This window comes from Oncorhynchus clarkii, chromosome 7, assembly GCF_045791955.1.
Source record: "Oncorhynchus clarkii lewisi isolate Uvic-CL-2024 chromosome 7, UVic_Ocla_1.0, whole genome shotgun sequence".
NCBI classification, from domain to species: Eukaryota; Metazoa; Chordata; class Actinopteri; order Salmoniformes; family Salmonidae; genus Oncorhynchus; species Oncorhynchus clarkii.
The window spans coordinates 64,600,911-64,660,242 of record NC_092153.1 but is presented as its reverse complement, the minus strand read 5'-3'; the positions used below and the strand labels follow the sequence as shown (position 1 = coordinate 64,660,242).

The following is a 59,332-nucleotide window of genomic DNA, read 5'->3' as shown; positions in this document are numbered from 1 at the left end:
TAAGTCTATATACAATGTGAGCAAATGCGGTGAGATAAGGTAGGTAAAGGCAATAAATAGGCCATGGTGGCAAAGTAAATACAATATAGCAATTAAAACACTGGAATGGTATATTTGACAGTAGATGAGTGTGCAAAGTAGAAATACTGGGGTGCAAAGGAGCAAAGTAAATAAACAAATACAGTAGGGGAAGAGGTAGTTGTTTGGGCTATTTATAGATGGACTATGGACAGGTGCAGTGATCTGTGAGCTGCTCTGACAGCTGGTGCTTAAAGCTAGTGAGGGGGATAAGTGTTTCCAGTTTCAGAGATTTTTGTAGTTCGGTCCAGTCATTGGCAGCAGAGAACTGGAAGGAGAGGCGGCCAAAGGAGGAATTGGCTTTTGGGGTGACAAGTGAAATATACCTGCTGGAACGCGTGCTACAGGTGGGTGCTGCTATGGTGACCAGCGAGCAGAGATAAGGCGGGACTTTACCTAGCAGGATCTTGTAGATGACCTGGAGCCAGTGAGTTTGGCGACGAGTTTGAAGCGAGGGCCAGCCAACGAGAGCGTACAGGTCGCAGTGGTGGGTAGTATATGGGGTCTTGGTGACAAAACAGATGGCACTGTGATAGACTGCATCCAATTTGTTGAGTAGGGTGTTGGAGGCTATTTTGTAAATAAAGTCGCCAAAGTCGAGGATCAGTAAGATGGTTAGTTTTACGAAGGTATGTTTGGCAGCATGAGTGAAGGATGCCTTGTTGCGAAATAGGAAGCCAATTCTAGATTTAACTTTGGATTGGAGATGTTTTATGTGAGTCTGTAAGGAGAGTTTACAGTCTAACCAGACACCTAGGTATTTGTAGTTGTCCACATATTCTAAGTCAGAACCGTCCAGAGTAGTGATGTTGGACGGGCGTGCAGGTGCAGGCAGCGATCGGTTGAAGAGCATGCATTTAGTTTTACTTGTATTTAAGAGCAGTTGGAGGCCACGGAAGGAGAGTTGTATGGCATTGAAGCTCGTCTGGAGGGTTGTTAACACAGTGTCCAAAGAAGGGCCAGAAGTATACAGAATGGTGTCGTCTGCGTAGAGGTCGATCAAAGACTCACCAGCAGCAAGAGCGACATCATTGATGTATACAGAGGAGAGAGTCAACCCAATAATTGAACCCTGTGGCATTTGACACACTGAACTCGGTTGGAGAAGTAGTTGGTGAACAAGGTGAGGCAATCATTTGAGAAACCAAGGCTGTTGAGTCTGCCGATGAGGATGTGGTGATTGACAGAGTCGAAAGCCTTGGCCAGGTCAAAGAATACATCTGCACAGTATTGTTTCTTATCGATGGCGGTTAGGACCTTGAGCGTGGCTGAGGTGCAGCCATGACCAGCTCTGAAACCAGATTGCATAGCGGAGAAGGTACGGTGGGATTCGAAATGGTTGGTGATCTGTTTGTTAACTTGGCTTTCGAAGACCTTAGAAAGGCAGGGTAGGATAGATATCGGTCTGTAGCAGTTTGGGTCAAGAGTGTCCTCCCCTTTGAAGAGGGGGATGACTGCGGCAGTTTTGGGAATCTCAGACGACACTAAAGAAAGGTTGAACAGGCTAGTAATTGGGGTTGCAACAATTTCAGCAGATCATTTTAGAAAGAAAGGGTCCAGATTGTCTAGCCCGGCTGATTTGTGAGGGTCCAGATTTTACAGGTCTTTCAGAACATCAGCTGACTGGATTTGGGAGAAGGAGAAATGGGGAAGGCTTGGGCGAGTTGCTGTGGGGGGTGCAGTGCTGTTGACCGGGGTAGTGGTAGCCAGGTGGAAAGCATGGCCAGCCGTAGAAAAATGCTTATTCAATTCTCAGTTATAGTGGATTTATGGTGGTGACAGAGTTAAACTATGGTTTTGGCAAGTTTTGGCAAGTTTTGACACAAGTAATTTTCCAACAATTGTTTACAGACAGATTATTTCACTAATAATTCACTGTATCACAATTCCAGTTTGACAGAAGTTTACATACACTAAGTTGACTGTGCTTTTAAACAGCTTGGAATATTCCATAAAATGATGTCATGGTTTAGAAGGTTCTGATAGGCTTATTGACATCATTTGAGTCACTTGGAGGTGTACCTGTGGATGTATTTCAAGGCCTAACTTCAAACTCAGTGCCTCTGCTTGACATCATGGGAAAATCAAAAGAAATCAGTCAAGACCTCAGAATTTTTTTTGTAAATCATGAGGAAAATTATGTGTATATATTGAAGCAACTTCTCAAGACATCAGTCATGATGTCAGGAATTGTGAAAACTGAGTTTAAATGTATTTGGCTAAGGTGTATGTTAACTTCCGACTTCAACTGTATGTCTCCATGGCTTTGATGCAGATTGAAATATGGAAGTTGAAGCTTGGTCGCAAATGAGTCTTCCAAATGGACAATGACCCCAAGCATACTTCCAAAGTCGTGGCAAAATGGCTTAAGGACAACAAAGTCAAGGTATTGGATTGGCCATCACAAAGCGTTGACCTCAATCCTATAGAAAATGTGTGGGCAGAACTGATAAAGCGTGTGCGTGCAAGGAGGCCTTCAAACCTGACTCAGTTACACCAGCTCTGTCAGGAAGAATGGGCCAAAATTCACCCAACTTATTGTGGGAAGCTTGTGGAAGGCTAACCAAAACATTTGACCCAAGTTAAACAATTTAAAGGCAATGCTACCAAAAACTATTTGAGTGTATGTAAACTTCTGACCCACTGGGAATGTGATGCAAGAAATAAAAGCTGAAATAAATCATTCTCTCTACTATTATTCTGACATTCCACATTCTTAAAATAAAGTGGTGATCCTAACTGACCTAAGACAGGGAATTTTTACTAGGATTAAATGTCAGAAATTGTGAAAACTGTGTTTAAATGTATTTGGCTAAGGTGTATGCCTTCCGACTTCAACTGTATGTCTCCATGGCTTTGATGCAGATTGAAATATGGTTGTTTAATGACAACTAGTGGTGGGGACACGCAACTGCAGGTAATTTGGGTCAATATTCTGCAGGATTCAGTGCTGTTTAATTTTTTTCCGCGGTGCATGCAGTTAATTTAAGTAAACAAAATGGTAGCAACTGAAATTTTGGTTATGATGTTATTACAAATGGTATTACATCATAGGATATACTGTTATATGCGTCAGGACCAGCACCATCTTCAAGTGATACAGTTTTGTCAGGGAGGAGTGTAGAAGTGGAGGAAGAGGTGAAAGACAGTGCAGGCAGTACCACTACCACACAGATGATGAGGATGGAGCAAATGAGAAAAGGAGCACAGAAAGAGGTAGACAAAGTGAGGATGTTGAAAAACAAGCTGATCGGTGACTTTCGGTGACTTCTTGGTGAGTAAGGCTGAGCAAGGGCAAGTGATAACTGTTAAATGTTATGGCTTTGGATATTGGATCACTACACACATGATGCCCACAGGCTGAGAACAAGACTGAGAACAAGATATTTTGCAAAGTAATGGCTGGATTGCAATAAAATGTGTTGTGCACAATCAAGACCCCAAGTGGAAGAAACCTATTGATTTGGTGACCTTTCCTCTAGCGCCACCATCAGGCCTTTTCAATACCATTTCCATTTTGTTTTCCATTTTCCATTTCCACTTTTACATCTGCTTATTTTCTAGTTGGTATGTATATTTAGATCAAAAATCTGCTGCTGATTTTATTATTTTGTTTGTTATATCATTCTATAGATGATCATGTTATTTTATTTTAATTGAAGAGGTCAATGTGTATTTAAGTTATATGTATTTTAAGTTATTCATTAATGTTAAGATAATTTTCCATTCAAGCATTTTATCATTAAAATTACATTCAGACTGTAAAAGATGGCCTTTAGCACATTTCTTATAGACGGTTTCAGTCTTGCATCAAATAGTGAATTCCACTGTATGCATAATGTTGCACGCATGTCTGCACAGTGTTATATTTTCACAACTCACTGTAATATTGGACTACAAGAGAGTTGCAAGCCTGCAAAGGTAGAGTTATTGAAAGCTTTGAATGGGTCAATTAGGTTCTGGAGGTGTGTGGTTATAGCAATTGCACAGGGTTGGTGTGGTCTGTAGTTGTGGAGCCCAATGTGATATCTATCATTTCATGCGGCCCAAAATCCCTTGTGGCGTCCCTGACCACAACACTACATAAAGAGAGACATAAGACAACAACATAGCATGGCAGGAACACATGAAAACACAGGTCCTTGGTAGCAACACAACATGACAACAACATGGTAGCAACACAACATGTCAGCAGCACAACATGGTAGCAGCACAAAACATGGTACAAACACAGACAACAGCGCAAAGGGAAAGAAGGTAGAGACAACAGTAAATCACGTGAAGCAGCCACAACTATCAGTAAAGTGTCCATGATTGAGTCTTTGAATGAAGAGATGGAGATAAAACGGTCCAGTTTGAGAGTTTTTTGCAGCTCGTTCCAGTCACTAATTGCAGCGAACTGAGAAGAGGAGCGACCCAGCGATGTGTGTGCTTTATGGACCTAGGGGTAGGGGGAGTGAGGCCTAAGAGGGTTTTATAAATAAGCATCAACCAGTGGATCTTGTTGCGGGTATACAGAGATTACCATTTTATAGAGTAGAATAGAGTGCAGTGATGTGTCCAATAAGGAGCATTGGTGGCAAATCTGATAGCCGAATGGTAAAGAACATCTAGCCGCTCAAGAGCACCCTTATCTGCCAATCTATAAATTATGTCTCCGTAGTCTAGCATGGGTATGTCACGACTTCCGCCGAGTTTGGCTCCCCTGCCTGTTCGAGCGGTGCTCGGCGGTCGTCGTCACCGTCCTACTAGCCACCATCGATCCCTTTTTCGTTTGTCTGTTGGTTTTGTCTTATTAGTTTCACCTGTGTGTATTTTAGTTTATTGACGTCCTTATTTATAGTAGGTTGTCCCGCCCTTGTTTCGTGCGGGATTGTTTTGGTTTCATGTATTTTAGTTATTACGTATTGTGCTATTTTGCTCCGATATCTCTTAATCCTGTGTTGGATTATTTCACCCGTGTTTTCGGGTTTTCAGTGTTTGTTCCGGAGAATAAAAACTATCGACTCACTGCACCTGCTCTCTGCGCTTGATTCCACCTACCTTGTGAATACGTGACAGGGTAGGATGGTCATCTGAATCAGGATTAGTTTGGCTGCTGGGGTGAAAGAGGAGTGAAAATATTATAGAAGAAACCGAGTCTAGATTTAACCTTAGCCTGCAGCTTTGATATGTACTGAGAGAAGGACAGTGTACCATCTACTCATACTCCCAAGACCTTGTATGAGGTGACTACCTTAAGCTCAGAGGTGGTAATCACACTGGGGGCATTATTACCAAACCACATTACCTTTGTTTTGGAGGTATTCTGGACAATATTCAAAAATAAATTGCAATTTACATTTATAAGAGTTGTATACGTTTGTTGTCCCTCTCCGCTATCGCCGGTCTGTCTGCTGGATAATAGTTCATCAGAGAGTCTATGGTTGCATTACACAGAAGTCCCAAGGACTTCGCATTACACAGAAGTCCCAAGGACTTCGTGGTTGTTGTTGTTATAATGGATACTTCAGAATACCATTCGGAAATGTTCTTAGATTGGAAGCGTTTACCAGACTAAGGTATTTAAACAGCTGCAGTCTGAATAATTGTTCTTTAATTTGTAGATTTCATAGCCATTTCAATGAGGGGACCTCATCCCTGTGTTTTTTACTCTTGTAGAGTTGCCAACCAGGACTAGTGTTAAAAAAAAGAAAAAAACATTAAATATATAAATATGGGTTCACAGTGGGGCCGAACCGAGGTCTCCATACCGAACGGTTTTCTACCAATATGTGTACCTTACACCCCTAGTATACTCTATACTCACCAATGGTCATACTGCAAAGTTGAATGTACACTATTTAGACTCTCTCTGGACAATTGTTGTCATGCTATATTTAGACATGATGATAACAGACATGCCTGTCAGACTGTGGTTATTATGCGACTCACCGTCACTGGGTCTTGATGCTGACAGTCTTCTACACCACAAATGTATTCCTCATCTTAGCACATGAGGTAGTTTGTGTCATACTCTCACCCTCACTACCACATCAGCTCCAGCTCCAAATGCACATAGGCCTACACAGACACTTGCTTGCACATAGATGCTTAAATTCTCTCTCTCTCTCTCTCTCTCTCTCTCTCTCTCATTGGCTGCAGCTGTGGGCTTACAATACTTCACATTGCAGGGAAGATCAGCAGTAGTTACAACATGTATTTACTGTTTATGTACAGATTCAACTGCACAGTTTTGAAAACAAAAGTACCAATATCAACATTCATTCACATACATTCCAACCCAAAATGTGAAGGTAACTGTGCAGCCATCAGGGAGTTTGGCATAGGGTGTTCTACAGCTGGATTCTGAAAAGTCACACTTACATTACAATGCATTAGGCCAGTTATTCCCAAACTGGGGTATGGGGTACGCGCAATGCCGTTGGGGGTATGCCAAATAAAAATGTGATTTACATTTTTTTTTCACATTTTCAAACAGTACATATTATATTCTCCAACAGGGCTATATGTTTGGGTGAGGTTTTTTTTCTCCCCTGAGTAGCCTCATTTCAATGTCAAAAATAAAATGAAACCATCTAGTGTTCAGCGAAATAACAATACAATGTCAAATACAGGTAGCCTAGTCAAATAATTAACATTTAATCACATTAACCGTTACTCTCTCGCGGGAAACCTTCACTCATAAGCAGACATTTAGAAACGAAGCATGACCATTTGAAAAATAAGCCACGGGAGTTTTTTGAGTGAGAATAAAGACAGCTTTCGAGTAGTAAGACATGTATAAAAGCAACAGATACCATTAATAACAAGGGGCTAGAAGCGTCTTATATGGTGAGCTACCTAGGACAGACAAGCCCCATACTATTGAGGAGGACTTCATTCTCCCTGCTGCCGCGGATATGGTTGGGACAATGTTGGAGGAGAAGGCAAAAAAACTATACGGACAATGTCTTCATCAAACAACACTGTTTCACGACACATCAGTGACATGGCAGGATATATTTTGAAACAATTACTGCTTTGCATACAAGCCAGTGAATTATATGCGTTACAGCCGGATAAGTCAACAGATGTGGTGGGCCTGGCACAGCTCCTGACGTACAGTATGTCCGTTACGTTTATGGGGGGTCAATTAAGGAACACATCCTCTTCTGCAAACCACTGAAAACCGGGACAACATGAGATTTGAAAAGTACTGGACAGCTTTGTGACATCAAATGGACTTTGGTGGTCAACATGTGTTGGTATCTATACTGATGGTGCAAAAGTCATGACAAGAGACATAGTGGAGTGGTAACGCGCATGCAAGCAGTTGCTCCCAACACCACTTGGGTACAGTGCAGCATCCACCGAGAGGCTCTTGCTGCCAAGGGGATGCCTGACAGATTGAAATACATTTTGGGCATGACAGTGAAAATGGTTAACTTTGTTAAAACTTCTTATGGCTGGGTGCAGTATTCAGTAGCTTGGATGAATAAGGTGCCCAGAGTAAACTGCCTGATACTCAGGCCCAGTTGCTAATATATGCATATTATTAGTAGATATGGATATTCTGTAAGATGTCCAGTCATTTCAATTATTCTTCTTTCACAGGCATGATCACATCACATACTAATGTATTTCCTATTGTATATAGTTTTTATATCCCCCTTAAACATCATGTCAGATACAAAGTATTGAATGCAAGTGTCATCCCTGATGGACAATTTATTGACAACAAGAAGGCTTCAGAGAAGCTCCTGGGATCAATAGATGTGGACAAGAGTCAGTACAAGTTTGGGCAAACTAAGGTAGAGCAATGGACTGCAGTATCACTTTTCCCACAAAAACCACAAACATTGAGCTCAATTGAAAAAAATTGTAGCTCTGTATTTTCTATAAATATAATAAAGATCAATATTCCTATAGGTGTTCTTCAAAGCTGGTCTTCTGGGTACTCTGGAGGAGATGCGAGATGAGAAACTGTTTTTTTAAATGATTATTATTAACAGAGAAGCAATTTACTCCATCCAATACAACATCCGCTCATTTATGAACGTAAAACACTGGCCATGGATGAAGCTGTACTTCAAGATCAAGCCTCTTTTAAAATCAGCAGAAGCTGAAAAAGAGATGGCCGCAATGAAGGAAAACTTTGAGAAAATTAAGGAGGATCTGGCAAAGGCCTTGGCCAAGATAAAAGGACTAGAGGAGAAAATGGTTTCTCTTCTGCAGGAAAAATAATGACCTGCAGCTACAGATAGCATCTGTAAGTTAACAAATTGCTTGTTTAATACAATTATTTTTGATGTCATTTAATTTGCCTTTGATTTCCAGTGTTGTTTAATTTATATTTAATCTGCTGTAGGAAGAGAATACTCTCTCTGATGCTGAGGAAAGATGTGAGGGACTCATCAAGAGTAAGATCCAGATGGAAGCCAAACTCAAAGAGATTACTGAGAGGTTGGAGGATGAGGAGGAGATCAATGCTGAGCTGACTGCCAAAAAGAGAAAATTGGAGGATGAGTGCTCTGAGATTAAGAAAGACATTGATGACTTGGAGCTCACCTTGGCCAAAGTGGAGAAAGAGAAACATGCCACTGAAAATTTACCTTTTATGACGAGGTTGTGAAGTTGTGTATTAATTTTAAATGTAAAAGACAAAGTATTGATGATTTTATATGAAATAATTCAATTTAGGTTAAAAACCTGACAGAGGAGATCTCAAGATGAGTGCATTATCAAGTTAACCAAGGAGAAGAAAGCCCTCCAAGAGGCACACCAGCAGGTCCTTAATGATCTCCAGGCAGAGGAAGACAAAGTCAACACTCTGACCAAGGCCAAGACCAAACTTGAACAGCAAGTGGATGATGTGAGTAAGAGATGTGACTGCCAAGGTCATACATAGCCCTCTTAAAACAGCCCTCTTAAATGTACTGTTTACTTAATATTGTGAAACTGTTCTTGTGTGGTCTAGTTGGAGGGTACCCCTCCGCATGGACCTTGAGAGAGCCAAGAGGAAGCTTGAAGGAGATCTGAAACTGGCCCTGGAGTCCTTGATGGACCTGGAGAATGACAAGCAGCAGTCTGATGAGAAGATCAAGAAGTACATTTAAAATCTAAGCAGTTGTTGAACCATTCTCTAGAAGGGATCGCCTGATATATATTTTAATATATACTTTTTTATCCAAAACAGGAAAGACTTTGAGACAAGCCAACTTCTCAGCAAAATTGAAGATGAGCAGGCATTTGGTGCTCAGGTTCAGAAGAAAATCAAATAACTCCAGGTGATCTGTCAGTTCAATATGCCACAACGAATAAGATTAATAACATAGATACATTGAAGATCCAAGATGGCGTAGCAGTAGGACGTATTGTCGTGTATTGTCGTGTAGTGTCCCTTGTATATATCGTTTGTTTTCGTTTTTTTCTTCACATATCTTTAAAACTTTTTGCTGAACCTCAACTTCTTCTAAATACTCTCCTGCAACCCGCCTCACCCAACGTAGCTATTTTTCCTAAAGTATTTATATTTACTTCGGACCTGGAACCCCTCAACTGAAGCTAGCCAACGAACTACCAGCTTCAGCAAAACATTGCTAGCGGTCTTCAGCTAACCGGTCATCAGCTAACCTTTAGCTCGGAAAGCTCTCGCCAGTTCGAACAACGCGACTCTAACCAGAGCATAACGGACCTATTTATTATTTTATTTTATTTTTCATCCCCGGATTCCCATCGCAAACGGAACATTTTGAGCTCCTGGGCTACAATATCCAGACCCACGACCGGTCCATCGATGTCACTGCATGAAGAGGAATAAACAGATACCCCCATCGCGACGTCCCCAAAGGCTAACTCTCTAGCCCTTGCTATCTCCTTGCTTGCAAATTCGGCCTGCTAACTGCTAGCTTGTTTAGCCCGGTCCGCTAACTGCTACCGTGTTTAGCACCGTCTACTAACTGTTAGCTTGTTAGCACAGGCCTGCTAACCGTCTGAATCGCCGCGTCCCAAACACTCACTGAACCCATATTTACTTTCTATCCCTTTTCGATTTTTAATTTGTCTATACCTTCCGGTAACCTGCCTCACCCAATGTGATACGGAACCGCTATTATCTTTACATTTTTAGAACACACTCAAGAACCTCCAGAAGCTAACCAGCTAACTGGCTACAAGCTATTTGGTCATTGTTAGTTTTCTAACCTGGATAACACTCGCCAGTCCAGCTTCCCTGCCCCATCCACCGCTGCCCCTTGGACACTGATCACTTGGCTACATAGCTGATGCATGCTGGACTGTCCATTAATCACGGTAATCCATTCTGCTTGTTTATGTTTTATCTGTCGGCCCCAGCCGCACTTAGGCTCTGTGTGTAGTTAATCCGACCCTCTCTGCCTAATCAATCGCCATTCTACCTGCTGTTGTTGTGCTAGCTGATTAGCTGTTGTCTCACCTACTGTTTTAGCTAGCTCTCCCAATTCAACACCTGTGATTACTGTATGCCTCGCTGTATGTCTCTCTCATATGTCAATATGCCTTGTATACTGTTGTGCAGGTTAGTTATCATTGTTTTAGTTTACAATGGAGCCCCTAGTTCCACTCTTTATACCCCTGTTACCTCCTTTGTCCCACCCCCCACACATGCGGTGACCTCACCCATTACAACCAGCATGTCCAGAGATACAACCTCTCTCATCATCACCCAGTGCCTGGGCTTACCTCCGCTGTACCCGCACCCCACCATACCCCTGTTTGTGCATTATGCCCTGAATATATTCTACCATGCCCAGAAACCTGCTCCTCTTATTCTCTGTCCCCAACGCCCTAGGCGACCAGTTTTGATAGCCTTCAGCCGCACCCTCATACTACTCCTTCTCTGTTCCGCGGGTGATGTGGAGGTAAACCCAGGCCCTGCATGTCCCCAGGCACCCTCATTTGTTGACTTCTGTGATCGAAAAAGCCTTGGTTTCATGCATGTCAACATCAGAAGCCTCCTCCCTAAGTTTGTCTTACTCACTGCTCTAGCACACTCTGCTAACCCTGATGTCCTTGCCGTGTCTGAATCCTGGCTCAGGAAGGCCACCAAAAATTCTGAGATTTCCATACCCAACTATAACATCTTCCGTCAAGATAGAACTGCCAAAGGAGGAGGAGTTGCAGTCTACTGCAGAGAGAGCCTGCAAAGTAATGTCATACTTTCCAGGTCCATACCCAAACAGTTCGAACTACTAATTTTGAAAATTACTCTCTCCAGAAATAAGTCTCTCACTGTTGCCGCCTGCTACCGACCCCCCTCAGCTCCCAGCTGTGCCCTGGACACCATTTGTGAATTGATCGCCCCCCATCTAGCTTCAGAGTTTGTTCTGTTAGGTGACCTAAACTGGGATATGCTTAACACCCCGGCAGTCCTACAATCTAAGCTAGATGCCCTCAATCTCACTCAAATCATCAAGGAACCCACCAGGTACAACCCTAACTCTGTAAACAAGGGCACCCTCATTGACGTCATCCTGACCAACTGGCCCTCCAAATACACCTCCGCTGTCTTCAACCAGGATCTCAGCGATCACTGCCTCATTGCCTGTATCCGCTACGGAGCCGCAGTCAAACGACCACCCCTCATCACTGTCAAACGCTCCCTAAAACACTTCTGTGAGCAGGCCTTTCTAATCGACCTGGCCCGGGTATCCTGGAAGGACATTGACCTCATCCCGTCAGTTGAGGATGCCTGGTCTTTCTTTAAAAGTAACTTCCTCACCATTTTAGATAAGCATGCTCCGTTCAAAAAATGCAGAACTAAGAACAGATATAGCCCCTGGTTCACTCCAGACCTGACTGCCCTCGACCAGCACAAAAACATCCTGTGGCGGACTGCACTAACATCGAACAGTCCCCGCGATATGCAACTGTTCAGGGAAGTCAGGAACCAATACACACAGTCAGTCAGGAAAGCACGCCCAAAAATTTTGCACGCCCAATTTTTCAGTTTTTGATTTGTTAAAAAAGTTTGAAATATCCAATAAATGTCGTTCCACTTCATGATTGTGTCCCACTTGTTGTTGATTCTTCACAAAAAAATACAGTTTTATATCTTTATGTTTGAAGCCTGAAATGTGGCAAAAGGTCGCAAAGTTCAAGGGGGCCAAATACTTTCGCAAGGCACTGTAGTTAACAAATATTTTACCATCAAATCAATCAGTACATTGTGGTACTTATTTCAAATTATTAACTTATTACTATTTCTTACTATGTGTTAGTTACTTGCACCTACTTGTTTCAAAGAATCATAAATAAATCACATTTGTTATTAGGTAAAACAAATATAACAGAGAAAGTTGATACAATTACTAAGTCATAAAGCAGACTAAAATAAAGTAAAGTAGTGGTCCTGTGTGGCTCAGTTTGTAGAGCATGGCGCTTGCAAAGCAAAGGGTCATGGGTTTTAACCTGCTGGGGCCACTCATATGTAAAATGTATGCACAAGTGACTGTAAACTCCTTTGGATTACAGCGTCTGCTCAGTACTGTATATAGGCCTGGTAAATAATGATGGTTATGGGAAAATATGTGTTTCATAATCTTATCTAAGGTGCAACTTGAAGTAAAAACTAAGTAGAATACAAAATGGGATAGGTAACACAAACCAAATTATAAGAAACCTGAATAAAGGCAAACATACAGTACAAGAATCAAGTTTACTTCGACCCTCTGTACTGACTACAGACTACAAGGTAGAGGGTCGAAGTAAACTTGATTATTGTACTGTATGTTTGCCTTTATTCAGGTTTCTTATAATTGTTTACTTCAAGTTGCACCTTAGATAAGATTATGAAACACATATTTTCCCATAACCATCATTATTTACCAGGCCTATATACAGAAACAGACCTTTCGGTTACTGATCCAACGCTCTAAGCCGCTTGGCTGCCTGCTGCCATAAACAGCTACATTAGTCAGGGCATTATCACTGTTTCAGCTGCTGCATTCAAATGTAATGGATAAAACTGTAGCTATTTTTGTTTTGCTGTAGAGTAGTTGACTTATTATAATTTAGCTCCACTTGCATTTGAATTATTATTATTGAATTTTTTACTCCATATAGAAGCATTTACATAACAACAACAACTTATAGACGCACACAAACAATGACTACATCTCATCAGCCCCACATGCTCACATCCCCATCACTAGTGCCTGCATTATTGTTTGGCCTTAAATTGTATCAATTTGTTTTTCTCAGTCATCCATGTTTGCATTTGAATTATAACAGCATCTAAACAGACCAGCTGGTGTCTCTTTCAGCGTGTAGCTGATCTATGCCATTATTGTGTCCATATCAGTCCTTTGATAAAACTGGCATTCCTTTGTTTTCCCATGAATAGGCTGTCAGTATCATACATCTATCCATTTGTCTGGGGGTGTCAGTTCTCTAAAACCTCATAAGACAATTACTGCCCACTTATTTACTGGCCTCTGTTAATCAACACATCATTCAGCAGAATATCCTCAAATGAAGTTAACTGAAGTGGCTATTGCACTGATCTGATGGTGAAAACTACATGAAAGATCAATGTTCATGCATTTAGAATAAAGCTGTGAAAATGCAACTTAAAATTGGGATGGGGATATTAAGATGTTGTTCACACAGCAGTACTACATCCAGATATAAGGGAAATTAAAGTCTAAAATGCAGATGTTTTATGGTTCTGCAAGTCAATAAATGGCAACCATTATATCACAACCAGATTGCTGTTAGCAATCTTATGACATTTCTGTTAGGATTTCATGAGACTCCAACCCCTTTAATGTTTTAAGCAGTTGCTTTGTTGTTAAGAAAGACAGTGATATAGCCTCATACCACAAATGACATTGCAGCCTCATCTTCCACTCCACACTATTCTATTAGCTTGGTACTGTATGCATGCCTGTATGAAGGTAAGCGCAGATACACAAAAAAAGAAGGAAAGTCTTTCTGAAAATAACAAATTTAGCTAACTTAGTCCTATTGTTCTATGAAGAGTGTCATGTTAATATCTCGGCCATGTAAAAAATAAAAAAAAGAGGTGTTTTACCAATTAGTCATGCAAGCATTTGTCAAATGTTAGTCCTACTGTACTAAGTGAGCAAGGACACGCTCTGTTCTTCTAATTTGTCATTTAATTCACAGGACAAAATCAGTCCAGCACGTAAATCCATTTACCATTTACTTACCACAAACCAGTATTGTAAAAGAGAGTAAGCTACCTGCAAATCTTAAACTGATGGTTATCATATACATCTACTTGACACAAAATGTTAAAATGGAAGAGGTACAACATAAAAACTAACATGGGGGTTTGACATATTCTTTTTTGCTGAAAAATGGCAGAAGAACTTTGACTTACAGTTGCATTTCCAACGAGGGGCTAAATCATGACTGAAGAGAGCAAGACAGTTTTATATCAAAAGTTGACGCAAAATAAGGCTTTGTCACACTTGGTGACAAAAAACTAGGCTGTGAGAGCATTGCTGAGTAGGCAGCTATATTTATATTCCATCCTAATAAGAACACAGGGGAGGGTAAGAGATCAAGTATCGGATTTGGATTGAATATATTACCTATTTTATGATGTGTAAACTTCTCAGAAATGTCTTAATGCCCTCCATCTTGGCCTGTTCAATATCATCTTTCCACGAGGAAAGAATGCGAGCTAATTCACAACATATCATTCGAGCCACTCCTTACTTCCCTATATGATCGAATGATATGTTGTGAATTAGCTCTCATTCTTTCCTTGTGGAAAGATGATATTGAACAGGCCAAGATGGAGGGCATTAAGACATTTCTGAGAAGTTTACACATTTTTACACAAAAGGCTAAGCTGTGTTTCAATATATTTAACTTGTGATTTCATGAATAGGAATATTTTCTAGTAATATTTATATCCGTTGCGTTATGCTAATTAGTGTCAGTTGATGACCACGCTCCCGGATCCAGGATGGGTAGTACCAAGAGGTTTTAACTACCAGGAAACATCATTATGGTGAGGTTGATTTCACATCTTGCCAAGTATTGTACAGATGAAGAACAGAGGGTCAAATCTGTGGAGTGGTTGATTGACTTACAGAGGCATAAATCAGTGGCAATTTTCTTTTTTGCAGTTATAGGTGTAAAGGATCTTACTTTGACCAGTATTGTCGTAGCAAAATAATCCTGCAGCAACAGGATTTGAATGTTACTTGATCGGTGGTAAGGCTATGAAACTACAGTGCTCAGCATATGTGGGAACTCCTTCAAGACTGTCACCTGGAATGCTTTTCCAGCAATCTCATGAAGTTGGCTGAGAGAATGCCAAGAATGCAAAGCTGTCATCAAGGCAAAGGGTGCCTACTTTGAAGAATCTAAAATCTAAAATATATTTTGATTTGTTTAACACATTTTTGGTTACTAAATTATTCCATATATGTTATTGTAGAAAATAGTAAAAATAAAGAAAAACACTTGAATGAGTAGGTGTGTCCAAACCTTTGACTGGTACTGTGTATTTTTTAAAATTCTGCAGTCCTTTAAATGTACTTTTCAAGGAGATAAGCCTGTTTCCACTGTCATGTGTTATCATCATTCTATCAAGTCCACAGACTGACAACTGTTTAGGCCCAACTTTGCTTGTTAGTCACATGAAAGACTTGCAAGGATTCTGGAACAGTATGCCGGTGACATGTGAGAGCTTCTCCACAGTTAAACTGGGATCCTCTGCAGTGTCAAGGTGCATTAGGGGAGATTAGCTTCAACATAAGACCAAAACAATGTCTGAACTCCAGTAACTGATATCCTTCACAGAACAGCATTTTCACAACATTAAGAAACGGTATATCACAAGTGACCTATTCTATAAATACTCAGTGAAATTGAACCCACAGTTTGGGAGGCTTAATTTCCATTGTGACTAGGTTGCCATTTATACTTCCAATACCGCATTCTATTTGAGAACAGAGCTCTTAATCAATAATTCAATATTGATGTCAGCTATAAAAACATATTTGACATGGTAACATATATTAGATTATCCATTTATGTTCAGCAATGGCCACAATCACTTGACTACATTGATAAGTATTTAAAAATCACAGAAATATCAGTGGCAAGTTCAGTATCTTTGTATGTTAATGACACAGACACAAGATACAAAATCAGAATAATGAATACTTCTATAGACTGTAAAATAGGCGGCATGATGTACGGATGATTAATATGTTTGTTATTTACTTTTTGGTATTACATGACTTGAATATCAATATCAAACTTGAGCAATTTTACCAGTATTCTGTTTAGTACATCCTAATTGAAATAATAATTAGTCATTATAGATACAAATTCCCTTAACAAATATCCACTTGGTTTTACTTCTTACATTTTCAGATCACCTTTGCAGTACACATACTTTTCTCTTGGAGAAGGAAATCAGGAAGATTAAATAATATTTGCTTATTGATCCATCTTGAGTAGCATTTATTAGCATTTAAAAAAGTTGATTTATCACTTTGAAAATGCATTTTTCCAATTAATCGAAACTAACAGAATTTGTTGGCATGTACCAGACAAAAGTTTGGACACACCTACTCATTCAAGGTTATTTCTTAATTTGTTTTATTTTCTATAATACAATAATAGTGAAGACAACAAAACTATGAAATAACACATATGGATTTATTTTGTAACCCAAAAAGTGTTCAACAAATCAAAATACATTTTATGTTTGAAATTCTTCAAAGTAGCCACCCTTTGCCTTGATGATAACTTTGCACAAGCTTGGCATTCTCTCAACCAGCTTCACCTGGAATGCTTTTCCAACTGTCTTGAAGGAGTTCCCACATATGCTGAGCACTTGTTTGCTGCTTTTCCTTCACTATGCTGTCCAACTCATCCCAAACCATCTCAATTGGGTTGAGGTCGGGTGATTGTGGAGGCCAGGTCATCTGATGCAGCACTCCATCACTATCCTTCTTGATCAAATAGCCTCTACACAGCCTGAAGGTGTGTTGGGTCATTGTCCTGTTTAAAAACAAATGATATGCCATCTCATTGCCCTTAGAGGGACTATCACTGCAGAATGCTGTAGTAGCCATGCTGGTTAAGTGTGCCTTGAATTCTAAATAAATCACAGACAGTGTCACCAGCAAATCACCACCACATCTCCTCCTCCATGCTTCACGGTGGGAACCACACAAATCAAATCAAATTTTATTGGTCACATACACATGGTTAGCAAATGTTAATGCGAGTGTAGCGAAATGCTTACGCTTCTAGTTCCGACAATGCAGTAATATCTAACGAGTAATCTAACAAATTCATGACTACCTTATACACACAAATGTGAAGTGATGAATAAGAATATGTACATACAAATATATGGATGAGCGATGACCATGCGGCATAGGCAAGATGCAGTAGATGGTATAGAATACAGTATATACATATGGGATGAGTACTAATGTAGGATATGTAGACATTATTAAAGTGCCGTTATTTAAAGTGACTAGTGATACCTTTATTAAATCAATTTATTACATGTATTAAAGTGGCCAGAGATTTGAGTCTGTATGTTGGCAGTGGCCACTCTATGTTAGTGATGGCTGTTTAACAGTCTGGTGGCCTTGTGCTGTTTGGTGGCCTTGTGTCTGGTGCTGTTTTTCAGTCTCTCTGTCCCAGATTTGATGCAGCTGTACTGACCTCACCTTCTGGATGATAGCGGGGTGAACAGGCAGTGGCTCGGGTGGTTGTCGTCCTTGATGATATTTTTGGCCTTCCTGTGACATCGGGTGCTGCAGAGATCATCCGTTCACCTCCTCTGCATCTCACAAAGACACAGAGGTTGGAAGAAAAAATCTCAAATTTGGACTCATCAGACCAAACGACAGATTTCCACCGGTCTAATGTCCATTGCTCGTGTTTCTTGGCCCAGCAAGTATCTTCTTCTTATTGGTGTCCTTTAGTAGTGGTTTATTTGCAGCAATTTGACAATGAAGACCTGATCCACATAGTCTCTTCTGAACAGTTGATGTTGAGATGTTTACTTGAACTCTGTGAAGCACTTATTTGTGCTGCAATCTGAGGTGCGGTTAACTCTAATGAACTTATCCTCTGCAGCAGAGGTAACTCTGGGTCTTCCTTGCCTGTGGCGGTCCTCGTGAGAGCCAGTTTCATCATAGTGCTTGATGGTTTTAGCAATTGCACTTGAAGAAACTTTGAAAGTTCTTGAAATGTTTTGGATTGACTGATGTCTTAAAGTAATGTTGGACTGTTTTTTTCTCTTTGCTTATTTGAGCTGTTCTTTCCATAATATGGACTTGGTCTTTTACCAAATATGTCTATCTTCTGTATACTACTCCACCTTGGTCACAACACAACTGATTGGCTCAAACACGTTAAGAAGGAAATAAATTCCACAAATTAACTTTTAACAAGGCACATCTGTTAATTGAAATGCATTCCAGGTGACTACCTCATAAAGCTGGTTGAGAGAATGCCAAGCGTGTGCAAAGCTGTCATCAAGGCAAAGGGTGGCTACTTTGAAGAATCTCAAATATAACATATATTTTGATTTGTTTAACACTTTTTTTGGTTACTACATGATTCTATATGTGTTATTTCATAGTTTGATGTCTTCACTATTATTGTACAATGTAGAAACATTTTCCAATAAAGAAAACCCTTGAATGAGTAGGTGTGACTGGTACTGTATATACAGTGGGGTCAAAATGATTGACACCCTTGATAAAGATGAGCAATGATGTCTATATAAAGCAAACAGTTCAAATACTGAGCTGTATTGTTTGCTCAAAATCTTTAGAACATTTTTGGAATTATATTATTTTATACAAATGTTACACAAGTAATATTTTTATTTTAAAAATGTGTAAAAAGTTTAGTGTTTGGTCCCATATTCCAAGCTTGTGACTCTACAAACTTGTTGGATGCATTTGCAGGACCCCAGTCTGAGGTTATGAGCACTCTGGAGGTGGTTTTCATCAAGGATCTCTCTGTACTTTGCTCTGTTCATCTTTCCCTAGATTCTGACTAGTCTCCAATTCCATGCAGCTGAAAAACGTCCCCACAGTATGATGCTGCCACCACCAGGCTTCACCATATGGATGTTGCCAGGTTTCCTCCAAACTTGACGCTTGGTGTTAAGGCCATTAGACCAGAGGATCTCGTTTCTCATGATCTGAGTCCTTTAGGTGCCTTTTTGCAAACTCCAAGTGGGCTGTCATGTGCCTTTTACTGAGGAGTGACTCCCATCTGGCCAATCTACCGTAAAGGCCGGATTGGTGGAGTGCTACAGAGATGGTAGTCCTTCTCGAAGATTCTCCCATTTCACAGAGGAACTCTGGAGCTCTGTCAGAGTGCCCATCGGGTTCTTGGTCACCTCCCTGACCAAGGCCCCGATTGCTCAATTTGGCTGGGTGGCCAGCTCTAGGAAGAGTCTTGGTGGTTCCAAACTTCTTCGATTTAAGAATAATGGTGCCACTGTGTCCTTGGGGACCTTCAATGCTGCAGAAATGTTTTGGTACCCTTTCCCAGATCTGTGACTCGACACTATCCTGTCTCGGAGCTGTAAGGACACTTCCTCTGACAAGCGCTGTTAACTGTGGGATGTTATATAGACAGGTGTGTGGATTTCCAAATCGTGTCCAAGCAATTGAATTTACCAGAGGTTGACTCCAATCAAGTTGTAGAAACATATCAAGGATGATCAATGGAAACAGGATGCACCTGAGCTCAATTTCAGGTCTCTTAGCAAAGTGTCAGAATACTTATGTAAATAAGGTATCTGTTTTTTATTTTTAATACATTTCCAAAAGAAAATCTAAAAACCTGTTTTCACTTTGTCATTATGGGGTATTGTGTGTAGATTGATGAGGAAAGACATGTAATTTAATCAATTTTAACATAAGGCTCTAACGGTAAAAAAATGTGGAAAAAGGGAATGGGTCTGAATACTTTCTGAATGCACTGTATAGGTTGGGGTCCCTAGGTTGCTAATTTGCCATGGGCGGGGTCTCTGTGCAAGAAAAGGTTGAAGACCCCTGATTTACATTGTTGTTTTTATCCCATAATGTTTATAAACCCTGCATTGCGTGTGCAATGTATTGGCCATTGAGAGGCTTTGAAACCACCGGCCGGCCATATTGGGACTCCCCAGTAGGAGCAGTCCTCCACTGGAATTAATGGAATTCTACAGTATTTCAATAAAAAATGTCAAGGACAAAAAGACAAGCATTTAAGTGTTTTGTTGTTGTAGTGGGGACAGTAACATTAGTACTCTAAAAGTATAATGTTTTTATATTTATTTTTGTATGTTTAGTTCACATATAATTCAAAAGTACGCATTAAGGTGTCTGTAATAGAATAAACATGTCAAAAACGAATTAATAAATGCATTTCTATGGCTTCAAATATATTTTTTTACAGTGGAGGAGGAGGACCAAGATTGCTGTTCGGTGGCTTCAACACAGCGCCTCCTGAGAGAGGCAGGTTGAAGTGGCCAGAGTCAGAGAAATGTAGAAGGTGTCGTATGCTGAGTAGTAGATTTGTGCCAGCACAAAGGGATAGGCAAAAGAGTTTGCCTATTTATTATTCAGTAAGGTTGGCTTTTTAGCATTCATAGCAATGGTTATCAAAATAGTGATTTATTATTCAGTAAGGTTGGCTTCTTAGCGTTCATAGCAATGGTTATCAACTGTACTGCAGAAATGGAACATAAATCACAGAAAATATATTTTGTAGTGGCAGCTGCAGAGATGTATTTGGGTATACGAGATTTGACTTCAGAAGAGTTACAAGGTGTGTTGAGGGGTGGTGTCCCGTCCTCCCAGGCCGTTGGCATCGTGCAGGAGGAGATAGGGTCAAAATAGTGGAATGGGGTAGTGGGTTTTTAATGACTGTATATGGTGGTGTTTCACTTCTTAGACTACTAGATGAACAAGACTAATGAAGATAATTTAATGTCGTTCGACCGTGCCTGGCTTTACACTCCAGTACAGTAGGTGGCGGTGTATGCATGTAAAAGTTTAATCCGACCGCCAATCAAATCCCAAAGAAGAAGAACCTGGCACTCCTTGGCATCTTGTGAGTGGCGGTTGATTCAATATGGCTGCGGCAGAAATGGGAAAGAACGACTCAGGATTTGTTTGGATCAATGACAGTATCCTTTTACTTGGTTTCTATCAAAGACAGCCCCCGTATCTTATAGTCAATATTGTCAGTATGTTGATGAAGGTTGGATACGTTTAACTAACAAGCCGGGTGTTGTGTGGTGAATTTGTTAACTAGCTATTCAATTATGCTAGCTAACTTTAGCAAATCTGGATCTAATTGGCTAGTTTACGTTAGCTAGCTAGTGGTTTCTCACCTGGCTGGAAAACCGATCGGTAGCTAACTAGTTTGTTAGTCAAGGGATGTGAAATACCTTGCCAGAAGATACCGACCCTACCGTTACACTTCTTTAAGACTTGAACTGCATTGAGGTCGGAACGCAATCATTAACGCACGGCAAGCAGTACCAGAGCGCCAAGTCTAGGACCAAATGGATCCATAACAGCTTCTACTTGCTGTTTATTATCTATGCATAGTTACTTCACCCCTACCTACATGTTCAAATTACCTCAACTAACCTGTACCCCCGCACACTGACTCGGTGTCCCCTTGTTATTGTTACTTTTTAAATATTTTTTTTTTTACTTTAGTTGGTAAATATTTCTTAACTCTTCTTGAACTGCACTGTTGGTTAAGGACTTGTAAGTAAGAATTTCACGGTAAGGTCTACACTTGTTGTATTCGTAGCATGTGACAAGTACAGTTATATTTGATTGCATTAAAGACACCATGGTGCCAGTGCGAAATATGGATAGGAAATGTACCACAATGCAGGGATTGGATTTGCCTGGAACCTTGACATTGAATTGCATTGAATTCTATTTCTGGCAGAAATTTGTGTTTGAATCAGGAAACTTTCTTGTGATCTCTACAAGCCAAATGTAGAATAAAATTATATTTTAATGTACTTTACCAGTTGTCCACGTGGTTGGTCCTTTTGGCATTAGGAATGTGAGAATCTATCCACAAGAAAGTGGATATTTACATCAACTTTTCAAAGTGCTGGTAGTGTGTAGAATATTTATATCACCTGAAGTGTACAGACAACATAAAAATACATGCACAAGAAGAAGCATGCATATTTGTGGAGCTTGTGCACATGTTTACATGGTTCTGAGCATGCTCCAGGTGGTAGAAATATGAACAAGTTGTAATTATACTTTCCTGTGGATCTATGGCAGTTTGTCATGGGAAAACTAGCAGTATTTCAATCTTTTCGATGGAGTAGTGTAGATAAAGGTACAATTTGAAGTACAGTGGCACGTCCCATAACTGCTTTGAGGTACAATTTCCAACCAATATCTCGCGCTTGCTCCAGTGTCTTAATGTAACCATGATTGTGTTCTGAGCTCAGTGTAAACAAGCGTAGCGGTAGGGTCCATTTCTTCTGGTAATGAAGTACCAATGAATGAAGAAACAATGAAATACCTATTCAAATGTTTGTAGTCCCGTGTGGCTTAGTTCGGAGAGCATGGTGCTTGCAATGCCAGGGTTGTGGTTTCGATTTCCTTGGGGGACCAGTATGAAAGTGTTAGTTACTGTAAGTTGCTTTGGATAAGAGCAAATTACTAAAATGTTAAAATGTAGCTAATTTTGCCTAGTTAACTAATTAGGTGTCCGCTTTCTATTTTTGGGAAGTTGGCTAACGTCGGCTAATAAACAAATGCCAGCCACTTTCTGAACCCAGTTCAGTGGCTTGCCTAAGCCAATTACAACATGCTGATTTTTATTGAAGTGAGGGTCTTGTTAGAGACCATCAAATATATTTCCTAATTCAATTCACACAGCATCAGATGAAGACCAACCTGTGGTGTTCATTCCAGGTGAGGACATTAGCACTTGTCAAAGGCATGTGTGAGATAGTTCTGACCACTTTTCCTATTGCTGGCTGCTAATGTTACTGCATTTTCCATGTTTCTGTCTCTCAGGAGTGAACAAAGAGGGACACTTTCGGACAGCTTTTAAGTCGGGCACCTGGTCCAACAGCAGTGAAAGAAAGGTGAAAATGAGGTCTAAATATGGCTGTCAGATCCGAGGAGAGGCTCCTCTGAGATGGGGCAATAAAAAGCGAGGCCAGCCTCTTTCCCTGTCCTCTGTCTCTGAGTCCTCCATGGGTAGAGGACAGCTCCAGATCGCACCTGAAGCCGCAGTCCCATCCCCCAGCCCAGCCACTCGGCAGCATCTCCTCACCACCTCGCAGGTAGGCTTGCCAAGAGGGACCTCTCCCTTGACCCTAACTGGTTACTAGCTAATAACCTCTCCAGTCGGAACAGGCCCTTGCAAACATAAAGCCTGGGTACACAGCTATTTCTTCATTCAACAGGGATGTAGATGAATCAAACATTTCTGATTGACTTCTGATTGAAATTGATATTGGCCCTCTTTTCTCAGATGTTCTAAGTTGTTCTGGTGCTGATCTCATGCCTGATTAAACAATGCTTGCTAATTTGGCCAAACCAGGTAAGATAAAAAAGCAGAAACAGGCTGACATTCAATAGGGTAGTATCACTCAATATACTACACTGTTGCTCGATGCTTGCCAAAAGTCATTGCGCTCTTTTTGTTTAAATGATCTATATGTCCACGTTTTATGTGATTTGTAAAAAAACTGTCTTTTGCTCAGGCACTCTCTGAGGTGACCCAGGCTAAGAGCAGGGCCTCTCTGAAGGACCTCTGTCCCGAGGATAAACGGCGCATCGCCAACCTCATCCAGGAGCTGGCCAGGTAACTGCTCATTCAACATAAGAGGGATTTTGTGTGTGTGTTTTGCAGGGAGTGGGGGTGTAGAGATATTAGGGCTGTCCCCGACTAAAAAAAATCTTGGTCGACCCATAGTCGTCCTGTTCTTTTGACCAATCTATTGGTTGAAATGTTTAAACTTATTTTTCCATGTATAAACAGACACCCTATGTGTTTGAATAAAATCAACTGCATATATACTGAGCTTGTCTGACACTATTTGATTAAATAATTAACACACACAAATTACTCAAAAAAGAGCCCGATGGTCACACTGTGTTAAAAAAAATACAGCGAGTGCCTGTGTTACTGGTGCATGTTGTCTCGCTCTCCTCCCTACTGTATTGAAAAGGCACCACAGCACAGCAAGTGTTTATTGCACTGTCCGTGCTGAAGCTACAACGTAATTTCAGCCATTTAGTTTCTTACTTGTTTCTGACTAAAAAGTTGTTACCGAAATCCCTCATTTGTTTATGAAAAAAATGGCCCTGCTCTCTTTACGTGAAACATGTAAATATCGCATGCATGTGACCAACAGAGCCTGACCTATAGCCTATCATCACATCACATCAATCAATTGGTTATAAGAAACTCCGAACACAGTAACACGTAACAGCAAAATGGATGTGGAGGACGTAAAAAATCTACTTGAAACGGGCGATTGTTTACTGGTTGCTAAGGAGGGAAATCAAATCAAGCTTTATTTATACATCACATTTCAGAAATGGAGTGCAACTCAATGTGCTTTACAGGAAAAATAAAAACAATGAAAATAAAAGCTGAAATATTTACTACACATCAAACATAAGAGGATAAAAAAAAACAAAAGAATGAGACACACTGAACAACTAAAGCACTGCAAGGCAAAGCTAACAATGTGTTTTAAGATCTCTTTTAAATATGTCCACAGTTTCGGCCACCTTCAGGTTCTCTGGCAGGCTATTCCAGAGGCTGGGGGCCTAATAATGAAAGGCTGCCTCTGCATGCCTCTTGGTCCTAGGCTTTTAGATAATTAAAAGGCCAATGCCAGAGGACATGAGCGACCTACTGGGTACATAACTTAAAAGCATGTCTAAAAACCAACAGAATAATATTAAAATTAATTCTAAAACTCATAGGCAGCCAGTGCAGAGACCTTAAACCGGTGTAATGTGTGCTCTCCATCTGGTCTTGGTCAGTACCCGTACTGCAGCATTTTGTATGTTTTGCAATTGATCAATGGATTTCTTGGGTAGACCAGACAGGAGAGCATTACAGTAGTCAAGCCTACTTGTAATAAAAGCATGGCTGAGTCTCTCTGCATCAGCCTGAGAGAGAACCGGACGTACCTTGGCAATGTTCCTCAGGTGGTAGAAAGCTATTTAGGTCACAGGGGAAGTCAGATCTATGGAAGACATTTGACTTAGTTGTGGAAACTACTGGAGATCAAGAAAAAGGAGGGTATAAGAGCAAGCATTGCGAGAGTATTATGTGTGCCAAACAGTTGCTGTTAGATTACAATATTATTATTATTTCTGACCATTTGAAACAGTGTAAACAATACTAAATAAATAGGTGTACCTCAGTCTGTTCTAATGAAATAAATATATAGTCTTTATTACAGCAGACTAAAAACATTTACATTGCGGGTTTATTGTTTAAGTTAATTAATGAAAGCTCCCTTTATTTAATTGTATAACAAAAATGCTTGATTGCATTTCAAAGCATGAATGTCTCGTATGCTGTGTTATGGCATGAAGGAATTATTGATTGATACAGTAGCCTATACAGTATATTGAAAGTAAGTTATGGTATTAAGACTAGACAGGACACGCTCTTAGGCCTACAGCTCAATGATGGTTATACAAGGCAACTATACAAAGCCGACTAATCAAAACGACATTACTTATTATAATGATGTGTATAATAATAATTGTAATAATAACAATAATGAGATCAAGAAAAAGGAGGGTATAGGAGTGAGAGCTGCGTGCATATGTGTGACAAAAAGTGGTGTTAGATTACTATATTTTTTTTATGCGTGATTGGAATAGTGTATACAACACTAAATAAATCTAAAGTAATACCAGTCGGTTGTAACGAAAAACAATTGTAAAGCCTTTATTATAGCAGAGCAAATCTTAAAAACAGCCAAATCTGTGAAATTGCTAAATCAAACTTTTTTTCCGTTGCATGAGGCTTAAGTGCTCACGGAATCAGTAGGCGATTAAACTCTCAAACAGGCAACAGAAACAAGCCAAGAGTGTGCAAAGCTGTCATTAAGGCAAAGGGTGGCTACTTTGAAGAATCTCAAATATATAGAATATATTTAGATGTTTTTAACACTTCTTTGGTTACTACATGATTCCATATGTGTTATTTCATAGTTTTGATGTCTTCTCTATTATTCTACAATGAAAAAATAATGAAAAATCCTGGAATGAGTAAGTATGTCCAAACTTTTGACTGATACTGTATATGGATGATTTATAAAGCCAGGGACATTTAACAGTTAGGCTATTAATTATTGGCCTAATTAAGTTGGGGTTTCCTCTCCTCAATTTTCTTAGACAATTAGGCTAAGGCAAGGCCTCTTTCCTCTTCTCTGATGCTGCTGCCTCCGCTGCATTGTTCTCAATCCCATCCATTATTCTGGTTAATTTGGCTATTATGCACAACATAGGGAAGGGCGCCAATTATACGGCGCACTGAAAATTGTTTTAGAACTGTGGACAGAGACCGTATCCACCGCGGGAGAAAGCGCATTTGTTATAAAATAATATTAGATTTATTAGTGTTAGACCATTATTTTTACATAATATAACCATGTACAATTTCAGTATCACATGTGTTAGAGTGATGAACTGTGCCATCCCCGTGGTCGCCTCAATGGAATTGTCCACTGGACAGGCATGAATCAGACAGATGTCTTTTGCACCATGAAATAAATATATATATAATTGCAACTGCTCGACTAAAGAAATCTCGGTCAACCAACAGCATATCGACCACTTGACTAAATGGGATCAGCCCTAAGAAATTTTCTCAATAATTAAGTTTATTCAGGGGGTACACTGCTATAATCCCTGACCCTCCACCTCTTCTTTCCCAGAGTGAGTGAGGAGAAGGAGGAGTCGGTACAGAGGTTGAAGGATGAACAGGAGAACTTTGAGTGCAAGATTCTACAGCTGGAGCAGCAGAACCAGCTCATTGTACAGGAGAGAGAGAGTATCCTTTTCTCCATGGATGCACACAGACATACAGAGTAGAGGTCGACCGATTAATCGGAATGGACGATTAATTAGGGCCGATTTCAATTTTGACCAATTGTGGCCGATTACATTGCACTCCACGAGGAGCCTGCGTGGCAGGCTTGACTACCTGTTATGCGAGTGCAGCAAGGAGCCAAGGTATGGTGCTAGCTAGCATTAAACTTATCTTATAAAAAAACAATCAATCTTAACATAATTGTTAACTACACATGGTTGATGATATTACTAGTTTATCTAGCTTGTCCTGCGTTGCATATAATCAATGCTGTGCTTGTTAATTTATCATTGAATCACAGCCTACTTCGCCAAACGGGTGATTTAACAAGCGCATTTGCAAAAAAAGCACTGTCGTTGCACCAATGTATACCTAACCATAAATATCAATGCATTTCTTAAAATCAATACACAAGTATATATTTTTAAACCTGCATATTTAGTTAATATTGCCTGCTAACATGAATTTCTTCTAAATGGGGAAATTGTCTCACTTCTCTTGCGTTCTGTGCAAGCAGTCAGGGTATATGCAGCAGTTTGGGCCGTCTGGCTCGTTGCGAACTGTGTGAAGAGAATTTCTTCCTAACAAAAACCGTAATTAATTTGCCAGAATTGTACATAATTATGTCATAACATTGATGGTTGTGCAATGTAACAGCAATATTTAGACTTGGGGATGCCACCCGTTAGATAAAATACAGAACGGTCTTGTTTTCGAGATGATAGTTTCCGGATTCGACCATATTAATGACCTAAGGCTCGTATTTCTGTGTGTTATTATGTTATAACTAAGTCTATGATTTGATAGAGCAGTCTGACTGAGCGATGGTAGGCACCAGTAGGCTCGTGAGCATTCATTCAAACAGCACTTTCATGCCTTTTGCCAGCAGCTCTTCTGTTAATGACTTCAAGCCTATCAACTCCCGAGATTAGGCTGGTGTAACCGATGTGTAAAGGCTAGCTAGTTAGCGGTGTGCACGCTAATAGCGTTTCAAACGTCACTCGCTCTGAGACTTGGAGTAGTTATTCCCCTTGCTCTGCATGGGTAATGCTGCTTCGAAGGTGGCTGTTGTCGTTGTGTTCCTGGTTCGAGCCCAGGTAGGAGCGAGGACAGGGACGGAAGATATACTGTTACACTGGCAATACTAAAGTGCCTATAAGAACTTCCAATAGTCAAAGGTTAATGAAAGACAAATGGTATAGAGAGAAATAGTCCTATAATTCCTATAATAACTACAACCTAAAACTTCTTACCTGGGAATATTGAAGACTCGTGTTAAAAGGAACCACCAGCTTTCATATGTTCTGAGCAAGGAACTTAAACGTTAGCTATTTTACATGGCACATATTGTACTTTTACTTTCTTCTCCAACACTTAGTTTTTGCAGTATTTAAACCAAATTGGACATGTTTCATTATTTATTTGAGACTGAATTGATTTTATTGATGTATTATATTAAGTTAAAATAAGTGCTCATTCGGTATTGTTGTAATTATCATTATTACAAATATATATTTTATATATAAAAATCAGCCGATTAATCGGTATCGGCTTTTTTTGGTCCTCCAATTATCGTTATAGGCGTTGAAAAATCATAATAGTCGACCTCTAATACAGAGGGCCTATCTCACTGGCATTGTCTGTGTGAAGTATCCTCAAATCCAGTCTTTGAGGGCCACAGTGCCTGCCGGTGTTCTCTTGCCTTCCCAAGTCTGTATCAGTCACTGATTTAAAAGACAGCCATGTGTATTTGCCCACACTGCACCCAGTCTGCCACTAAATAATTAAAAGCTATTCCTATCTGTCAGCAGGGGGCAGCATTGCATACAGCTTGATATCACCACTGCAAACCTCAGTGGTATGACAGATACTCCATGAGCGTTACATGCCCACGTACCTCCATTCCCTCCTGCTTTTTCCACGATTTTGAGTCTTGGCCACGTCTTGACATTTTAAAATGACATTTGCCCCATGTCTGAGTTCACTGTGGTTTACATCCAGTGTTTTGAAACCGTTTCCTTCTCTGACGTTTTATCTTGTGGGACTGTGCCATTTGCTCTTCTCTCATGTCTTGGTAATCTTGTTCTTCTTGATGCACTGAATTCTGTCATACACTACAAGACCAAAGGTATGTGGATCCCTGCTCATCGAACATCTCATTCCAAAATCATGGGCATTAATATGGAGTTGGTCCCCCTTTGCTGCTATAACAGCTGCCCCGTGCTTTGTGCACGGGGGCATTGTCAAGCTAAAATAGGAATGGGCCTACCCCAAAATGTTGCCACAAAGTTGAAAGCACAGAATCGTCTAGAATGTCATTGTATGCTGTAACGTTAAGATTTCCCTTCACCGGAACTGAGGGGCCTAGCCTGAGTCCAATGGCGGCGTGCTTTACACCACTCCAGCCGACGCGGCTACTCGGCCATGGAAACCCATTTCCTGAAGAACAGTTCTTGTGCTGATGTTGCTTCCAGAGGCAGTTGCAACCGAAGACAGATGATTTTTGCGCGCTTCAGCACTCTGCGATCCCATTCTGTGAGCTTGTATGATCTACCATTTCGGGGCTAAGCCGTTGTTGCTCTGTCACGTAGAGTAGGCCAGAAGGCTAAACTGGATAACCTAACCTCTATCAAAATAAAAAGATGGCGGAGCCGCAAAAGTTCTTCTGTGCAAAGGTGTTTATTTACAAGTGATTCCGGAACAAAAAACAACAGTACTGCCATCAACGTCTACCTTATGGGACAGCTTAAAAACAATGCTGCCCCATCCACAGCTCAATCCAAAAAATGCCCTCCTTAGAGACTGGAGAGAGGCTCCTTTTGTAGGGCTAGCCCCTCCCCTCAGAACAATTAACCCTAATTAATTAATCAATTAACAATACAAACCTACATTTTCCATGAACTAAACAAACTAAAGGATATACATTGCAACACGGTTTTAAACAATATCACAACATAACATTTACAACATTACATCACTACTGACAATATCTTTCAATATGCCCATATGCATTAATGAGCCATTTGGGACAGGCACTAGAAAGCCAACCCAACTCCCTTAGCTCGGGTCCTTTTCCAGCATACCCGGAAGCTACAGAGATGGAGAGAGAGGAACAGAACAAACAAACAATGCGCTCATCCACAACATTGATAAGTATAATAATTATTGTATCTCTCAAATATGAACATTGACAAGTGTGAAATGCCTGCACCAAGACAGAAGTTAATTTGTGTGTCGACCCACATTGTTAACTTATGGTATAATGGCGCAGGGAGGAGTGGTGAATATGTGTGTGCGTTAAAGAACCAAATGCTGCCCGCGGCCAGTGACGGACTTCTACGTCACATTACCTTCCTCCTCTCCTGAAGCGACCATGTTCGGGAGCCTTGATAGGTAGTCCGCAGTAACGTTCTCTTTTCCTGCCTTGTGACGGACACAGAACCTGAAGGGCTGGAGCTCCAGATACCACCTGGTCACACGAGAATTCCGGTCCTTCATGGTCTGGATCCAGGTCAGTGCTCTGTGGTCCGTGTGCAGGTCAAATTCCCTCCCAAGAAGGTAGTAACGGAGGCTATCTAGGGCCCACTTTATAGCCAGGCACTCCTTTTCGATTGTAGAATACCTGGTTTCCCTGGGCAACAGCTTCCGACTCAGGTACAGCACAGGAAGCTCTTCTCTTGGCTCCCCTTGGGCCAGTACAGCTCCAATTCCTACAGCCGAAGCGTCCACCTGCACGAGAAATCTCTTCTTAAAATCAGGGGTCTGGAGAACAGGGAATGAGCACAGTCGTTTTTTCAGTGTCATGAAGGCTTCCTCACACTCCTCAGTCCACTTCACAGGGTTGCTGGCCCCCTTCGAAGTGAGGTTGGTCAGAGGGACAGCGATGGTCGAAAACTGTGGAATGAATCTCCGGTACCACCCTGCCAGACCTAGGAAGGACTTCACCTGTGTCTTGGTTCTGGGTTGAGGGCTATTCCTGATGGACTCCACTTTCTCCACCTGAGGCCGAACTTCACCCTTACCCAGCTGGTACCCCAGGTACTTTGTCTCCTGTTTCGCCCACTCACACTTCTGGAGGTTAAGTGTGAGGCCTGCTTCATGGATCTTCCCCAGGACGCTGCTAAGATGCTGTATGTGCTCCTCCCAGGAGTGGCTGTAGATCACCACGTCGTCCAAGTAAGCAGCACAGTAATCGTCACAGTCCTGGAGGACCTTGTCCATCAGCCTCTGGAAAGTCGCAGGGGCCCCATGAAGGCCAAACGGCATGACCTTGAACTGGAACAAGCCCATTGGCGTCCGGAATGCAGTGTAGGCCTTGGATTGTTCATCCAGGGGCACCTGCCAGTACCCTTTGCAGAGATCCAATGTGGTGATGTAATGAGCTCTACCTATTCTCTCCAGTAAGTCGTCAATGCGGGGCATGGGATAGGCATCAAACTGGGAGATGGCATTCACCTTACGGAAGTCCATGCAGACGCGCAAAGAGCCATCCTTCTTTGGGACAATGACAATAGGGCTGCTCCATTCACTTGAAGATGGCTCGACAACATCCATCTCTATCATGGTGTGGACCTCTTCCTTGAGGGCTACCACCAGCCTCTCAGGCACACGGTAAGGATGCTGGCGGACAGGGTTCTGGCCAGGTTTCAAACGAATGACGTGTTCCAGGACTTTGGTTCTTCCTGGTCTCTGACTGAAGAGGGCCGGATACTTGCCAAACAGCTGCTTCAGCTCATCTTGCTTGTCTTCTTCCAGGTGAGCCAGTATGACTTCTGCTCGTTCTTTCCATGCCTCTGTGACCCCATCCGACTCATCCTCTTCTACTCTGCGGACCAGAAAGGACTTTTCTTTGGAGAGTTCCTCTTTCTCCTCCCAGGCCTTGAGAAGGTTCACATGGTAGGTTTGCTTCTTCTTACCCTTGTCCGGGTGCAGCACCTCGTAGGTCACTGGGCCCATCTTCCTCCCGATTAGGTACGGTCCTTGCCATTGCGCAAGGAGCTTGCTGGTAGACGAGGGAAGGAGGAGCAGGACTTTCTGTCCTGGCTCAAACTCTCTGTGACGAGCGTGCTGGTCATAGCCTCTCTTCTGGGCCTTCTGGGCTTGCTGAAGGTTTGCTCTAGCTTCCTCTCGGTACCGTTCCAACCTGTCTCGCATCTGGAGGACATACTGGACAATCCCCTGTCCTGAGGTAGCTACTGGGGAACCTTCCCAGCACTTCTTCAGCAGGTCCAGTGGTCCTTGTACTGGCCATCCATAGAGGAGTTCGAATGGCGAGAAACCTGTCGATGCCTGAGGCACCTCCCTGTAAGCAAAAAGCAGAAAGGGTAACCACTTATCCCAGTCTTTACCAGTGTCAGCCACAAACTTCCTCAGCATGTTCTTGAGCGTTTGATTGAATCTCTCTACGAGCCCATCCGTTTGGGGATGGTAGGGAGTAGTCCTCAAGCCTTTAATGCCCAGCTGTCGGTGGAGTTGAACCATCAGTCGCGAGGTGAAGTTTGTCCCTTGGTCCGTCAGGATTTCATCTGGGATTCCTACACGAGAGAAGAGCTGAACAAGAGCACTGATTATTTTTGGAGTGGTTATGGAACGGAGTGGGAAGGCTTCTGGGAACCGGGTGGCATAGTCACAGATCACCAATATATACTTGTAACCTGCACTACTCTTCTCCAAGGGTCCAACAATGTCCATTGCAATTCTCTTGAATGGGGTAGAGATAACTGGCAGTGAACATAGAGGAGCCCGTTCAGACCTACGGACAGCACTGGTTTTCTGGCACGTGGGGCATGATTTGCAGTATTTTTGTACATCAGTATACATGGAGGGCCAAAAGAAACGGGAGCCTAGCCTAAGATAGGTCTTATGTTGCCCTAGATGGCCTGCCCATGGAACTGTATGTGCAAGGTTGAGAACAAGTGGTCTACAGGTAGATGGCACCACCAACTTCCTGCCATCTGCCTCTGACCCAAGGTAGAGTATGTGGTTGTCTATTGTGTAAATCCCCCCACATGAAGATTGACTGTCCCCAGCTAAGGCCTTGTCAAACAAACATTTCAAGGTTGCGTCAGACTTCTGCAGTGTAGCAAAATTTTGTGGAACATCCCATTGCACCTCTAACCCAGACACATCAGCAACAGGTACAGGGGTTCCCACATACTTCTCAAGACGCCGCTGGCGGCGTGACTTTCTGGGCCCTTTGGTTCCCCCCTCGCACAGACTATCACACAAGTCAGGCAGAGGTTGTAAACCAGCTTTGGCCTGGGCACGAGTGACAACTGAACATGCCATCTGAACATCAGACTGGCAAACTGACTGCTCATATAGCTGACCCCCCACACTTCCCAACAGATCAGAGAGTACAGGCACATCCCTCCCCAAAATCATCTCAAAAGGTAGCTTCTCCATTACCCCAACTTTGAGGAGGTATTTCTGACCCTGAATCTCAACTGTGAGCTCAGCTGTGGGCTGCTGTGACTGGTCACCATGGACACATTGGATCAGTGTCTGATGACCATAATCAATGTCATTAACAGGTACATTACCTTTTCTGATCAATGACAGGGAACTGCCGGTGTCAATCATTGCAGTAAGACTTTTACCATTCACTTTTACAGGTACCAAGCATGACCCTTCCCGAGTCTGTCTATTCTGAACACCATCCCCCTCTCTGGGTACATAACAGTAACCTGAGAGCTTGGATTTACGTAGCGGACACATTGAAGCTTTGTGCCCCTGCTGCCGGCAGTAAAAACAGGTCAGACCCCTCCCATCAGAGCGAACTGCATGATCCCTTACCTCCCTCCCAGACACATAACCCCCAGAGTTACCTCCACCATCTCTGGCGTTTCTGATGTCCCTTGTGTCTCTGAGACTCCTTGGAGCGGGTGCTGCAGGTTGTGGTGGGCCCCCTTTACGTGCATTAAGATACTGCAGTGCAAGCTTGGCCGCCATAAGCCCGTCCTTGGGCTCGTGCTCTCGGACCCAGGTTCGAATGTCGTGTGGTAGAACTTGTAGAAGTTGCTCGAGGATGATGACCTCCCCGATTTCGTCCTGTGTCTTCTCCCCCGGTCGAACCCATCGTCGGTAGAGACCCTTGAGGCGGTGGTACGTCTCTGTCGGTGACTCACCCGATGGCGTTGATGCAGCTCTGAAGCGTTGACGGTAGGTTTCCGGTGAGATGTCAAACTTCACCAGCAGCGCTTCCTTCAAGCCCTTGTAGACATTGGCCAGCCCCTCATCCATTGCTGTGTAAGCCTCTAAGGCCTTGCCCGTGAGCAATGGGACAAGCCTGCAGGCCCACTCTACCTCAGGCCACTGCCACGTCTTAGCCATGCGCTCAAACCTCAGCAGGTAGTTTTCAATGTCCTCCCCCTGCTGGTATGAGGGCATCTTTGGCTCCTTCCTCAGGAATGCTGGAAGATGGACGTTAACACTGCTGGACTGGTCTCCTGGTGCTGGCCTCATTACTGCTTGGGGTGCCTGCTGTGGAGTTGAAGTCCCTGCTGCATCGAGCCTTTGTCGTCCTGGTGTTGGAAGACCCAATCTTGGGCTCTCACTGACGAGTTCCGCCTGGTGGGGAGCTGTGAGGATAGATTGGCGTAGGCCACGTAACTCCTGCTTGAGGTCTTCGTCCCTCCTCTCAAGGCAGGTGAAAAGTTGCTGAAAAAGGGTTACCATGGTTGGGTGTGGTTCAGGTCCCCCAACTGCTCCTTCAGTCAGCAGCTCACCCAGTTCTGGTTGTCTTTGGCCCCGCGGTCGGGCTCCTAGTTTCTCATACTTGACCTCTTCTTCTCCAGACGATTCCATGGTATTCCACCCCGGTTCAACTTCAGGTACCTTTTCTGACAGTTGCTGCTGTTGCTGAGAACGCAATCCTGTACGCATTCCTTTACCTCTTTTGTTGGAATTCACTGATTTGCGGTACGCCATCCCACCACTGCCACCATATGTCACGTAGAGTAGGCCAGAAGGCTAAACTGGATAACCTAACCTCTATCAAAATAAAAAGATGGCGGAGCCGCAAAAGTTCTTCTGTGCAAAGGTGTTTATTTACAAGTGATTCCGGAACAAAAAACAACAGTACTGCCATCAACGTCTACCTTATGGGACAGCTTAAAAACAATGCTGCCCCATCCACAGCTCAATCCAAAAAATGCCCTCCTTAGAGACTGGAGAGAGGCTCCTTTTGTAGGGCTAGCCCCTCCCCTCAGAACAATTAACCCTAATTAATTAATCAATTAACAATACAAACCTACATTTTCCATGAACTAAACAAACTAAAGGATATACATTGCAACACGGTTTTAAACAATATCACAACATAACATTTACAACATTACATCACTACTGACAATATCTTTCAATATGCCCATATGCATTAATGAGCCATTTGGGACAGGCACTAGAAAGCCAACCCAACTCCCTTAGCTCGGGTCCTTTTCCAGCATACCCGGAAGCTACAGAGATGGAGAGAGAGGAACAGAACAAACAAACAATGCGCTCATCCACAACATTGATAAGTATAATAATTATTGTATCTCTCAAATATGAACATTGACAAGTGTGAAATGCCTGCACCAAGACAGAAGTTAATTTGTGTGTCGACCCACATTGTTAACTTATGGTATAATGGCGCAGGGAGGAGTGGTGAATATGTGTGTGCGTTAAAGAACCAAATGCTGCCCGCGGCCAGTGACGGACTTCTACGTCACATGCTCCTAGACATTTCCACTTCACAATAACAGCACTTATAGTTGACCAGGGCATCTCTGGCAGGGCAGAAATTTGACTTGTTTAGAAAGGTGGCATCCTATGACGGTACCATGTTGAAAGTCACTGAGCTCTTCAGTAATGCCATTATACTGCCCATGTTTGTCTATGGAGATTGCATGGCTGTGTGCTCAATTTTATACACCTGTTACCAACAGGTGTGGCTGAAATGGCTGAATCAACTCATTTAAAAGGTTGTCCACATACTTTTGTTTCTTACCTTTTTATGACCAGTTACAGCACCACCAGTTGATTCTCTTGGCCTGACCTGGCAACTTTTCTATAATTCCAACAGCATCCCATAATTACCCTCTTTCCTCTACTTTTGCACCCCCCATCCTCCTTGATGTCCTCTTTAATGATTCCACTCAGGTCAAACCGACGTGGTGAGAGCCGTCAATTTAGGGGGAAAACGCTGTGAAATATGAAAAGTAATCGCCGGTTGGTAAATTGCACAATTGGCAGCAGAGCTGGGAAATTAGAAAAGCACAACTCAATTAAAGGCACTTTGACTGGGAGACCTGGCATTTACACAAAACTTCTAAACTCCATTAAAAACAAATTTGAGGGAGGAAAACCCTTTGATTAAAGCACCCCGAGGGGATAACCGGTCTTTAACGCACACACGGAGTCGTAAAGAGTTCTGAGACGTAGGGTTCCAGATGGATCTTTTAAAGGTTAAGGAGACACCAAAGGCAAACAGACTAGGGGAAGACTTGTAAAGTCTAATTCCATGACAGTCTTATCTACCAGAGTCAGGTTATCAAGGGGAGGATGTGTATATCTCTCCTATCTAAAGACCTGCAATGAGAGATGAGTGAAAGCGTTCTTGTTGAAATGTTGTTTGTCAGGACCATTTTGGAGCTCAAGTGCTGAATAAAATGTAAGATTTGAATAAGCTTGTAGTTGGTTATTTCTCCTTGGCATTATGTCTTGGAGAGGTAAAAAGGATAGATATCAATTCTGAGTTGGTGCTTCACAAATCACATACTTCTTTTTTAATCAATTACCTTACTATTTTGTCAGTGGCCGTGGTTGAAATAAGTGTCTCTACCCTCCTCCCTTAGGCAATGGTTAAAGGGCTAAACTTAGAATTTTCTTTGTCACATAATTTTTGTTAGACCTTTTAATACCATCAATAGACAGAGTAAACCTTAAGCTATAGTGATTGTTAGCAAGTCTATTTATTGGTATTTGGTTGGGTTGATTGTAAACTGGTTTATTTGTATTGGCTATAAGGCAGTTATGCTAACTACACTTTCATCAATTACCCATCACCGTGACCTAACACACACCCAGTCGATTTTGCACAGTGCAAAAATGGCCGGCTTTAAAAATATTCCTCTCCTGTGCAAATTTATTCCACCTACAGGTGGATTTCATTTGGGCGTGGCCTGACGGGGCGAGTGAATAATTTTGACAGGCCCTGTCTGAAGCCTTCGAAAGCAAAGTCTTGATTTTGTATATTTTTGGATTGAGGGGCAGAAGAAGCAGTTGCTACCGCTTTGATTGAAGAGGGTGGGCATTCGGATTGGCTCATGCCCAAGACTTTCACTGTTTTTGGCATTGGAATAGAACCTTATCAATTGCTCTCTAGTCGTCTTAGATTACCAGGCCTTGAGAGGCGGGTCTGCGTCTGCCCAACAATGTTTTTAACGTAAGTGTGTTGTTTACACTCTCAGAACATCCACATCCTATAATCGGCATAGGTTTTGTTTGTGGTTGCAATTACTGTTGGTTGGAGCATGAGGCTTGCAATACCAGATTTGTGTGGGTTGACTCTGACATGTACTAGATTCCTTTGAATAAAAGTGTTAACCCAGAGGTAATTATATTACCTATATGAATTGGTTGACGTGGAAATTGAAACAAATGATTGGTCGGTTCTGTTGAGTTTTGATAGCCATGTGTCATAACATAACTTCAGTTGTCATGACTCCCTATGATTGCTATGACGTAACGTCAGTGGAAAAACAGCCTTATGCAGACAGACAGTTCAGGTGTTACTTACCGGTAGAGTGTATGAAAGAAGCTTTGGAGCATTTGTCGACAGGGCATTCACTTTCATTCCACTTCATCTGAAGTCTTTCTCTTGCTCTACTCCGTTTCATTTCCCAGGCTTGATTGAACTCCTCCGACACCAAAGTGTTTTCTCCTAGCTTATCCTTCCACAGACTGTTACTTCAATATGGCTTCACTTTGAAACTTTAATTTGCTGTTAAATCAGGGACTTTTAAAGGTGATGTGTTGAGAAACTCATCAGCCAGGGGCGATGGCCCACCCATAAAAATATATGGCCTGGAGCAGGGAGGTTTATGGGTAGTAGTTGGTTGGTAGGAGTGCGTTTGAGACTGTGTACCCGTCTTTGTGGGTGACTACAGGTGAGGATTTGGTAATGTGTTATTCTAGGTTCATTGCAAATTCTCTGTGTGGGGGTTTGCATATACAGCTCTGGAAAAAATGAAGAGACCATTGCAAAATGATCAGTTTCTCTGGTTTTACTATTTATAGGTGTGTTTGGGTAAAATGAAAATGTTTGTTTTATTCTATAAATTACTGACAACATAAAATGTTGTCATTTAGAGCATTTATTTGCAGAAAATGACAACTGGTCAAAATAACAAAAAATATACAGTGTTGTCATACCTCGAATAAAACAAAGAAATATGTTCATATTAATTTTAAACAACACAATACTAATGTTTTAACTTAAGGAAGATTTCAGAAATCAATATTTGGTCTAATAACCCTGATTTTCATTCACAGCTTTCATGCGTCTTGGCATGCTCTCCACCAGTCTTTCACATTGATGTTGGGTGACTTTATGCCACCCCTGGCACAAACATTCAAGCAACTCGGCTTTATATGATGGCTTGTGATCACCCATCTTCCTCTTGATCACATTCCAGAGGTTTTCAATGGGGTTCAGGTCTGGAGATTGGGCTGGCCATGACAGGGTCTTGATCTGGTGGTCGTCCATCCACACCTTGATTGACCTGGCTGTGTGGCATGGAGAATTGTCCTGCTGGAAAAAACAATCCTCAGGGTTCGGGAACATTGTCAGAGCAGATGGAAGCACGTTTTCTTCCAGGACAACCTTGATTCATGCGTTCTTCACAAAGACAAATCTGCCCAATTCCAGCCTAGCTGAAGCACCCCCAGATCATCACCGATCCTCCACCATATTTCACAGTGGGTGCGAGACCTGGAGAGGCCTACATGCTCTCTTCTTCTTATTGGTGTCCTTTAGTAGTGGTTTCTTTGCAGTAATTCGACCACGAAGGCCTGATTCACGCAGTCTCCTCTGAATAGTTGATGTCTGTTACTTGAACTCTGTGAAGCATTTATTTGTGCTGCAATTTCTGAGGCTGGTAACTCTAATGAAAAAAAAATAAACAATTATCCTCTGGGTCTTTCTTTTCTGAGGTGGTCCTCATGAGATCCAGTTTCGTCATAGCGCTTGATGTTTTTTGCGACTGCAATTGAAGAAACTTTAAAAGTTGTTTAAATTTTCCGGATTAACTGACCTTCATGTCTGAAAGTAATGGACTGTATTTTCTCCTTGCTTATTTGAGCTGTTCTTGCCACAATATGGACGGTCTTTTACCAAATCGGGCTATCTTCTCTATAGCAACTGTACCTTGTCACAACACAACTGATTGGCTCAAAGCATTAAGAAGGAAAGAAATTCCACAAAATAACTATTAACAAGGCACACCTGTTCATCAAAATGCATTCCAGGAGACTAAATGGCAATAGTGTGCAAAGCTGTCAAGTCAATTTGATTTTTTTATATATACCCTTATTTTACCAGGTAAGTTGACTGAGAACACATTCTCATTTACAGCAACAAATGAGCAAATGAGCCAATTGTACGCTGGGGATGATTAGGTGATCGTGATGGTATGAGAGACAGATTGGGAATTTAGCCAGGACTCTTGGGTTAACACCCCTACTCTTACAATAAGTGCCATGGGATCTTTAGTGACCACAGAGAGTCAGGACACCCTGGGGGTGGCTACTTTGAAGATTCTCAAATATAAAATATACTTTTTTGGTTCATACATGATTCCATATGTGTTATTTCATAGTTTTGATGTCTTCACTATTATTGTACAATGTAGAAAATAGTAAAGATAAAGGAGAAACGTGGAATGAGTAGGTGTGTCCAAACTTTTGACTAGAGAGAGAGATCATTAGGAAAGTATTCAGAACCTTTGACTTTTGACATGTTTTTTACTTTACAGCTATATTCTAAAAATGATTACATTTAAAACATTTTCCTCATCAATCTACACACAGTGACAAAGCAAAAACAGGTTGTTAGAAATGTTTGCAAATGTAACAGGACATCCACCATAAGTACACAGCCAAGACAACGCAGGAGTAGTTTCGGCACAAGTCTCAATGTCCTTGAGTGGCCTAGCTAGAACCCGGACTTGAACCCGATCGGACGTCTCTGGAGAGACCTGAAAATAGCTTTGCAGTGATGCTCCCCATCCAACCTGACAGAGCTTGAGATGATCTGAAGAGAAGAATGGGAGAAACTACCCAAATACAGGTGTGTCAAACTTGTAGCGTCATACTCAAGAAGAATTGAGGCTGTATCCTCCAGACGTGACATCTCACAGCACGATGCTGTCACCATCATGCCAGGTTTCCTCCAGACGTGACACTTGGCATACAGGCCAAAGAGTTTAATCTTGTTTTCATCAGACCAGAGAATCTTGTTTCTTGTGGTCTGAGAGTCCTTTAAGTGCCTTTTGACAAACTCCAAGCGGGCTGTTGTGCTGTTTTCTGAGGAATGTCTTCTGTCTTGCCACTCTACCATAAAGGCCTGATTGGTAAAGTGCTGCAGAGATGATTGTCTTTCTGGAAGGTTCTCCCATCTCCACAGAGGAATTCTGGAGCTCTGTCAGAGTCACCATTGGGTTCTTGGTCACCTCCCTGACCAAGGCCCTTCTCCCCCTATTGCTCAGTTTGGCCAGGCAACTAGCTCTAGGAAGAGTCTTGGTGGTTCCAAACTTCTTCCATTTAAGAATGAGGAAGGCCACTTTGTTCTTAGGGACCTTCAATGCTGCAGAAATGTTTTGGTACCCTTTCCCAGATCTATGCCTTAACACGATCCTGTCTCGGAGCTCTCCTTTGACCTTGGTTTTTGCTTTGACATGCACTGTCAACTGTGGGACCACTTAGACAGGTGTGTGCCTTTCCAAATCATGTTCAATCAATTGAATTTACCACAGGTAGGATGGAAAGGATGATCAATGGAAACAGGATGCCCCTGAGCTCAATTTTGAGTCTCATTTCAAAGGCTCTAAATGCTTATGTAAATAATGCATTTCTGTGTTTTATTTTTCATAAATATTCAAAAATGTCTAAAAACATGTTTTCACTTTGTCATTTGTCGTTGTGTTTAAATTGATTATATTTATTTAATACATTTTAGAATACGGCTGTAACGTAAAAAGAAATGTGGTAGAAGGAAGCGGTCTGAATACTTTTCGAATGCGCTATATGCGGATGATTTATAAAGCCAGGCACATTAACAATTAGGCTATTGTTTATAGACCTTATTAAGTGGGGATTTCCTCTCTCCTCACTTTTCTTAGACAGTTAAGGCAAGGGCTGTTTTCTCTTCTCCTAACTCCGCTGCTGCCTCCGTCGCATTGTTCTTAACACCAATATGTTGGTTAACTTTGCTATTATGCACATACCAACATGGTCTAGGGAAAGGCGCCAATTCAACAGTGCCCTAATGTTTCAGAACTGCGGACAGTGACCACTATCCAACGCAGGAGAAAGTACATTTTATGTTAAAAAAAATATATATATATACAGTGGGGCAAAAAAGTATTTAGTCAGCCACCAATTGTGCAAGTTCTCCCACTTAAAAAGATGAGAGGCCTGTAATTTTCATCATAGGTACACTTCAACTTTGACAAACAAAATGAGAAAGAAAATCACATTGTAGGATTTTTAATGAATTTATTTGCAAATTATGGTGGAAAATATGTATTTGGTTACCTACAAACAAGCAAGATTTCTGGCTCTCACAGACCTGTAACTTCTTCTTTAAGAGGCTCCTCTGTCCTCCACTCGTTACCTGTATTAATGGCACCTGTTTGAACTTGTTATCAGTATAAAAGACACCTGTCCACAACCTCAAACAGTCACACTCCCAACTCCACTATGGCCAAGACCAAAGAGCTGTCAAAGGACACCAGAAACAAAATTGTAGACCTGCACCAGGCTGGGAAGACTGAATCTGCAATAGGTAAGCAGCTTGGTTTGAAGAAATCAACTGTGGGAGCAATTATTAGGAAATGGAAGACATACAAGACCACTGATAATCTCCCTCGATCTGGAGCTCCACGCAAGATCTCACCCCGTGGGTTCAAAATGATCACAAGAACTGTGAGCAAAAATCCCAGAACCACACGGGGGGACCTAGTGAATGACCTACAGAGAGCTGGGACCAAAGTAACAAAGCCTACCATCAGTAACACACTACGCCGCCAGGGACTCAAATCCTGCAGTGCCAGACGTGTCCCCCTGCTTAAGCCAGTACATGTCCAGGCCCGTCTGAAGTTTGCTAGAGAGCATTTGGATGATCCAGAAGAAGATTGGGAGAATGTCATATGGTCAGATGAAACCAAAATATAACTTTTTGGTAAAAACTCAACTCGTCGTGTTTGGAGGACAAAGAATGCTGAGTTTCATCCAAAGAACACCATACCTACTGTGAAGCATGGGGGTGGAAACATCATGCTTTGGGGCTGTTTTTCTGCAAAGGGACCAGGACGACTGATCCGTGTAAAGGAAAGAATGAATGGGGCCATGTATCGTGAGATTTTGAGTGAAAACCTCCTTCCATCAGCAAGGGCATTGAAGATGAAACGTGGCTGGGTCTTTCAGCATGACAATAATCCCAAACACACCGCCCAGGCAACGGCGTGGCTTCGTAAGAAGCATTTCAAGGTCCTGGAGTGGCCTAGCCAGTCTCCAGATCTCAACCCCATAGAAAATCTTTGGAGGGAGTTGAAAGTCCGTGTTGCCCAGCAACAGCCCCAAAACATCACTGCTCTAGAGGAGATCTGCATGGAGGAATGGGCCAAAATACCAGCAACAGTGTGTGAAAACCTTGTGAAGACTTACAGAAAACATTTTACCTCTGTCATTGCCAACAAAGGGTATATAACAAAGTATTGAGAAACTTTTGTTATTGACCAAATACTTATTTTCCACCATAATTTGCAAATAAATTCATAAAAAATACTACAATGTGATTTTCTGGATTTTTTTTTCTCATTTTGTCTGTCATAGTTGAAGTGTACCTATGAAAATTACAGGCCTCATCTTTTTAAGTAGGAGAACTTGCACAATTGGTGGCTGACTAAATACTTTTTTGCCCCACTGTAAATAAAAAAGTGTTTGTGTTGCACCATTGTTCAAACATAATATAACCATATACCATTTCTGTAGCAAATGTCTTAGACTGATGGACTGTGCCACCCCCATAGCCTCCACAATGGATCAGTCCACTCAGACAGGCACGAATCCGACAGGTGTCGTGTACACCATGACCAACAGCCTATCAACCAAACAATGGACCAGTCGACTAGATGGGGTCTGCCATAGTACACAGTATGAGATCCCATGCTTTCTTACCCCCATTGCCACTCTTGCATGAGTATGTATCCATATACAGTGCCTTGCGAAAGTATTCGGCCCCCTTGAACTTTGCGACCTTTTGCCACATTTCAGGCTTCAAACATAAAGATATAAAACTTTATTTTTTTGTGAAGAATCAACAACAGGTGGGACACAATCATGAAGTGTAACGACATTTATTGGATATTTCAAACGTTTTTAACTAAATCAAAAACTGAAAAATTGTCCGTGCAAAATTATTCAGCCCCTTTACTTTCAGTGCAGCAAACTCTCTCCAGAAGTTCAGTGAGGATCTCTGAATGATCCAATGTTGACCTAAATGACTAATGATGATAAATACAATCCACCTGTCGGTAATCAAGTCTCCGTATAAATGCACCTGCACTGTAATTGTCTCAGAGGTCCGTTAAAAGCGCAGAGAGCATCATGAAGAAGAAGGAACACACCAGGCAGGTCCGAGATACTGTTGTGAAGAAGTTTAAAGCCGGATTTGGATACAAAAAGATTTCCCAAGCTTTAAACATCCCAAGGAGCACTGTGCAAGCGATAATATTGAAATGGAAGGAGTATCAGACCACTGCAAATCCACCAAGACCTGGCCGTCCCTCTAAACTTTCAGCTCATACAAGGAGAAGACTGATCAGAGATGCAGCCAAGAGGCCCATGATCACTCTGGATGAACTGCAGAGATCTACAGCTGAGGTGGGAGACTCTGTCCATAGGACAACAATCAGTCGTATATTGCACAAATCTGGCCTTTATGGAAGAGTGGCAAGAAGAAAGCCATTTCTTAAAGATATCCATAAAAAGTGTTGTTTAAAGTTTGCCACAAGCCACCTGGGAGACACACCAAACATGTGGAAGAAGGTGCACTGGTCAGATGAAACCAAAATTGAACTTTTTGGCAACAATGCAAAACGTTATGTTTGGCGTAAAAGCAACACAGCTGAACACACCATCCCCACTCTCAAACATGGTGGTGGCAGCATCATGGTTTGGGCCTGCTTTTCTTCAGCAGGGACAGGGAAGATGGTTCAAATTGATGGGAAGATGGATGGAGCCAAATACAGGACCATTCTGGAAGAAAACCTGATGGAGTCTGCAAAAGACCTGAGACTGGGACGGAGATTTGTCTTCCAACAAGACAATGATCCAAAACATAAAGCAAATTCTACAATGGAATGGTTAAAAAATAAACATATCCAGGTGTTAGAATGGCCAAGTCAAAGTCCAGACCTGAATCCAATCGAGAATCTGTGGAAAGAACTGAAAACTGCTGTTCACAAATGCTCTCCATCCAACCTCACTGAGCTCGAGCTGTTTTGCAAGGAGGAATGGGAAAAAATGTCAGTCTCTCGATGTGCAAAACTGATAGAGACATATCCCAAGCGACTTATAGCTGTAATCGCAGCAAAAGGTGGCGCTACAAAGTATTAACTTAAGGGGGCTGAATAATTTTGCACGCCCAATTTTTCAGTTTTTGATTTGTTAAAAAAGTTTGAAATATCCAATAAATGTCGTTCCACTTCATGATTGTGTCCCACTTGTTGTTGATTCTTCACAAAAAAATACAGTTTTATATCTTTATGTTTGAAGCCTGAAATGTGGCAAAAGGTCGCAAAGTTCAAGGGGGCCGAATACTTTCGCAAGGCACTGTATGTGTACCTACCTTACTCACTCAGCCCGGGTGTGCGTGCGAGCGGTGCCACCACCGCCATTAGCGGGACCCTCATGCCCAGCAGTGGTTCTGCACCAGATGAGCTGTGTCCTGCCTTCTGCAGCGTGGCGCCAGTCAGTTGCCAGCTCTCTGTCTGGCATCACGGCCCAGCTCTGCTCAGCCTGGGCCGACCCAGATGGAGAAGTCTATAAAGCCCCTCAACTTTTTATCATGCTCTCTTTTCAGTTTGTCCTTTTCAACTTTTTGAGATAACGCACTGTTCTGTTTACTTTCCTGGCCTAATGAAGGCATGGTGGTTGGAGATGTCCTTTTGGGGTTATATTTGATGTCTTCAAAATGTCAATTGAAATTTTTCCCAAAAAAGGGAATAAAGACAAGAATATTACCCTTAACCCCCGCCCCCTGTTGCCCAGGCCTACAGCAGCAGTACCGGGAGTGCCAGGAGCTGCTGGGGCTCTACCAGCAGTACCTCTCTCAACAGCAGGAGAAACTCAACCAGTCTATCGCCCAGCTCAGCCACTCCCGCAGCTCCAACTCCCACAGAAAGGTACTCACTCTGTGTGTGTCTGTACGAGTGTGCGTAGTAAGAGTGTGTGATAGACGTGTGTCTGAGAGAGATGGCGAGTGGTGCGTGTCTGTGTGTATAATCTTCCCCGGTGAGCTATCTCCAAGCTTCCGCCACTGTTCACCATCAATCACAATGCTGCCAACTGGGAGAGAGAGACTCACACACACATTTTATTTTTAAAGGACCCTTACTTGGACCTAGACAGCATATCAGATATCACAATAGTAAAAAAAAAAAAATCACTATACATTATGACCACATACAGTAAGTAGCAGAACCGGTTGCTTTTCTCAAGGTAACCATTTAGAGACATCTTCCTGGGTCCCCCTGCTCTGAGGATAGATCACTTTGTCGTCCTCCGTGTCCTACAGTGGGGCTGAGTAATGTGTTTGCATGCTCTGGGACCTCACACTGAATTAGTCACTCTCTTGTCTTGCTGAAGGTGGGCTTTACCTTACTTTGTGTTTATCTCTCTCGCTTCATTGACCTTGGTTTCCCCTGTGCTCAGCACTTTCATGAGAATCTCAGTCTTTCCCAAACCCAAATCTTAGTTCTGCATTGTATTGGTGTCGGGTCCATCTTGGCTTAACCACTGCTTTCTCACAGAAAAGTTAAAAAGGGTGAGGGGAAGGAGTGACTATCAGAGTGAGGTAACTAACTGCAAAATTGACCTCTTGCCCTTACCACTTATACACTTGTGGAGATTGGAGACAAACACATGACACATTTCAGATTTGATTGATGCTCACATAGAGCTTACTATAGGCTGAAATTTAGTACAGGTGCATAACATTAAATAGTAACATTGAATAATATATTTACAATAGATGATAAAGAAGGGTATATTTGACTAGGTGGCTCTCTTGTCTCCACAGGCCCCCAGCAGTGAGGTAGGCTCCACCAAGCCTAGCAGGGCAGAGATAGCCACAGCCTGGGATGGCTCCTACCTGGGCCTGCCCACTCCTGGAGGAACAGGGACAAACGGAGGAGGAAGAGAGAGAAGTGGCAGGGGAAGAGTCCCATACCTCAGTCCCGCCTCTCTCTCAGACGACCTCCACTCAGCCACCTCCCCTCCCTACTCCTCCTCTAGCAACCAATCCCAGGGACCAATCAAATACCAGGGTTGCCGGGGAGTAGGAGCCCGTAGCAGACGGGAACATCTGGTCAATGGGGGGTCTCCCCATAGGGGGGCCACAGAAGATCATCGACTGGGCAACACCAGCCCACGGCTCCACAACAATTCTGGTGAACCACCCGTAGACAGCAGACGTCTACCTGGACCCCGGAGGTTACTACTCGAAGGGGACCCAGCATGGCAGGAAGCAGGGTCAGAGAGGGACCTAACCGCTCCCCTCCTGGGCCGGGAGGACTGGGAGGAGAGGAGGCACCAGCTGCTCCTGCAGAAGCTGCAGCTGGAGGTGGAGAGGGAGCGACTGCAGGCGCGGCTGGCGCAGCAGGAGGAGAGGCTGATCAGACAGAACCAGCAGCTCCTCCACGCACGCCTAGATTACAGCAGGTATTGAATTTAATTATATTTTAGAAAAATGATACATCTAACAATATATGCACAATAATTGGGGCATGTACTTCATTTTGTCTCTCTTGCAGGTTCCAGCAAGCCACTGCAGCTGAACTCGGCCACTCCATGTCCAGAAACGGAACTGATCCTTTACCCAATGAACATGTGTTACTCAGGTAAAATCATGTCACTCACTCACTCACTCACTCACTCACTCACTCACTGTATCTAGTAATCTAGCCTTTAGCTTACCAAGTAGTTGAATGTGAGTTTGACTGTGTGTGTCTGCAGTGGAATGAGAGGGTGTGACGATGCAGAGAACTTGGGTGAGACAGCAGAACAAGAAGCTCCTCCACTCAAAGACCATACTGCACACATCCCCCTGCAAAACTCCATACATTTACCTGGTAGGTTGTGTGTGTGTATACACGGGTCGCCAGTTCTCCATCCCTGGCTTATCGTCTCCGTCATTAGGGTTTTGAAGTCCATTTGTTGTTGTCCTCCATCTGCAGAGCCTTGTCATAACAATTCCAGGAGGGATATGGCCACCTCTCTTGTGGTGTCCCATAGCAGACTCGAAGCCACCCCAGCACCAGTGATGCCTCCCGCGCTACGTAGGACTCCCGATGCAAGGTAACCCACATTGGATCCCGGTGTCCCAATCAAAACACTGTTACATCCCATATACCACTGCTGTTTCCACTGTACTGCACTGCAACACCACATCATTATCAGCACTCTCAAGGTCAAAATAAAGTGTGTTGTCCAAAAAGTAATTTATGATGACATTATTATTATTATTGTCAAATTTTGTGTACGCACATCCAGTAAGTTGCAGGTGCTGGGTACAAAAAGTAAACACAAAATAGAGAATAGGTCCCTGATGGAATAAAGAATAGTTCTCTGATAAAATAGAGAATAGATCCCTGTCCACCGATGAATGCTCCTGGTGTTCTGTTGTGTAAGGTCAGCTTGACCTTTGACCTTGGGTCAAAACGCTTCACAGTAAAACAGCAGGAGCGTTCATCAGTGTGCGGGTTGCTATACGTTATATCATATGTGTACATTATTACAATCTATTATTAACACACACTATGAGCACTAAATAAACAGAGCATCTTTAAAAGCAGTTCTATATTTTCAACAGCATTTCATAGTGCATTTTTTACCCACTTACCCACTCTGGAAACATTTAGATTAGAAATACACAAAACAGACTATTTTTATGAACAGAGCACGGGGGAAATGCAATTCAATATATCGGTGCACGGGTAAGGAAACAAAATACAGGTTAGAAAAAGGAAAGGAAGGAAGGAAAGGGGAGCAGGCCTGGCCGGCATTGGTCCTTAGTGTTTGATGGGCTAAATTAAGCTTTCTCCCAGGCTAGCGGCGAGGCTGACAGGAGCCAAGCTGCGTTCCATTAGTCGGTCTAGCTGGGACCCAGCAGCAGGTAATTGAACAGACTTCTGTGGGGATGCACTGTCTCTCTCTTTCTCTAGCTCTCTCGCAATAATGAGAGGGGAGAGAGAAGAAGGAGAGACAGAGAGCGCAGAGAGGAATGAATCACTAGCGTGAGACACACTATAAAAAGGGAATGAAATTCATTATTACCCCCCCTCCCCACACTTTTTGTTGAAAGGTAATTAATGTGACAATATGTGTCTGAGTGTCCACTTCTAGTTAGCAGAGAATGCTGTGGACAAATATTTATTAGCATGTCATTTTTATGTTTCTTACTTTTTCCCTTTTTTACTTCTGGCAAGTGTATTTTTGTCTTTGCATATGAGATGTTCTTCAAGTGTGAACTCCAAATTTCCTTCTACTGGTCCATAGCCTAGCCAACATGAAACAGAAAGACAGCTTGTCTCTGACTCAGCCAGAAGGACAGCTCTTCACAATGTTCTGAATCATAAACAATGCAGTATGGTTCAAGTAACCACCACCACCATGCCAATCGAACAGTGTAAACTCAAGCAGATGGCCATTAAAACCACAAAGGGAAATAATGGATACAGATCATAATGACAGTGAACTTTGAAGGCATTTCAATTGGGTCCTTCTGAGAGGTTTGCTCTTAACAATGACCTCGTTTATCATTGTTAAAGCGCTGTATTCACCATTCAATAATTTAATTATTATGCGCTTGATCCATTGTTAAACTGTCAACTTTAAACAAAACAAAACGTTTTGCTGAGGTCAGTGCAAGACATCCAAGATTGTCTTGCACATTTCACACTCTGTATGTTCAAAAACCAACAGATGTCTGTCTTGGATAATTGATCGAAGCCAACTAAATGGGAGCAACAGACAGTTCTGGTCTCCTAAACCCCTCCAACCAGCATAGTAGCCAAGAGTTGATTTGTAATCTTCCAACAAACCGACTGTAATCAGTCAGATTAGACTAGCGCATCTCCTCTGCCTGCTCTGCTCTTAACTGCCCTTTCATCCAGACAACAACCAACCCCAGCGATGCAGAGCTGCTTAGGCTAACAAGCACCGGAGAATGCTAGCTTATGTATGGACAGATAAATATTTTGTAGTCCGCAGTCTGGAAGCAGCTTCCTGCATTATTCAGATAAAAATCTGATTTTGTGTGTGTGTAGGGAATCAATGAAGCGAGTCATTTTAAGGGTTTTTGTTTTGCAGGGAGGGGATGTTGGCGAGGGTTGTCCTGACACTGTAGACTTTTGCAGATGTTATGAGACTGATGGGTAAGCCCTACGATGCCCATGTGTCCCCCCAACAAACCCGAACAATCATTAAGTCTTAACTAATAGAATGTTAAAGGTGCAAATCGCTAAATGGGACTGGGGGTTAATCCCCGGCCTCCTGTGTTAGTTAGTAAAGAGTTCCATTGTACCCTACTGCTCCTCCTGCCTCCCCCTTCGACTCACCTAGCCTGCTTGCTATTGAATGGCAGGGTATTGACATCCGGTATGTACCTGCCTGCCATCATAGGATTTTTAGATTACTGTTTGGCCTGAAAATGAAAAGGGGAGCTGGGCAAGATGGCCATCTATAATGAGAGAAGAGCGAAACAACTGGGAGGGAAGGAGAAGTGGATAGACAAATTGCAGTTCTGCGAGAGCCAAGTTAAAACTTTCATAGTAACCCAAGAAAGTATAGATATGTCTGGTGAATTTAGCCGCGAGTCTGATGTGGAGGGTAGCAACATTTTTGAATAGTCATTGTCTAATGCAATTATTATTTTTGTCATTGTGACTTCTCTGTGTAAATACACAGAGAGTAGTGAAGCAGAATCGTAAAGGGCTCCCTTGAGTTATATTAATACCCGTAGGCCGTTCGCTATTGAACCTTGCGTAAAACAACGAAGGCCTTTGGTACACATGGCCCCTCCAAACCATTAGAATTCTCACCATTCGGCCAATTCCCTTGTCGAAACTGTATCCACCCCCCCAACCCCTTCCTCTTGTTATAGATTGTGACCACCGGTAAGTGATGCATTATTCATTACAGCGATGTCATCCGTTGATGGATTGCTGTTTGAGAGCCCTGTCCATTAAATAAATCTACAAATATAAATGCTAATTCTCACATTTCAAGAGGGAGCCCAGACAAAGTTTCTCTCTCTCCCACTCATTCTCTATCTCTCTCACACACACACACACACACACACACACACACACTGTCATTCCTCTCCCCACTAACTGCTATTGACAGGCAGAAGGAGACCAAATGAAGAAGACAGATTTACTTACTTTAGCTTCAATCATGTTTATTTCCCAGCGGGTATTATCCCCTATAGGTGTCCACTCTGTTTTCTCTCTCCACACTCACAGATTCATTCAATGTACTGTACATAGATTTTCTAAATAATTTGATGGAAAACTACAGTGATCATTCTTTCTAAACCAATTAAAGCCATGAAGTTAAAATACAGAAAATAGAACTAGAAATATTATGTAAACAAATACAAAAAGACTCTGACCGCACATGCCAACTGTCGGCCAGATGCAAATCGATGCTGCTTAAAACGAGCAGAGAATTATGTTAGCGTGCTTTAAGAATTCATGTTTTCTATCTGGTATGCACTCGTCCAACTGTGTACACACTGAATAATTTATCAAGCAGCCATACTGAAGGATGGAATCTTTATTAGCTTAATCTTTCGCTTTGGTTTATTTATTTCTGCCCTCATTCTTATTCTGGTAGAGAATGCCCCCGTGCGCCCTCGCTCGACTCTCTTTCTGTTGCACCTGTAACATATCATGCCCTTTTGCTTGTCGACCCCAGGGCTTTAGACTTTTATCGCTGGTTGTGTTAGGCATCAATGGACACTACAGAACAGAAACATTTTATTTACAGTTCATCCGTATCCTTTCATATCTTCTGTATGCTAACAAATACGAGGTGCACTACACATTTGCACTACAAGCTTTGTGCCACAGACATGCTTTGGCCTCATGCCTTGTCTAATTCTTGTTAAGCAATAGGATAACATGAATGCTGGAGAGTTTTAATTTTAAGAAAGGACAATATTACAAAGGCAATATTGCAATTATGTTAGCAAGAAGACTTACCATAGTTATCAAATGCGTTTTCATTCATTGATTCCTCTCTTCATCTGTGTTTTTGCTCTAGGTTGGACTCCTCCTTGATTGAGTTGTTGGAGGTCTTCAATCCCATCTCTGTGCCCAAGCGAGGCAACCCTCCCCGACTCCCGCCCCCCCTCAGTGCCCCAAAACCAGCCCACCAAGCTCTGCTCTCCCGTCCTGGCCCCTACCGGACCCCCCAGCAGGACCTGGAGGAGAGCCAGATACTGGAAGAAATCTTCTTCATTTGCTGAGGGGGTGGGGGATCCGGGGTTAGGTACCCTGAGAAAAATATGTAAATTGAAATCAATCTTAACAATTAAAATCAAGATCAGTGCCTTCTGTTTGTCTTACAGTATGAAGTTCCAAAACAATCATGATTTTGTTCATTATACTATTTTGTGTTTGTAATGCAATACTTTTTTTATATTTAATATAAATAAACTGTAATTGAATATCTTTGTGTAGTGGTCCCCACATGTAGTGACATGGTCACCCACATAGTAGCTAAATGCGCTATAATTCTACTCATATGGATTTCTTTTAACTTCAACATAAATGGTAAATTGTTTGTAAAACTTCTGTGTGCTCCACTGACCACCTTGGTCACATTATCTCAGAGATGGACACATTAGGAAACTGAAGTATTATTAGATCTGGGTCATATTAATTAGGGCAAACCGTAGCAAAACATTTATTTATTTTTGAAAGTCTTACGTGACCCTGTTCAAGGCCCTTTTAGAATATGCAGTAAGTTTGAGTCAAGACACAGGTGTATTCTAGACTGTGCTTTATTATTGAGCTAAGCTGAGACGCATCATTCATTAAAATTACAAAAGAGTCCAGGGACCAGAGAAGAGATGAGGGCGGGAGCCTAAAGCGCATTAATCAATGAGAAGCCTACCTCATCAGACATGGCAAAGCTCAACACGTAACATTCAATTCCCCATCCCCTTCATGTGCTGAAATTGTCTTCAGAATACCTTTGAATCCATTGAAGAAGTAAATGTTATTCTCCTAAGAACACTAGCTTGTAGGAATAAACCCTTGATAACAGCATTGAAGGTAGACTAAATGATCAGAAATGTAGTAACAATATTTGATGAAATAGTGCAGTTTTTGATGGGTGTTTTACCCTGGATAGAACTGAACACTTGTATAACACCAGAGCTCTATAAGACATTTAAAAATAAAGATAACATGATTAATACAGAACTCCTAACACCTCAAAATAAGGTACACATTGCATGTGGGATTTATAATTATTTTAATTGTATTATCCCATATTGTATTATCCCATATTTTGAAGTGTTACAAGAGCTTAGACAGTCAACAACAGAGCAGTGTTGAAACGGAATGATAAAACATCAAAGGTCCATTCAAATTGTTGAACACATTCACAGCTAACAAGGTTTTGATGTTTTTCTGGAAAGGTTTAGTTGTATTTATTTACATTTTCAAACAGTAAATTGTCATGTTATTGTCATTGCAGCCTATAGGCTGCCACATTTAGCTGAATTTTCAATTTGTATGTGAACATTTACAAATATACCGCAATTTGAATGGACTTATAAGCAATAATCATCTAGGAAGATTGAACAGTTGACATACATTTAAATACATGTGGGTAATGTCTGGTATGATAAAGTAGAACAGTAGAGCTCTGATATTGAATAAAACAGCATCACAAATGGAAAAAGAACAGCGGAAAAACCTCAGATTACTTAACAAAACAATTGTTAAATATGAGCATAATCTCTATTTCTCAGTTAACTGTTGGAGTCGTGATCCTGTAGACAATAACAGTAGTCAACAATGTACCACAATGTAGGCCTATACGTGAATATAAAAAACTATTTGGTCACATACCAACTCATAAAAAAATAATGCCATGAAATCATGCATATCGTATTGTTTGTAAACAGATGTGATAAATTAAAGACACCCCAAAATACTTGTATAAAAAGGTCAATGCATGTCTATGCTCTAACTGAGTTCAACGCTCTCCCTGACTTTTCTGGTTAAATGCCTAGGTCAGGTCCTGCAGTTGTACCATATCCCTATGGACTCTTTTTAAAAACCTGGTTTAATTTCTTGTTTTCCTTCATCTTTTTTAAGTATTTAAAGTTGAATTTTTATTCAGTCCTTGTAGATAGAAGTAAAATTCCTATAAAATATGCAAACCTATGTACAGAGGAAGACAGAGCAACAAAAGCATTTACAGTATATTCATCGGTTTATGTATATATTTATAGATATTTATATTCAAACTTCTGTTTGTTTCTCATTTGTTTTTTAACCACTGTTCTCTCGATGTATATGTAAACAGTTGCAGCTGAAAGTTAGAGCTTGTGAAAGAGGTGCTCAATTCCAGTCATTCCTCTGTCTTTATTTGCTCGATTAGAAAACATTGGAATAGGTCTAAGAAACTCACTAATAGATCTATAGCCTATTTGAAAGGCTAAGGGAGTTTCCATGAAATTGCTGACACCTATCCAGTACTCTCAGGTCTTGGAGTTCGGGTTGAAACTAAGCAGAGAGAGGGGAGCAAGCAGGGAAATAAGACAAAACAGAACAAAATGGTGAGTAAGGATTGAATTTCAAAGGGAAAGTGTATATGAAAGGAGGGAGAGAGAGTGAGCTGAGTAAAAGCTGGTATGGAGAGAAGTGAAGGCCTCTTTTCTAAAGGAGAGGGGAGACACATTGAAGTGATTTAGGATTAAAATCCTAACTTAGATGCTCATAAAACTTTGAATTTCAAGTAAATCATAAATTGATCGATGCCAATGGGAATATCTCAAGAGCTCAAGATATGGTTGACCCTTGATAAATAATGGGGAGAGGTGTTTTAGAAACACTTGACTTGACAAACCCAACGAAATATGGATGTGTCAAGGAGAGTTTTAGGCCTGTTTGCATCGGGGGGGACAGGGTGAGATGGACCTTGTTGCAGGGATGTAGTAGAGGCTAGTTGCAGGTAAAAACAGTTTTGATATGATGTTTAGCAGTTATGCACCTAGTGCGCTAAATTAACACTGTTAGCATTGGCGTTGGGATCTGCCTGGCAGTCTCGACCGGCGTTCAGTGTTTACCCACCTTTTATTTACCACTACATCCTTGTCTGTTAGGAAAGGTTAGACGCGGGCACTGGAATGGTGTGGCGAGAGCTCCATACAACAATGGCTGAATTGGCGCTGGCTGTTTACATTAAAAAATACTTCCTGGTTTCTTTGTGTACAGTAGAAAAACCCCTTTTCTAGGTCTGCAATTTGTTTTAACATCATGAAACTTCACAAATAAGTTATAACCATACAATTCGCAATGTCAGGCATTTAACCTCTTATCATCAATTTAGTTTAGATCAAACCTAATGGAACCTAGCCTCAAGGTTTCTTATACTTGCACAGCATTTCCAAGCACTCCCTTTAGTTAGTACCTGTTCTAGCGGAGAGTACATAATGCCCACTTTGATAGAAAGTGTAATGACAAATAAACATCACAATTAGTCTGTGATTGTCCGAGTACTTAATGCTAGTCCAAGTAGTTCATGGTACTTTATGGATGTTTGAGAGGACATTGATGGTCTTAACATCTGAACGATTTGTTAGCTTTGACATGCTTTACTGCTAAAGCTCTCTATGGAGATGTGAAATGACATGACTGATGCGACTGCAGTATTGACATCATCGTAGTGCGTTGGCTGCTTGCAGTAGTGTTATGAGTAGGGTTGCAAAATTCCTGGAACATTCAATCAATTCCCTGGTTTTCCAGAAATCCTGTTTGGAGGATTCTGGATGTCCTGCTTATTCCCTCCTTATTCCAGGAAAACTAGGAAAGGTATTGAAAGTTCCAAGAATTTTGCAACCCTAGTTTTGAGAGCACAGTGCTTGATGGCAGATTCTGCAGGTGACAAGGCATACCTGTGGTGACAGCCCATACGCTATATGCACTTACTTACTGAATGCAATTAAGAGAGCGAAAAGGTCATGGTATCAATTTATTTTGGTTAAAGTTTCAAAGAGCACACTTAGTTTGTACATGTTCAAGTTTGTGTAGTGTACTGTGAAGTTAAAAAGATAGGTTTGGAATCGAGTCGAAGATGTTTGTCCTTTACGTCTAATATTAATTTAGCCTGATTTCTCTTTGAGCCTGCTACTGAGAAGTGGCTTTTTTGCATTTTCAAATAGTATGTACACCTAAATATGTGAATATTCACACCAGTGGAGGCTGCTGAGGGGAGGACAGCTCATAATAATGGCTGGAACGGAGGAATGAAATGGCATCAAACACCTGGAAACCATGTGTTTGATGTATTTGATACCATTCCACTGATTCCGCTCCAGCCATTACCATGAGCCCATCCTCCCCAATTAAGGTGCCACCATCCTCCTGTGCTTCACACATATATTTAGGAATACGTGTGTATCAGCATGTATAGTTTTTCAGAGAGAGGAATGACTGCAGTTTTGGGAGCTGCCAGATTTGCGCCTCATCCTAAGCACAGCAGTGTTTCAAACTCCAGCTAAAATCTACAAAAAAATGACAACATAGTCAATAGCCGTTCTATATACAGACACACATACATAAAATATGTGCATATAAATACATATCTTATTTTGATTAATATCTTTATCCATATATACTGTATATATGTGTATATATATATATATATATATATATATATATGAATACATTAGCTTTGTGTGTTATACATATACAGTACCAGTCAAAAGTTTGGACACACCCGTAGTAACCAAAAAAGTGTTTCACAAATCAAAATACAGTGGGGCAAAAAAGTATTTAGTCAGCCACCAATTGTACAAGTTCTCCCACTTAAAAAGATGAGAGAGGCCTGTAATGTTCATCATAGGTACACTTCAACTATGACAGACAAAATGAGAAGAAAAAAATCCATAAAATCACATTGTAGGAATTTAAATGAATTTATTTGCAAATTATGGTGGAAAATAAGTATTTGGTCACCTACAAACAAGCAAGATTTCTGGCACTCACAGACCTGTAACTTCTTCTTTAAGAGGCTCCTCTGTCCTCCACTCGTTACCTGTATTAATGGCACCTGTTTGAACTTGTTATCAGTATAAAAGACACCTGTCCACAACCTCAAACAGTCACACTCCAAACTCCACTATGGCCAAGACCAAAGAGCTGTCAAAGGACACCAGAAACAAAATTGTAGACCTGCACCAGGCTGGGAAGACTGAATCTGCAATAGGTAAGCAGCTTGGTTTGAAGAAATCAACTGTGGCAGCAATTATTAGGAAATGGAAGACATACAAGACCACTGATAATCTCCCTCGATCTGGGGCTCCACGCAAGATCTCACCCCGTGGGGCCAAAAGGATCACAAGCTGGGACCAAAGTAAAAAAGCCTACCATCAGTAACACACTACGCCGCCAGGGACTCAAATCCTGCAGTGCCAGACGTGTCCCCCTGCTTAAGCCAGTACATGTCCAGGCCCGTCTGAAGTTTGCTAGAGAGCATTTGGATGATCCAGAAGAAGATTGGTTTCATCTGACCATATGACATTCTCCCAAAATATAACTTTTTGGTAAAAACTCAACTCGTCGTGTTTGGAGGACAAAGAATGCTGAGTTTCATCCAAAGAACACCATACCTACTGTGAAGCATGGGGGTGGAAACATCATGCTTTGGGGCTGTTTTTCTGCAAAGGGACCAGGACGACTGATCCGTGTAAAGGAAAGAATGAATGGGGCCATGTATCGTGAGATTTTGAGTGAAAACCACCTTCCATCAGCAAGGGAATTGAAGATGAAACGTGGCTGAGTCTTTCAGCATGACAATGATCCCAAACACACTGCCCGGGCAACGAAGGAGTGGCTTCGTAAGAAGCATTTCAAGGTCCTGGAGTGGCCTAGCCAGTCTCCAGATCTCAACCCCATAGAAAATCTTTGGAGGGAGTTGAAAGTCCGTGTTGCCCAGCAACAGCCCCAAAACATCACTGCTCTAGAGGAGATCTGCATGGAGGAATGGGCCAAAATACCAGCAACAGTGTGTGAAGACTTACAGAAAACGTTTGACCTCTGTCATTGCTAACAAAGGGTATATAACAAAGTATTGAGAAACTTTTGTTATTGACCAAATACTTATTTTCCACCATAATTTGCAAATACATTCATTAAAAATCCTACAATGTGATTTTTCTCATTTTGTCTGTCATAGTTGAAGTGTACCTATGATGAAAATTACAGGCCTCTCATCTTTTTAAGTGGGAGAACTTGCACAATTGGTGGCTGACTAAATACTTTTTTGCCCCACTGTATATTTTATATTCTTCAAAGTAGCCACCCTTTTCCTCGATGACAGCTTTGCACACTCTTGGCATTCTCTCAACGAGTTCCATGAGGAATGCTTTTCCAACTGTCTTGAATGAGTTCCCACATGCTGAGAACTTGTCTGCTTTTCTTTCACTGTTCACTCAATTGGGTTGCTGGTCAGTGATTGTGGAGGCCAGATCATCTGATGCAGCACTCCATTCTCCTTCTTGGTCAAATAGCCCTTACACAACGTGGAGGTGTGTTTTCGGTCATTGTCCTGTTAAAAAACAAATGATAGTCCCACTAAGCGAAAACCAGATGGGATGGTATATCGCTGGAGACTGCTGTAGCCATGCTGGTTAAGTGTGCCTTGAATTCTAAATAAATTACTGACAGTGTCACCAGCAAAGCACCCCCAAACCATCACATCTCCTCCATGCTTCACGGTGGGAACCACACATGCGGCGATCATCCGTTCAACTACTCTGTGTCTCACAAAGACATGGCGGTTGGAACCAAAAATCAGACCAAAGGACAGATTTCCACCCGTCTAATGTCCATTGCTCGTGTTTCTTGGCCCAAGCAAGTCTCTTCTTTTTATTGGTGTCCTTTAGTAGTGGTTTCTTTGCAGCAATTTGACTATGAAGGCCTGATTCACACACACTCATCTGAACAGTTGATGTTGAGATATGTCTGTTACTTGAACTCTGTGAAGCATTTTTTTGGGCTGCAATCTGAGGTGCAATTAACTCTAATGAACTTATCCTTACTTTCCTGGGGCTGTCCTCGTGAGAGACAGTTTCATTATAGTGCATGATGGTTTTTGCGTCTGCACTTGAAGAAACTTTGAAAGTCCTTGACATTTCCTGAATTGACTGACCTTCATGTCTTAAAGTAATGATGGACGTTTGTTTCTCTTTGCTTATTTGAGCTGTTCTTGCCATAATATGGACTTGGGCTATCTTCTGTTTACCACCCCTACCTTGTCACAACACAACTGATTGGCTCAACGCATTAAGAAGGAATGAAATTCCACAAATTGACTTAACAAGGCACACCAGTCAATTGAAATATATTCCAGGTGACTACCTCAT

The 59,332-nt window shown here is 41.8% G+C and overlaps 1 protein-coding gene across 1 annotated transcript; it reads left to right on the top strand.

Moving 5' to 3' along the window:
* Nucleotides 1-21,128: 21,128 nt before the first annotated feature.
* On the top strand, nucleotides 21,129-52,396 carry LOC139413669 (protein hinderin-like). The gene is made up of 11 exons (XM_071161309.1): nucleotides 21,129-21,244; nucleotides 22,983-23,018; nucleotides 23,124-23,395; nucleotides 23,819-23,919; nucleotides 27,026-27,141; nucleotides 45,715-45,848; nucleotides 46,745-47,385; nucleotides 47,478-47,564; nucleotides 47,680-47,795; nucleotides 47,901-48,021; nucleotides 51,991-52,396. The coding sequence occupies exons 1-11, from the start codon at nucleotides 21,190-21,192 to the stop codon at nucleotides 52,193-52,195; spliced, it is 1,884 nt and encodes a 627-aa protein (XP_071017410.1). The 5' UTR covers nucleotides 21,129-21,189; the 3' UTR covers nucleotides 52,196-52,396.
* Nucleotides 52,397-59,332: the final 6,936 nt, after the last annotated feature.

Bases quoted from the DNA above. Each gene is read 5' to 3' on its own strand.
- LOC139413669 (XM_071161309.1), top strand. From the start codon at position 21,190: ATGGCTGCGGCAGAAATGGGAAAGAACGACTCAGGATTTGTTTGGATC. The intron at 45,849-46,744 runs GTACTCACTCTG...TTGTCTCCACAG, and splicing joins GCTCCAACTCCCACAGAAAG to GCCCCCAGCAGTGAGGTAGG. The intron at 48,022-51,990 runs GTAACCCACATT...TTTTTGCTCTAG, and splicing joins CGTAGGACTCCCGATGCAAG to GTTGGACTCCTCCTTGATTG.